General features: G+C 41.6%; 3 protein-coding genes across 3 annotated transcripts in view; 1 reads left to right on the top strand and 2 right to left on the bottom strand.

Annotated features, from left to right (window-relative positions):
* The window catches only part of ETNPPL (ethanolamine-phosphate phospho-lyase), a 14,127-nt gene extending 13,180 nt beyond the window's left edge, over window positions 1-947 (top strand). The window contains exon 13 of the mRNA XM_069013323.1: window positions 1-947. This exon is cut by the window's left edge and continues 630 nt beyond it. The gene's annotated coding sequence lies outside the window, so the exon portion shown is untranslated.
* A 31,432-nt stretch (window positions 948-32,379) lies between these two features.
* Window positions 32,380-36,855, bottom strand: OSTC (oligosaccharyltransferase complex non-catalytic subunit). The gene is made up of 4 exons (XM_069013322.1): window positions 36,599-36,855; window positions 36,291-36,384; window positions 34,531-34,728; window positions 32,380-33,421 (listed from the first exon to the last, which is right to left on the bottom strand). Exons 1-4 carry the CDS (start codon window positions 36,735-36,737, stop codon window positions 33,403-33,405), a joined length of 450 nt encoding a protein of 149 aa, XP_068869423.1. The 5' UTR covers window positions 36,738-36,855; the 3' UTR covers window positions 32,380-33,402.
* A 2,876-nt stretch (window positions 36,856-39,731) lies between these two features.
* Window positions 39,732-43,176, bottom strand: RPL34 (ribosomal protein L34). Its single transcript, XM_069013321.1, has 5 exons — window positions 43,152-43,176; window positions 42,500-42,573; window positions 42,303-42,402; window positions 41,471-41,574; window positions 39,732-39,858 (listed from the first exon to the last, which is right to left on the bottom strand). Exons 2-5 carry the CDS (start codon window positions 42,562-42,564, stop codon window positions 39,774-39,776), a joined length of 354 nt encoding a protein of 117 aa, XP_068869422.1. The 5' UTR covers window positions 42,565-42,573; window positions 43,152-43,176; the 3' UTR covers window positions 39,732-39,773.
* Window positions 43,177-72,089: the final 28,913 nt, after the last annotated feature.

Genomic DNA, 72,089 nt, shown 5'->3' with positions numbered 1-72,089 from the left:
CTATGGACCATATTCCCAGCTGATGTAAATTGGAGTAGCTTTGCTAATGTCAGCAATGCTCTATTAAGAGTCTACCACTCTAAGTGTAGAGACAATGTCTATGCAGGGCACTCTCACTATAAATTCAAAGAAAATGAAGAATCTAATTTTCTATGAATAAAGTGACTTTTATAAATATTTATATAGAGTAAGATTTTAAATTCTTTTTTCCAGAAGTGTATAGATTGAATCCTATGAGTCTATAAAATATGCACGTAAAGTATATATAATTTCAAACACACTGATTCATTGAATTTAACCTGAAGGTCTCTCAAAAAGAGGTTCCCAGGGACAGCCCAGCTTGCATTCCCATGGATTTTAGTTGTTTTGAGAGTTGTGGGAGTTACTACCTGATCCTGTCAAAGCAGTGCTGGTACTTTCTGTCAGTGATGATGAAGAGTTGCACACCAGTTGCATGGGATCCTGACACATAAATGCTAACACTGGGTTGGTTACTAAAAGGAGAGGACCACTGTATAAACCATGCATGCAACCAGTGCCTATCTGTGCTGTAGATACTTCAGCCTGACTTGCCTCGTTGTCAGTGCTAAATTTCAGTGGCAGCATACAAGTCCTGCTTTTCTTTCTTAGTACATGCACAATTCCATGCCGTGGAGGACACTGAGGGCTTTCCAAATAATTTGTACTTCAGAAAAAAATAGAAAATGTATTTATTTCCTCTTCAATGTTAATACCCTACATTCTGCTGTTTCCTAATTGCTCCTAATGATCCTACTGATATGACTGAAAATTTAGCACTTTATCTAATTTCATGTTTTCCACAATTTGCTACATTAATATTGATGTTTCTGGTGTAACGCTTTCCAACATCCTCAAGCTGACTTATTTTCTGTTTCATGATCCTTGAATAATTCTTCCATAAAAATAAATCTCTTGTTTGTAATGACGATGGGTTTTTTGTTTGTTTTTTTTTTTTTTTTTTTTTTTTGTTTGTTTTAATTTTATTCTTCAGTAATGCCTATTTGCTGAGGGAAGTAACTTCAGTTTTAGCTGGAGGTTGTCCCCATGCCAAAGCAGAACTGACTAGGCTGTGTTTCCCCGAGGCACTCAGCTGTTGGCAGCTCTTACCCTTTAGGCCAATTGTTGCCTCAGCTGCCACAGTTCATTCCCTGCTAACTGTGCACCAGGAAGGACACCACAGGTCTTTTCCAAAATGAAACTACACAGAGAACTAAGTGAACCTAATTTAATATGTCTAAAGGTACAGTTTAAGTCACTCTGTGTATGGAGTGCCACTTCTTACATTACACCTCATCCACTGTGTGCAGCAACAAGCAAGCAAATACTTGTGTGATATATTAGAAGGCTTAAGCTCAAAGGCACAGAGCCCACCAGTCTGTACTATGACACCAGCTGTTGTGGCGGGTCATTAATATTTAATTTTCAAAAGTATGTCAAAGAAATAGACTTAAAAAATCCAATTAGCCTAAATCTAAGGTGGGGGGGGGTGGTTTAAAGATTGCAGCCCCGTAAGCACAAGGGGCCTGTGCCTCCCTACTTCTCCCTGTACCTGTGCCTTAGTTTTGCTCAAAATATTTGGAACAACCATTGGTGCAATTCACTTGTGTTTTTCACCCAGCTTCTGCTTCACAAGTCAGAAAGTTCTCTACCTCTTGGTTCTGCTCATTTTGCAAAGTGCAGGTTACCTAGAAAAACTGAGTGTTCTATTTTCTTTAAACAAGAGAGGATATCACTCCTATGATGCACACTAAAAAGAGCCACTATCATTTAAATGGAGGAAAAAATCCAACAGTTATCATTCCAGTAGTCGAGCTGGATCTACTGGACTTCAACAGTGTTCCAACTCTATATCTCAGCTGCAAGATTATGCACATTCCCTACTGCGGAGGCCTTACTAATTAAAAGAGCCTGACTAAAGGATGAGAGAGTGGAAGCAGAAATAATTAAGGCTAAACACAGGGACCACAGTTCCAGTCAGCTGAACTGATCAAATATATTCCCTTCGCTAAACAGGCAAGGCTTTTTTTCCCCTTTCTGACTCCATTTCCCTTTTTCTTCTTTCTACCTCTCCTGTCCTGGCTGTGCAAGTCCTGGTTTTAGCCATGTAATTCAACCTCCACCCTAGTCCTTCCAATCATCAGACATCTCCATAAGCCAGTTCCATTCACTAACCTTGCAGAATAAAAAAACACCACACCTTTTCCCCCCAAGTTTTCTGCAAGGCTAACAGGCTCATGCAGGAGTAAGAGACAGTGGAGTGAGGGGAAGGCAGGAATCCATCCCAAGTGGGCATCACACTGGAATTAGTTACTTGTATCTTCACTCTAGCTCATCATCCTACTGGAATCTAAATCAAGAAAATTTTATTGCATTCTCATAGTTTGTCACTGTTTTCGTCACTTTTTATATTGCACATTTATACTTCAAAACAAACAGACCAGTTAGAACAAGGGAACAAGAAAGGACAGTGCTTGCTGCAAATACTGATGAAAATGTGACACTGAGAGTCTGAATCCACTGCCAGTTAATTCTGCAGCATAAAAGAAAGCAGGACTGAGACTCTGTGGAGTCAGGAAGCTGTGCCTTAGACATCACTGTTCTGGAGACAAGAATCAGCATCCAAAGTTGCCATGTCAGCACAACCCTGAAGAACTGCCATGGAAACAGAGTATGCCACATGTCCTCATCTGGGGAGAAAAGGCTCAGTCTTACCTCTATGAAACATTGCGGGACTACAATGAATAAAAGAATTATGCAGGGGTATTATATTTTGCCTGTTGCTTTTCAGATGAATGGTTTCTTAGACATACAACAGCCTCTTCTCAGATAATACATTTATAATCACAACAGTTAAGCTTGGTGGCTGGGAAATAACAGACAGCCCCAACACATCAAAATCCAGAAAGTCCCCACACTCATATCCAGAAGCAGCAAGCTCTGATTATATCTCATAAAATAAGGGAGGTAAAGGAAGGGGATCAAGGGACAAGCCTGAAAAACTTAGTTTACATGTGTCATCACAATGCACAAGGTGTTCTTGCTAAAAAAAATAATAGAACAAAAAATTCATTTTTAATATGGTAAAAGTCTGGGTCAAATGTATGACTCGGGCAAAAAATTTCAGCACCAACATGCAAAAAATCACACCAGAAAAAAAGTCAAAACCACCCATCATAAAAATATAACTAAGTGGATGCCTCTTGTAAAATGAATTTGTACAGGTATGTCTTGGACAGTAAGCCCCCAGTACCACAGCTACTCTAAGCTAAGAGCTGAAAAAACCAGAATGTGATAAAGAAGAAGCAATTGGTAATATGCTAGACAAGACCAAGTAAGGCACTGGGATGTACAGTTATGTACTGGGTATACACACTGAAGCATATTGTAGCTGCATCTTTGACCTGCCTCTGTGGGCTTTTTCTCCATTTAATAAAACAACTTTGAGAAATACCAAGTAACTTATACTTGCAAGCAGGGAAAATTAGCTCATAGCAGCAGAAAGGTTGGTTTAATTTTCCAGGTTTCTCAGTGATGACTTGAGCAGGTGTTGTAGTAGTGTCTCTTTTCACCCTGGACCTGGCCTGTGCTGCTGCCAGAAGGATTATGCGAGGAAACACAACGCCAAATGACTGCGACAGGATTTCCCTACCTCTGCTATCCACATACATTTGTATTTACCTACTTGGAACATTTGATTTTTTGGTGCCTGTGGTTCAGCAGAAAAGCTGAATTAGAAAAGGCAAGTTTTATCTTTGCATTTCCCACTGACTTGTTGTATGCCTGGACTGTGTCATGCTGTCTCTGTAGGCCTCAGCTTCCAGAGATGCAGTGTTATCTTACAAAGGCCAGGAGAGACAACTCTGCAGAGGAGGACTCTTCATGCTGATATTTCATAAGGAAAAGCATTTGGGCCAAAATGAAAACCCCAGATACAAAGCACCAAATCTTAAAGCCTTCACTGAGCTTTGCAGCTCAAGACCAATGTGCACTAAACAAAATAGTCTTCAGTCTCTCCCACCTCTCCTCACAGCCATTCATGTGTCTTAGGTAAACACTGCTCCAATATCACAATGACATACATTTACAACAGTATGGAATTTAAAATTAAATTAAAGGAAGGGGAAGGGGAAGAACATGAAAAAGTGTGTTTTGGCACAACACTGAGGACTGCTAAAAGTCTTTAATAATCGACAAGGCAGAAAGTCTTGGGGTCACATGAAAACCTGGAAAGGATTCCTGGCTTCAGCCTATCATTGATCCATTACATGGCTCAGATAGTGACTTAACATCTTTATGTCTCTATTTACTTCCACATATAAGAGCAGCTGTAATAACCTTTATTATGGTTTGCAAAGGTTAATCACCCTATCAGGAGCAATACTGATGATACAGGAATGCAAGACCCAAGGTAGAGATAGCTCAATTTACTTATTTGCAGTTACCTCATTTTATTCCTTACTTGCCTGTGGTTTTGTCAAGGAATAAACCCCTATGATCGGCAGTATATAATCAGAGACTGATTATGTGAAATATCAGGAAGCAATGAAAAGACACAACCATAGAAACACAGTGACACAAGTAGTCTGGCTAGCATCTCCAAGGAAGCTTAAAGGTCTGTAAATATATTTTCAGTTGCCACAAGGCACTTCTTTAAACAAATAGAAAGCTTTTGGTGTCCATTCCTTAGTTTTCCTCATTCTAGTCACAAAATAAGGCATTAAAGGAGTTCATCTGGAAAATGCACTGCTAACACGCTCCAGTGGCTGGCTCTTGAGAACAAAGGTTTCTGTTCACAGTGCTTATAACCAGCTCTCAATTAAGTTAGCTTTCTTCTGTTCTCTATTAGGCAAGACACAGGGCTTATAAATCACAAATAAACGAGACCATAAGGGCAGACTATATTTCGCATATTCACCTTTGAAGAACAGCACTTGAGAGCAGATGAGACCTACAAGTCTCTGAGACAGGACCAGATTCCCTTCCAAATTATGCCTCTACACAAAAATAATCACAGAATTTAATGTTTAATACTTTCATTTTTAATAATGAAATAATACTTTCAATTTAATGTTTGATACTTTAATGTTTAATACAATTTAATACTTTCTTAAATCATAGTTAAATGAGGATACTGTTTTTTTTGGCATTTTTCTAAATGCCAGTGGAAAAAGAAATTACTTCTAGTTTACTAGATTTGATGTAAGAAAGATTTTTCCTGACATAGATGTGTAAATATAACAAATACCTACAGGTAAGGACTGTATCTTCATTCTTTCACCTTAAGTGCCTTAAACTACTTCCCAATTCATGAGAGAGGTTGGAGAGTTACCTGCAAGTACTGTATGGAACTATTTGCCCACAAATGCACATGGCTTCATATAAAATTCAGAAGACTTTTCCTTCATGCCTCTTTTCTTATTTGCTGCATCCCAGTGAGAGTCCTGTTCTCTTTTTACTGTACCTACCCTACACTATAAATGTTTGGATTTGAGAGGAGGGGGATGGGACACACTGGAAAGCATGCTAAGAGAGCACTTCATATTGCAAACATTCCCTCCTCCCATAGCACAGTCAAAGCAGCATAAACCTTCAGGTTCTGCTGGGTACCCAGCTCCAGGTTTATTTTCTCCTAATTTTTTTTTGTCTTCCAGCATCATAAAGTTGCCAAACATCTTCTTCCTCCTCATCTCTCAAAAATTTTCCAGCTACTAACAATACTGCCTTCTGTAAAAACTTGCTATTTTACATTCCAGAAGAACAGCCTAGGAGAACAAATAGCAGCTGCTTATACAAGAATTTCTTTTAGAAATAATATGTGTGCATGTACATTACGCATATATGAGTAGGTTTGTGTATCTACACACATATATGCACAAAGGCTTACAGAAACATGTTTACAGACACGTTCCAAAGCAATTTATCTGTGAGGCAGCCCCTTTATTCTCAATAAATGTAATACTAAAACAGAGAGAACCTGTGTTGGATGTGGTGGGAGGGTGAGAGGAAAAGTGAGCAGAAAGATAATTTTCATCTAGGCAATTTTGAAGATGCTAGGCCTTCTGGCAAATATTCATGTAGGTCCCATAGTTTTACATGTTGAGAAATATTGGACATATTTTTGAGATGAAAAAATGAATTTCATGAAGGGAGGGGGGCTTCCGTAGAGACTAATGCTGGCAGGTGAACCCTTTAAGGATACTTCATCATACTGCTGTCATGGAAAAAGTTATTTCCACAGGTAGCAAAGAAAAGGAAAAGCCAGTAAGGTACCTGTAGGCCAGTGCTGGAAAAGAAGGAAATACTGTCTAAGTACAAATCCTGAAAAACAGAGACTTAGAAGTGGGGTTGACAAATTAGACTACATTAACAACAACAAAGTCCTCACTTAAGGTCTTGATTGCATGCCATTCTGCCATTCTTCAAACTGAGAAATCTTTGCACCTAAACACATTATATGGATTAACCTCATTTACCTATAGGTTTAATAGTCAGAAATGGGTTTTTGTGGAAAACCTTGCAGCCAAAAAATGCATTAGAGATCCTTGAAACATTAAATGCCTAGAGAATGCCTGTAAAGAAAAATAGCAAGGCTTCTTCATGCAGGAAAATTGTTGGAAGCTACAACCACTTTGCAACCTTACATGCAGTTCTTGTGGCAGAGTTTATCTTCCCTGCTAAAACCTGGCAACATGTTGTCTTAGGCGTCAGACTTCATGGTCTTGAGCTTTCCTAAGGTAGAGTGGCTCTGCTCTGGAGGTGAGTGTGGGGCTGTAAGTCTCTGCACCTGCAATGATGCTACAGGTTGCAGAGTTCAGACACCTGTAAACCTGGTGCTCAAATGTCTGAGACCAGTGCTCCACAGGGATTATTTAGCTTTTTGAAAACAAAATTATTTCTCAACATGTAAAACTATGGGACCTACATGAATATTTGCCAGAAGGCCTAGCATCTTCAAAATTGCCTAGATGAAAATTATCTTTCTGCTCACTTTTCCTCTCACCCTCCCACCACATCCAAAAAAAAAAGGGTATGGAGAGAAACAAGCACAGCTAACTTTCCTCATCTCCTTTGCCTAAGGCCATTCATAGACTGCCCTCTGTCCTGCCTTGTTTCGAGGCAGGCTTCTAGGCCAATTGCTAGGGGGCTGAAAGTCAAAGATGGCAGCTTTGGCATGTAACATGCAATCCAGCAACAATCCCCCTTTGCTTGCTGAATGGTGAATTACCTCAAGACAGTCCGTTCTTTCTTTCCTGTTTTTCCAGACTGGTTTCTATTCAATTAACTGCTTTATACTTACACAATAAACTCCAAAGCTTGCCCAAATACAGTGTTCATTTCTGCAATAACATCCGTCAGTCACACCTGCATTTTCTACCACCATGTTTTTTGCCTTCACTGGATGAATAGTGCTTCATTTGCAATGTCTCGTTGCGGAGCAAACATGGCTTTTGGCTCCTTTTGGCTGATCATAACTTGCAGCAGGCTGCTCAAGGGAGAAGGTTCATGGCAACTGAACCACAGGCACGAAGAGCAGATCACGTGGGGAGAAAGTGGTGACACACTCCAGCCCATGGGCAACAGGTTGTCTTAAGCAAGAGGCAAACAAGAAATAAAAACAAGGAAGCAGAAGAGTCATACAACTTTAAACACCTTCTAAGTGCACAACAGAAGGACAGATGGGAGAAATCTCTGCCAGCCAATGGAGCATGTAGCGGTGCCAGTGTATTTCCATACCATGTAAATGTCTGTGTGGAGATTAATACAATGCAGCTCCTAGTATGGACTTGCTGAGGGCCTTAGAGCAGCAGCATTGCCTCATCTCAGATCCAGGAATCTCTCCCACTGAGGATGCAATGATGGCTTTCTTGAACTGGTTGAAGTTTTTTGACAGTACACAAGTGTTCCCTCCATAAAAGCCTATGCAGCTCCTCATGTTGCATCATGTCTGCCTCACTCCTTCTGTTACTGAACAAAACATGCAGTAATCCTTCAGTACCCGAGTTCTCCAAAAGTTGATCTACTTTCCACAGGAAGACATGTACTAGCAACTTAGCAAGACCTAATTCCATTGGTCTGAAAAAAAGTCTTGTTTCTAACAGCAATAGGAAATTTAATTTTGCACTGCCGGTCTTCCAAAATTTTTTAAGTCTCATAATTTGTAGAATAGCAGTGGAAAAAAGAGTCTCGTGACTCTGTTATCAGTCCATTTTATGTAACATGTTTGCAGTGAATGATTAAACAAAAAGATTATTGCTTAGTAAGTTTTGAGTAGTTGCCCAGAAATCATGCATGCAGAGCCAAATACTACCGTAGATGCTCATGCACTTTTAAAAGGATTAACTAATAAGTAGACGGTGCCAAAATTCATCCTTTGAGTAGGGAGGTGTGCTTGCCATTGAAACGTCAGTGACAAAGTCAACATTGATTTGAAACTTGACAAAAAATGCACCAGGAACGTCATTCTCCCGTTGCTTTAGAGATCGGTGCTAATGTACATTGAAGGACAAGTATGTGGTAATGAAGTTGGTGATGGGCACAGTTTGGGCAAATGAGGATGTGTAAGCTCATGCCTTTGACAGTTCTCTTTGTGTTCCCTTTATGAAAATCGTAAACATTCATGTGACCAACCAGGCTATTCTGGAATAATTTACATCTGTAATGCTATGAGTGCTGTTCACAGAGATTTCATTACTTAAGTTTCAAACGGTCCCTGAGTTGCTGATTACTTAACACTTTTCAGATCAAGCATATCAGAAGTTCTGCTCTAAATACTTGGGCATACACTATCACAGAAGAATTGACAAGGTTCTCTATTACTTAAAAAATATGCGGGGGTTAGCACCAGCTCACAAAATGTTGTGAAAAGCAAATCCAAAATGAACTACAAATGCCACTGCAGATTTTATAACTAATTATCTTTATTAAATGTTTTTGCAGTTTGCTCAAGTCTAATAGAATTACTTGTCTGTACTTGTAAGTTAATTCTGACCAGGATAGAGTAAACATACGTTGCAATAACTATTGCAGAATAACTCATGTGTGAAAACCTGTTCTGGAATCAGTCTGCCTCACTCCATTTTAGATTAATTCACTCACTCTGAAAGGAAGAATGTGGGATCTGACACATATCAGAATTGAGATCTCTTTTTTCAGATGTATTTGAGTTTTATATTTTCTCTCACTGTTCCATTTTCAGTAGGCTTTTTGCCATACATTTAATTTAGCTGTGCAGTGAGGATAAAGGGAATAATAAAAAAGAAGGGAGTTCTTCTGGAAAACCTCTTATTGATTAATTCCTGCTGACATTCTTGAATTGTACAGAAGATATTGTAACTGATGTTCTTAGGGTATCTGTACCTTCAGGTTCAGAACTTCAGGCCCACAGTACCCAAGACCCTTCTGTAGTTTCCATAGCAGACTCTGTCTCAATAACTCTGAAAGGAGCAGGGAGAGGAGCAGCTTGGACACTATAGCTCCACAATGAATGACCATCGCATCCAATAACATTATTTTTAGAGATATGCATAGTTTTGCTCAAGATTTTGTTTGCCATAGTCTTCTAGAGATTCTGAACACATCCATGATGGCACTAGGAATCAGAATGAGCAGCTCTTTAGACAGTGTTTTACTCCTTTTGCCTGCAAGAGAGATTAGAAATGAGCTCATTTCCAGCACCATCTAGCAGGCCAGAACTGCTTACACAATAGCTTTTAACTCTGGTAGAATGGGATGATCAACCTCCTTCAACAGGGCTCATAAAATCAGAAAGGAAATATTCCTCTGTGCATGCAGCCACTCTTTCTATTGGGAATGTTTGAACAAAAAACATATATGAAACAACAATAAAAATTCAAAGTAGTGTCAGTAGATGACCTCAGATCATTGAAGGCACCCTGTATTTCTTTTCCTTGGCTCTAGTTCTGACACTCATAAAAGCTGGTGCTCTGAACAAAATGGGTGTTTGTATCCTAGCCCTGGGTTAGCCAGACAGGAAACCCAGTTTTCAGTACTGTGCTCTTGATCACAAAGCATACACCTGGAGCCAGGATTTGAGGTGACAATTTTAGGCTGACTACTACCAGATCAAAACCACTGTGGCCACAAGCTACACTGAGCTGATTCAGTACATACACAGTTCATTAAATTTTGGGGACAGAGAGAGTGGAAGTTTATTTTGACAGATATTATGCCAGATGAGGCTTATACTGTCCTGTTGCAGATAGCACAGAGTCTATAAATTCTGTGCTTTAGTGAATTTGACAGAAATTCAGTCATCAAGTATATTCATCTCATCTGTGTGGAATCATGGCTCCAGAATGCTTCAGAAGTAAACAGAGCCAGTATCTGGTCCTGGATATGTGCCCTGAGGCTGAGAAGTTAAATACCAGTCTGATACAGATGCCCAACAAAGGCATTCAGTGCTCTGGCAAAACTGCAATTATAAATCACCACAGCAGGACTTAGGTGATCCTCAGATTCTGCTGATGAAGAATGCTGCTGCAGATGATACCCAATCATATTCACTGCTTTGAATATGGAAGTGATGATGATTTTCAGTGTAAGACAATAAAATGAGAAGAGGTACAGCATCTCTCAAGTGTCTCTACACTTCAGTAGCAGTACTGGATGTAAAATGGCCAGCAGCGAACAATGCATTTTAAGACAAATAAAATCTCAGTGTGTGGCAACAGTTATCACACTTACCAAGGTATGTTAGCACTTGAAACCCTGTGTGGCTTAGGTAGGGAGCCACTGTAAGGAACTTCAGATAACCTATATGTGCTACCCTTTATTTCACATGAAAATATCCATCCAGAGCATGGTACAGACTGAACTCAGGGACATGGAATAACAGCAGGAGGTCTTCACTGGTGTTTCACTAATTTGTAATACTCACTAATTTGTAATATATAGTAGGAACAATCTAAAATAGACGAGGTGTTTCAGATTATGAGAGACTATCTTCATTGCTTATGACTTCTGCAGGGAAATGTCTTGGTACCTGTCCCACATTAATTCCTTGCCTCCATGGACTGTTCATTTTTAAAATGCTGGAAAGCACTTTTCCTCAAGAATATAAGTATTTCAAAGGTCTGGAGCAACCTCGCAGAGTAAGAGAGACAGAGAGAAGAGTGTGCATGTCCATCCTGAAACATGCATGCAAATATTTGAACCGCACAGAGCTTTCCACATGAAAGGATGTATCAAGCTTCTGCTTGCTCATCAGCTCTATCAAGCAAGCCTTAAATTTGTTAGGATATATCATATTCTCAGATGGTATAAATTACTGTGGCGTTTCTGGCCTCAGTGAAGTCGTGCAAGTCACAACAGCCTTGGGTCATTATCTTCACTCACAGTCCTGCATCCCCCATCCCATACAGTTCGAACAACTGTATGAAACCAGTAGTGTTTCACACCCAAAGTACACAGACAGCCTGAAGTACAAAGCTACAGTCCATCAGTTTGCCACAGCTCACACACTCTCAGGTTATGCTGTTGTGCACTAATCTAACATAAAAATGAAGTACCAACACAACTTTTAAAAATGGTTGAAAGTGTTATCAGTTTGGCTTGCAAACAAGCACCATACTGGATCCACTTCGTTCCTAGCATTAATTTCCTTTGGTGCTCAAAACCTTTAAAGAATTCATTTTTTCCCTCCGGTTTCCTTATCATCAGTGTAATACAAGAGAAAAACCTCTACTATTCTGTCAAATATACTTGATTCATTCTTTGCTAGACACAAATTATCAAAAGTTATGAGTTGAGATCTCCAATAATCATCATATTCTCAAAAACAATTTGTAACGTATTAGAATATTTTTTTGTCTTTTACTTTTAAGGTGTGTACAAAAGCTTTCTGTGAAGCCATTTCAAAAACCTTTTTTCAGAAAAAAAATCGTCTGGCTCCAGGGACACGATCAAAGCAACGCTTTCTGGTGAAACACACTTTCAAAGAACACATCTAAACCTGTATATTTTAAAATAAAATTCTGGGTAAAGAACTTCTCCAATATGCATTGCTTCATCTGTTAAACTTAGAACTGCTATTGCACAGACCTACAATCAACTTGGAAAGCAAAAAACACCCTTAAGAGCCACAGCATTAGGCTAAGCCTCACTTCCTAAATCCCCCACACCCCTTGTCAAGCCCACACAGAATCTGCTACAGAGTTAGGTGTCTTCTGCTCTCTGTGACATTACTCCCTCCCAGTGCTGTTCAAATATTTCTCTGGCCTTGCAGGCACCCAGCCCTCCTTGCATCACTCCACTGACAAAGTATCACAACTCCTCACATGCTCTGGAGCACGTGGTTTGTCAGGCAAAGTCATACCTGCTCAGTACTGAAAGTTCTTCACAGTCACACTCAAAGAAACCAAAAAGCCGCCAGGAGAAACTCGTAACTGCCTTTGAAGCCCTCAGGCCAGAGAGGCTGTCAGGATGACAGCAGCTACCTGGAAAAACACAACTGGTTCTGTTCTACAAAAAGCAGAAATTGTTTCTCTGAAGCAAGTGTTCCCTCCAAAACATCACAGTCTTGCAGTTAGCCATGGGGCCACCAGGCCTGGAAGTGCCCGGGGCAGAGATTCTACCCCACCATGGCCCCAGGACACAGGATATTGTTTTAGGAGCTTCCGCTCTTTGCTCTGGTGTACCCCAAGTTTCCTCCTGGAAGGTTGTTTCTGTTTTGGTTAGGCTGGTAGGGAGAAGAAACTTCTTCAATGTGAACAACCACATCCACTATCAGCAGTGCAGGAACAACCTGGTTCTTTTCAGGTAGAAATAAAGGTCAGATAACTTTAGGCTCTGTCTATGGTTAGCAGTGCCTGCAAACATATCTGGAGGAAGCAACTCAGCTGTCTGTCCTATTAAGTTGTTCTCATGGTGTGTTGCATGTATGATGATGGCCCACAGCTTTTTTCCAAACTCTCCTGGATAAAACTAGGGAGTTGGTGCAAGTAGACCATTCCCAAATGACAGGTTGGATCCTGCTCTTGGAGGCTAACATCAACGTGAGCCATTCTGAGTCACAGGAGCAGGTGAAAAATGATTCGGACTTTTTATATTTTAGTACAAAACTACTAGGCCATTCACACCCTTACATCTTTTGCTACTCATGTCTGCTGCTTTTAAGATTGACAATACAAGCCTTAAGTCCTTCTGCAATTGTTGGTCTAAATTTATGTGGGAATTTACAAGTTAGCTCAGGAACAATTGTTTTCTTTTAAATTACTTAAGTGAACCTGAGTCTCAGAAAAACATGAATCTCAACTCAAATTTTGTTGGTTGAGACCATGTCTAATTTTACTGTAAAGCAAATTATGCAACAGGATAACCTGCTTACTGTGTATGTTGAGTCACCTTCACCACAGGCTTTCACAGGAGGTGATATAACACCCTTGTAGGCTTACAGAATTAGTGACTGTGCGTTGATTGTGTGACAGGAACAATGTCAGACTGGAACACAGAGAGGATATAGCCTAAGCTCTGGGTATGTGATTTCTGTTTTTATAGTGCAAAGCCTCCAGGCATAGGGAAAAAAAACATAAAATGATGTGCCAGAAACCTTACATGTCATCTGTATTCCCCAAAATAATGCAGTAATCAGGTTTTTTGGAGCACGTATTAGACAGCTAGTAACACCTGAAACAAGCAGTCTAAATTGACTGACATTGCTTTTTGTTTCCCCCTCCCAGTTTGTAAGTTCTTGAACCATCTTGGTACTGCAAAGGTTCAGTGACGCCTGTGCCCTTGACGAGCAACAAGCTCTTGACCCCACTCGTGCAAGGATTTCATGGAATCTGTAATCACAAAAGTCGGCTCTTTTCCTGGGTTGTGAATGATTCAGGCTAACCAGAGGGCAGAGGGAGCAGTGGCCAGCAGATACACCCTGCAGAGGTGGTGAGAGCATGACTCAAACACTATCCCCATAAGCTATCATTTAGCTGTTTTGCTGCATTTAGCTATTGCAAGCTCTTTTGCTTGATATTTAATTTCTTACTGAACCTTGAGCGACCCAGTAGGACAAATTACATCAACCATGAGTAATCATTTGTTTGTAGCTAGTTACTATTAACACTACCAGGTAGCTTAGTCAATAATAACAAAAAAGGCAAAACCACTCAATAAATACTTTTTACCTGAATTTAAAGGGTGTCCTTTTTTGTGTCTTTGATGACTGAGGAAATTAATAAGCACTGTGGAAAAGGTGGACGTTATTGTGGAGCAGAGCTATAAATCTATAAATTCCTATATATGTATATTTCTATCAATTCTGTTTTGTACCAGTTGCTGGTCTTGCTGCTTGATCCTGTTTTTCAGACTTACTCCAGAGCTGTCCTGCTGCAAGTTTTGTCTCTGATCTCTCCCTCTTCCCCCTTTCTCTTTTTAAAACAAGTATCTGAATGCAGCACTTTTTATGGTGGGTCCTGAGGTACAGAATTACCTTCTGCTGACAGACAGCTCATTTTTCCAATCCCAGTTTCCAAAAAATACCAACATCATATATCTATCCATCTATATGTCTGTCTGTCTACTCAAAGCTGTATTACTGCTACCCTTGTTAACTCCAAGTCGTTTCTTCAACTTCATTTATTTTCTATCCCTTTCAAATAAATGCTCCAGTTTAGCTGGAGGTTTCACACATGAGGTAGGACTGAATGTATTAATAAATCAAATCAGGTAACCCTGACTGTATTATCTGGTCCTTTACTCCTGGGAATTTCCTTAGGGTTTTTCAGGATTATATTGAGTGGCTGCATCTCACTACTGAACTGCTTTATTGTTTCATTGAAAGTTTCTGGGGAACTGTCATTTTTGTGTTTAGTTGTGTAGTACCTGGAACATCAAAATCCTAATCCAGACTTATGATTCCTACAATGGCTACTAAAATACAAAGAGCAATCACTGGTAAATGTCAGTCTCTGCAGTACACTGGCAAAACCCAATCTGGTTTTGGATACCAAAATAAAAGAAGAAATTGTGGTTCTAGACAAATACCATGGTTTCCTGGATTATATAACTTGCATAGCATGTCTGCATGTCACCAGGAAGCCAAATTCAGTACTGTTTGCACTGCATTAGATTAGATATAAATTATAAAGAGATAATCAAACTTCAAAGCACTTATAGGAGAATTACTGTAATTTGGTTCAGGTTATCTAAAACAGTTTGCCTGGTTTTAACACTGGGTAGCTACAATCACTCTTTATTCAGAATAATAGCAAGTCTTCTACAAAAATACCCAGGAATTCTCCCAGATACATGGAAACGTGGGCAGCACCAGGACACTGCACTATTTCCAGGTACTAGGAACATAGTTAACAGGAGAGTAAAAGTCCATGTCTTGTCTGAAAAGAGTTAAATAATATTCCATAGAGTACAGGGCAGAGGTACATCAACAGCCCTTATGCAGGAATAAACTGCCAATAAAATTTCTGATCAAAACAGTTCCAAAACCATGCAATCAGTTTCAGGCCCACAGAGGCATGTCAGACTGAGATGTGGTGAGGAGTCACTACAAAAATCCTGTTCTGTGCAGGAGTGTTTGAATGAGAGAACCATCCCTCCTAGCTGCCTTATTATTATGCTGGAACTACACCAAATCTGTTTAAAGAATAGATTTTGCTTCAGAAACTGCTTCGTCAAACCAAACACATTTGTTCAAATTATCAGTTTCAATGTTTTTGACTAGATTTTGCAAGTCCAGTGTACATAAAAGAGAAGCACTTAAATAGAGGGACTGACCTTTTCACTCTGCAAGCAGAGGTTTCAACAAAGTCGTGCTTGATTACAAGTTTCAGAAGATTTCTAAAGTTTTGAAAGACTTGGAGGTATTTGTGGAACAGAACCTGCTTTTTTATGCTTGTTCCAATGTTGACATGCACTGAGAGGCAAAGTAGGATCTGGCACTCCAGCTAATCCAGCAAGATGGCTCAGAAGCACAGCTGGAGACTAAAAGGACTCTGGCTTACACAGACTAACAGTTGATAGAGTCTTCTGGCCAATCTCCTTATTGTGGTGTCTTCTGTTTTCCTCTCAAATGCAAAATGAGGCTTTCTAACTAACATTATTACTGCAGCACAAGTATCTATGTCTGCATCATTTATTTCCAGTACAATCTGCAGTATCAGAGTAAATATCCCAGTTACAGTCTCTCCTCTATGCTTGTATCAGATAACAGTAAATAAGACGCTGCCTTACACAGAACACACAGAATTTTGCAGATGATGTTGAAAAGGAGATACCCATGAATCAAAGATGGCACCAAGGATATTTCACTGTCAATGAACCATGTTCCACTTTGAGGTTTCCTAAGTAACAAAGAATTGAGATTAAAGATAGACCCTCAAAGACCTGCTCTCTGGCATACAGCAAATGGGAAGGAAATGTGCAGCAGTTTAACCAAAAGGCTGTTCCAGTTAATTAAGACTGTACCAGAACGAGAGCTTGGTCATTATTATACACAGTTTTACCTGAATGTAAACTGCTGGAACAATATTGATTCAACATAAGAAATCATGAAATACTGCTGTCTAAAGTGAAGAATTTCCAAAATGATCACGAAAGCTCCAGAGTCTCTCCTGCTGCCAAAGTCAATTAAATTTACTTTACTTAAAAATATCTCTTCTGTTGGGGGAGAAATTTGGAGCCAGCTGCCCTCCCTCTCAGCGTATGTTAGTGATAATGACAGGTGAATATGCACTATACAGTAGCTTCATATTTCTACGCCTAGAATCCATGTCACTTTCTATTTTTGAGAGCTGATTGAGTGTTTACTAGGCTACGCTTCATCCCCCTCCTTCCTCTGTACCATAACCTTGTAACCCAAGATGCTGGTGGCAGTATTGGGTTTGCAGTGCTCTGACCTTTTGTCCCTCTGCTTGGAATTGCCTGGGTTTATCCCGTGAGGATGCCGGTTGGGTTACACTGATAACCTTTCATGACATGCCTGGTGAACTTCCCAACAGAAACAGGAAAGGACCATGGCGTAGCTTGATTCCAATAGCAGCAAATTTGGGTTCCTGTTAGGCTAGTATGGTGTTATAAGTTTCTGAAATTACCCTGGATACACATGGGGCTGTGAAGGGAATTACCATTTAAGCCTCCATTTGATCCACAGGTGACGTGGGGACTTAATTCACAGTCTGGGCCCCTTTCTCCAGTCTTTATTCAGACAAAATACTTAGTGAACTTCTTGTTTTGCCTAGTAAAGACAGGTCAAGCCACTTGTGGAATCATCACATGTATTTAACAAGAAGAAGCATTTTCTTAAGCACTATGCCACTGTGCATCGCCCCACATACACACCTGATGCCAAGAAGATATCCAAAGAAGGAATGATCATGACAAATGGGAAGACATTTGAGTTATTTTGTCATTCCCATCTGGAGGGTCACCACCAAAGCTACCTGGGAGTTTTATCTGGGTACCAACTAAAAGACAAATCTGGAACTAGAGCACTGACCACCAGTGTTTGGTGGCCTTGTTCACAGAATAAAAATATGTTGGTGGAAACAGGACAATTGCTGGTATTTGTTAGTAAAGCTCTGTCTTTTTTATGTATTTAAAATCTTTCAGTCTATCTAAAAGTAAAACAATGGATTTGCACCCTTTCTCCTGATTTCTGATGTACATCTGAATTTGTGTTTCCAAATCCCCTTCATTTCACTTCAAAAATATTTTATTTTCTATTTCAATTTTCTGTGACTATCCTAATATAAATCTTGCATACTTTTTTATATGCTACAACTCCAAGGTGAGCACAATTCCCAGAAAAAGATCACAAAAGTTCCTATCAATCAATGAGATAAAACCCATTACTTTGAACCTCCCCTTTGCATAGTATTTGAGTTAGTTTTGGCTTTGCCATACAGTAAAACTGTGCCTTACTGAATGGTTAGTTGCTGCTCAAAACAATGATTCCTCCTCCTCAGACCCCTGTCTGTGTCTTCCCACCCTTCCCTTTGGCCAGCATAGGCACCCATCTGATGCAATGGAGAACCAAGTCAGGAAGCTTAGCTGGGAGAAAATGAATCACTCTTTTTTCATGGTTTAGTTTTCTGCTCTCATGGTTTGAACAAACTCCCTGAGGATTCAGAAAACTGCAGAATTACACTAAAAAAGCAGCACACTCTTAGACTGGTTCAAACATTCACTGAAACTTTACTTTTACTATTTGCCAAGAGTAGAGTTTTTTCTGATATAACTAGAAATACTTCTATCTTGCCACTTTTTCAGGCCATGGTCTTGTACATCATCCCCATTTTGACAGTTCTGGAAAGCTCAGTGGACAAGACTCAGATTCCTTCTAGAACATATTTCCATACTTTGCTTTCCTTATGCCTCCAAAACATATTTAATTATACTCAAGGCAATGCTAAATTTGAAAACTCTTACACATAACTTACCAAAGTAACATAACAAAAAGCAAAAACAACTTATTTTGCCTTTCAGGTATTTTAATGAATTGCTAATAGTTTTCCCAAGCAAAATTATTTACTTTTAATCATTACCCTCTTTTTTAATTCATCCCTTCTTTGAGGTTTTAAAGCCCTTTTTCATAAAGCCATAACCTGTCAGTGGTCACCTGAAATACAACTAACTGCTATTTTCCATACATTTCATAGTCATATTTTATAGCAATTGATTTTTTTTTATGTGGATGCACATCAAAGAGCTTATATTTATTCATAGAGAAGACTCATTGGCTTTGATTAAGTATTCCTGAGAGTTACTGCTGATCATTCTAGTATTTCCAGACATCAAGTGATGGTCTTCCCCAAATCACTACAAAATATATGGCAGCAGGGCAAGCCCAGTGACAAGGTCTTGTTGAATTATGCCAGCCTCCAGGCTGAGCTGTCATTCCTAGGGTTGCTGAAAGAGGTAATAGACCTTTACATTTGGCTTGTCTGCTTGACCTGCCAGTTAACTGGTGGTTAACAGTTAATGCATTTCCCAACAGTGTTCTGTGATAAAGGAACACGCTCACGGTTTCATAATGCATATTTCATTGCCATTGCTGTCTTCATCAGTTAAAAGTCTGTCTTTTCCAATTTACAATAGGGTTATAAAGCTTCACTGATTTTCATGCTCTGGAAAACAGTAGCTAATAAATAGCACAAATTGCAAGCCTTTTACCCACGTGTGGCTGCTTTAGAGCTCAAAGTATCATCCTTGATAATGATGAGAAATGCTGGCCTGGCTCTTACATGTCTGATAAGTGTGCACAAAACAGCTGAGCGAATTAAGAAACCAGGGCAAAAAGGCAAAGATCATGCATGGGATTAAGGTAGACAATGGTCCTCCATGGAACATGGTATTTGATCATTTCATTTTGAAAAGGCAATATGACTTTGAAGCTCTAACAGTATTTTCCATAGAGCTGAAAAGTAAAGATGACAGATGTCCCACTTGCTCACTATCCCCTGTCACAGCAAATACAGTTTTCTTGTCACCACCTACAAATCCCAGGATACAGCTGCCTTTCCTCCCTTCCTCCCATTTATCCCTCCCTGTCTAACTCCACATTTCCTCACCACACCTGTTCTGCCAGAGCTTCCGTCAGCTTCCCTCACAATCACTGCCCCCAGTCCCTGATGAGTTTCCTGAGCTCATCTCCAAAGTCCCTATCCTTCTTTTAATGGCTTATTACTGTCATGCTGCTAACTGCAATTGAACACACATTTTTATCAAATAAAAGAAGGAAAGAATTAATTTCTTGGATAAATCTGGAAATAAATGGTGTTGCAAGGAAAACTTGAATTCGGTCAGGATTTCACTGACACGCGCTGTTGATTTTTATTGGTATCAATGGGAGTCCCATAAGGATCTATTTTTCTTGCAAAGGTTAAAACAGGCCAAAGAGATAACAACAACTAAATGATGCTTATAAAAAAACCTACAAGAAAATTATTACAATACTGGCAGAGATCATTCTGTGAACAGTCAGCATGTTTTGATATTAGACCTCAATTTTGCTTCCTACTGCTCTGGGAGGACTTTTCATTCTGGGATGCTACATCTGGCCTGAAACTACTCTCCAGATTCAGCAATGGTGTCCTTTCTCTCTCCCTGACAGGCTCCTCAAGACCTTAAGGCACATCTTTCCAAGACTCCATCACAATCCATAGATGCTCTTGCCAAAACTCCACCTTCCTAGTCCCTTACAATTAATTTGTCAAAAGAAAATTCTCAACCTCATCTGCTTTACTCACAGATTAAATGAAATACACAGGCTATGCTACACAGCAAAATTAAGATCTAGGTATCACCAAGTGACTCATTTTCAGGTCTTGAAGCAGCACAGTACAGTGAACATTAGTACCTAAACACTGAACAGGCTTTTATATCTCTATGGCACCAAGCTGACACAGCGATGCTGCTTCCAGCACTCCTGCAAGCATCCCTGCATGGCCCTGTCTCGTGGCATGTGGATAACCTAATTCATGTCAGCATCCACCTGGTAGCTCTGCACCAGCTGAGACACACCTACCATTGCTGCTCTGTGCATCTGAAACATGAGCGCAGGACTCCAGCTCAGCTGCCTAAACTCTCCTCAGCGTCCTTTGCATCTTCCACAGCAATACAAGGTGCACTTCTCTCCAAGCATCACCTTTAGTTATCGAGTTCCCTTGCTGCAAAGAACTTTCTTTTTAAGGAGTAGGAGGTAAATATCTGTGTCTCCTCTTGCCCTTCCCCTGAGGCTTTATCATTCTTCTCTCTTTGTTAGTTACAGCAGATAAGACTGATTCAGCCAGTCAGCAGGCTCTGTTGCTCATGCAACGGTATAATTCTGCTTTTGCCCTGTACTGGATGTCCTCTTTTCGACTCAGGAAAAAAACATGTTTTAGTGTCTGAACTGGCTGACTAAACATTTCAGTAATTAGGTTAAGTATAGTCTGCCTTCCTGCAGATCTCTAATCCTGTTGGGGCTACATTAGCCCTTTACACTTATAATATCAACAGTCACGTAGACAAATGACATATATAGAGAAGCTATTCAAAACAACCCACATCCTCTGCTATCCTGGTGGTCACTCTCTAATGAATCTAAATCATATGACAGATCTCTGACTGAGATAGTATATTTCCCAAACCTTTCTTTCATCAGGAAAAAAAGTACTGCATTAATAAGAAAAGTCAAAAGTCATCAAATAATATAGTGCAATTATATTTCTCAGGCTGTTTGGCTTTAAAAGAAGTTTATGTTCACAGGCTGCAAAACATCCAACTTTCACAGACATAAATACCCACAGTTCACCCAGAAGCAATTCCCACCACAGAATTTTTCCACATGCCCCTAGAGGACAATTGATCTAAGGAAAATGTAGAGCAATGAGGTTCCATCCAAAAGACAGCAAAGGAAAGATCCTCCCAAAATGCAAAACCAGGTAAGAATTAAAGCTTAGCAGATATTTCTCAAAGAGAAAACATGTCAAATTTGTGGTGAAAGGGCTTCCTGAAATGTGTCAGAAACAATCTTCTGGCATGTGCCAAAAAGTTTCAATTCCACTGTGTCGGCAAGTTCGCCTGAGACTTCATGTTGGAGGGGTGAAGCAGGCAGTACCTCTAGAGGAGGAGCTCTCTGATCATCAGACTCCTCTTGCCTCCCTACCCAACCTCCTGTGAATTCTGCAATGTCACCCCTGGGTTTGCATAGCCAAGGCAGTGAAGCCCAATGGGAGTTTGCTCCTCCAAGCATCGCCGCAGAACAAGCAGTGACCACGTATTTTTAATAACAGTAACCTCAAAAAGTATACTCTGTAATCAATAAGAAAATGCAGATGTGAAATGGGAATTGTCAAAGGCCGCTAGTGTCAGAGGTTGTGTGGAGGGCAGTCAGCATGGAGCTGCCTTAACGCTCGTGTGTGAGCCCAGGGTGCTCCACAGCACTCAAGCATGTTTCCTGCAGTGCAGACATATGACAAAGCTGCCTATAACAAGTCTCATCCAAGTCCCTAATACAAAACAGATAAATATGTACAGGGAAAGGGTGTTTCAGTTACAAAAATAAAACCTTTTAAAGCCATGTTATGGTGAAGTACGTGTGAGTTACAGCAACCTCCTCTTGTATACTGGTACTTAATCTATGTGCAAGTCCACTTCATAAATGAACACAAGAGAATACAGGGGACTTTTCAGGCAGACATAATTAGTTGTGAATTTATTAGGGCAACACAGCAACTCATAGATTACCACCTGAAATCCAGAGCACAAATTATGGTTCCACTGTATGCATTGGGGAAGTCTATAAACACTTGTCCATACAAGAGAAAAGCCTTAAATGACATCTCCAAGCATGGTGCCCCTGTGATATATGTCTGGATGCCAGTCACAACTGGGCCATGACTGTCTTTACAGCTGTCCAAACCAAAACCCTGCACTCGTGTGTATTCACACCATAAAAAAGTTTCTGTCTCAGTTAGGAACAAGGCTTTGGACTGTACTCCAAGTTTATCCTCAATGGACAACTGGTCTTTCTAACCATGTGGGACACATTTTATTTCGGGGTATTTTCCTCAGCCTAAGAAGTGAAAAAATTAACAATGACTGAATATCCTGCCTCCCCTGCAGTTAAGCACTAAATCATTAAATTCCTGCAATCTTTCCTTCTCCTCGCCATTTCTGACGGGACAGTCACTCAGAAAGAATATGCACATGTCCAGCTGTGCTGGAGCTGCTGGAGCCTCCTTGCCATGTGGCTGTTTGCCCTACTCTGTGCAGAACTTGCCTCTGCCTGTGGTGTCAGCTTGAAGTACAATAAAAAGTAACATGCTTTGTCTCCCAGATTATCTACCCACGGTCTGCACGTTATTGCAGCAGTCTGCCCAAGCAAGACCTGTCCAGCTGAGGAGAGAACTCTCTTCCTAAAGGAGAGGATGTGACTACATGGGAATAGTGAATAAGGTTATCTCAGGACAGGCAGCAGACCAAAAAAACAAATTGCGTCAGCATGGAAAAGGATTGGGCAGGAGTGGAGGGTGTGTCAGGGCATGCTCCCAGGCACAGAAAAGCTCAGAACAGACAGGGAGAAAGTTGCTGGCCCGGGGTTTGAATAAAGGCCTCAGAAATGCAATGAAATGGGCCACACTAATGAGGGCACCAGCATTTCCCTGCAAGCAGAAAGCTGGGGAGGAGGGTGAAGGAAAAGGAAAGGAAAGCCGGATGTGGAAACCTCTGGAAAAGTGGCAAAGACAGCTTTAGAAAGAAAGTAATCTGAAACCTCAATGAGACAGAAATAAACAGTACAGTTGGTCAGGAATTTGGTGATAGGGTTTTGCGTGATAAAATTTAATTAATGGAAAATGTACTATGGGTGTAACCAAAGTGCTGAGGAGTCTTTCACTTGGACAAGGTGTGGCGGAAACAGAGGCTGCCCTTGTCCCTCGGAGCTTACAAATTGCCCTTGGGCTATCTGCAAACAGATGGGCAACAGGGGCAGATGGAGGGGCACCATCGGGCTGGTCTCAGCTCCAGAGCTGGACTCTAGTCCTCTGATTTTGAAGGTACCACGGGGTCAGAGGCAGTTTTAAAGCAAGGTATGCTTGGAAAAGAATAACATGATATTTAAGCAGAAGTATATGGGGCATAAGCAAAAAGGCCAGCAGAACTGAAAATTTGACAGCTCCTTTCAAAATTTATCAAGGGAGAAAGTTTAGCACAATGAACTAATTGGAGAGAGCTGGGAGTAACCATTTCAATAATATATGAGTTGTGAAGGAGGGTGAAGGAATGATCTTGCAGAGAAACAGTCTACATTTCAGGAAACAGAAGAGACAGAGCTTGCCAGCAAACCAGTAAGCTGGACGTAATGTGCTTAAACCTTCAATAAAATGTTGCCGCAATTTTTTTTTTCTAGAGAAAGTGCCTCTTGACAAAAGCATTTAAAAAGCCATTGTTACCCTGAAAATATCCAGAATAAAAAACATATTGTAGAAACTTCAGTGAATGCTTGCTGCTGACAGTCCCCAGCGCTGTTGGTAGGATGTGGAACTGACAATTAGATCTTAATTGTATTCCTAGCACTGCAATTAAGCTGCTACATAACTTTAAGCTAGTCACTTTACCATCTCGACATGACATCTCTAAAAGGGGCACAAAACCAGCCACCTGTGTGACAGTAGTGCTTTGAAATGCTCAGACATAGGCATCTGTAAAGGGTGTTGAAAGAGGCCTTTTCTCCAGGCACTGATAAGCACACATTCTTCTTCCTATTTTCATTTATCTCCCTTTCACTTTTGAAGAGACCTCTACGGGACTTATTTGTAATAAGCTGTCACATAAATTTCTATCCAAGTGAAACAGTAGACTCTCATTGCCTTAAAATATACTAGGGTGCAAACCTTTCCACCTTAGAGAAATGCATCTTAGAGATTGAAGTATTTTATGGGGGCTGTGGCAATACTTTTTCACCTTTTGCTTCCAGGCAGATGCCAGCATGGAGAGCCTCAGGTTTTGGCAGCAATTTTTCTAAAACCTTGTGGCAGTAAACTCATCCTACAAAACCCTTTATAACCATACACACGAAAATCCTGGCAAAGTCCACATGGTTTTCTCTACCTCTGCAATCTATGCTTTGACTTCTAATTTGAGGACATCAGTCATAATTTCAGTACTATGTAGTTCTGATCTGCATACCTACTATATTTTAAATAGTCTGTTCCTTTAAGCCACTGAATTCCATCCCCACCCTCAGATATATAGTGGATGTTCAATCAAAACACTGAAGCTTTATTTTTTTATCTCTCTAGGTAAGCACTGTAATTCTGTGTAATTCATATGACTTTCTAAACTCCTGATTTTCTTCCCTTTTATGAGCTATGTATAAATTCCACATGTACACACACACACACTGACTTCTTAGTTGACCTAGTCTGTGTAAAGTGCTTTGAAATTTTTGGCTGGACTGATCCACAGAAGTGCAAGTTGTTATCCTCTTGCATGGTTTTAAGCCTTGAATTTTCAGCTGGAAAATGAACTTGAGTGAAAGACACGTACAGAAAAATCTTTCACACACTCATACTGTAGCAACAAGAAAAAAGAATGCAAATATACTCACAGCCATAACATTCCGCGTACATATTCATCCTACAAAGCAGTCTGAGATTTCAGTTCTCTGCTTTAAAGCCGGGCTTTCCTTCTCAGAATGAATAACGTTGCAGAGACTGCCATCCAGTGGGGAACCAACAGCTTAACAGGGGATTGGAACAGCAGAAAGGTAAAATTTAAAGGTGTCAAGATTGAAAAACATTGAGTAGTAGCTGATGACAGTGCTGGAAGTACTAATGATGGAAGGAATTTCCTTAGCTTCAGATATTATTGATAATGTTTAAGTAAAAGGCATTTAAATCCAAATGTAGCTGCACAAAGGCAAAACCTTGTACTGACCGTGCAAAGCAGGTAAAATTAGGCTTGTTCAGTCACAGTCAAACGAGCTGTGGTTAAACATAACCCCTAGACGCATGCAAAATTCTACAAGCAGTATTTCCCTCTGCACAGGTCTGTCTCCATTGATTTCAGTGAAGTATAGCCTGGGTTTACCTAGATGTTAGATGAGACAAAAAAAAATATTTAACGTGACAGTATTTTAGCTGCCTTTTTAAACACTAGAGGAAAAAATCACTCCTCATACATCTGAAATTATTTCTCCTTAGGCTATGGAACCAAACTATAATTTAAATATATTTTGTTAACAAATTTTTTAATCAGCAGTGGTTTTAAGCATTATGTTCCTTGTGTACCTTTAAAGAAGGTCTGATGGAATGTTCCATTTCCCTGGTTTTATGAGCTTTCATATTTATTGCCTTGTCTACTGTGTATGTGAATCTTGGTATTTGTGACAGATTTTTCTTAGTTTGTTCTATTGTGTACAGACCATATGTTGTCTATGCTCATAAAACACTCAGTAACTGTACGTGAAGAAAAAGATGTTTTTTTCAAGTTACTCGCTAAGAAACTTAAGACCTTGCAGATCATCCCTGCAGAGGTGTTTTATATCCAGCCCCAGGAAACAACGGCCTCCTTTTCTTAGAGTTGTGATGAAGCTTTGGCAGGATTCTCAGCTGTATTTGGCAGTTAACTTCTATTGATTTAAACAAAAATTTTGTACCTGAATTCCATGAGGACCCTGGCTTGACTGCTGTTGATGTAGATTTTGGCGAGCCTTCGTTGGCTCCCTAGTGTAATGACTGGGAATGCAGCAGGATTTTTATTGTTTTCAGGATGAGTCATGCAGGCAGCAGCACAACAGATGGTGTGGAGTGTAGAACAAAAAAGACAAAGATATGAGACAGCTAAGAGAAAACTGGAACAGACAAAGAAACAACCAGAGGATGAGAGAGGCTGAAAGCAGAAGAGAAGCCCGGAGGTTAAGCTTTGCCACAGATAGCAGGAGCTAATGAAGTGTGGAGTCAGTGCAGGGTAAAGTAGCTCAGACAGTGGTCAGCAGGGAAAATTGAAGGACCTGTAGACAGAGTAGAAGGAACAGAGGTAGGAATACTAAGAGGAGCAAGACTCATAGACAGCCAAGTGGCTGGTGGGGCTAAGTGATGGATTTCAGTGTGATAAAAGATCAAGTACCAGTGAGGAGGAATAAGGAAGTGGAAGAGCTGAGGAGACTGATAAATAATACCCTTTGAAGGCAGAAATACCACAGCAGTTAGAAAGACAGCAATCAAAACCAACAGTGGTGTCCTGAAACTCAGAAGGCTGGAATGACAGCAAAGGAACAAGGGATGGCAGCTGCTGAAAGACTATAGGATAAAGACCTTGACAAAGCTCAGGCCAGAATCAGACAAGCAAAAGGAGATGAAACACAGCATTCAGAGCTGGTTTAACAACCAGCTGTAGCAGAGACAGGCAGACACACTTGGGGAAAACACTGAAGAAGTTAAATTCCACAGGTCAGTGAAGCAGAGTTGCTGAAAGGAGGTGTCTGAGGAAGTCCGTGTAATTGAGAAACGTTTCAGTGTCTTACTGCTGCTCCAGCTCAAAGAGGGGGAAAACAGAGAGAAGGCTCCATCAGCAAAATACTTCCTAAAAATATCACAGGTTCCTTCCACACCACTCATTGCCCTGTTCTAATACAACAGCTATACTGACAGCTGTCTAATTATAACACATTTAGTTAAAGGACTGATGTGAAAATTTGAAAAGAAAAAGGCCTTAAACATTCCTCCATACACTTCTATTTTCCTTACTCTGACAGCTAATTCATTTTCTGTTCTGGCAGTAGGCAGTTAATGGAGCTACTTTCTGCTGTCATGTCTAGCTCATATAACCACTTGATTTTTCAGACTGAACCAAGGCCAGCAGGATTTTGTCCCACAACTGCACTGCAGGGATAGTTTTAAAGGACAGATTTAGCTATTCACAAAGACCTTTCCACAACTATTTTTAAAGACACAGAGCCCTGATGTTTGGAAGGTCAAAAGTTTTGTTCTCAGCTATGGAATAATAAAGATGGGCAGTCTCTGAAAGACACCTCAAGAAACCACTCATCCCAAAACAGCCAAAGGTACCTGCAAATTTTAACAGACATTTGCCAAGCCTGTTCTTAAAGCTGCACAAAGCAGAAATTCCATCACTGGCATAGACTATCTCATCCAGTAGTAAACTATTTTACGCTTATAAAGATTTTTCTAGTACTACTCCAACTCTTCCTTGCTGCTATTGAAATTCTACCTACTATTGATGCAGAAACAAAATTGCTTCGTTCCTTTTCTCACTTAATTTTATGCCTCCTGTACTCAGTTGTTAAAATTTTTGCCAGTATTTCCACGTGATGTTGTATTGCTGCACAAAAGGCAATCTGCACTCCTCTTCAGCTTGTGGTGCAGCAGAACCCAAGGACTTACTCTGAGGCATCCCACATTTTGTCAGCTATTTTGCTTGAGTAGCATTGATACTTTGCACTTGTTCCCAGGAAGAATAAACCAGCCCAGTTTTTCAGACCACTCTTTGATTTGTTAGGATCACTACGCATCCTAATTCTGCCCTCCCAGCAGTCTTTGAGTTTTATGATTTCTGCTTATTTAGTCAGTACACCCTACTCAATACAGGTCAGTGAGTTTTGAACAGAACTAACCCCAGGACAGACCTAAAAAGTAAGATATCTTTCCACTTTGATATAAGGACATCAACTAATCAGTAAACACTCTCTGAAAATGCTTTTCAGAGTACTTTGGAATTCAGCTTATATCTGTTTTAGCTAAGCCAAGTTTCCAAAACATGCAAGACAGTATCAAAATCTACAGCCCAAACATCTGCTTTTCTTCTATTCATGGGGCCCATAACTCTCATATATGCCTTTTTCTTCATATTACTTATTCTTTAAAAATCCAAGTTGGCTACTCATCTTTTTGCCATTTTCTGCCAGGTGCTTAAAATACTTCCCCCACACCCCAAAACCTCTTCTTCCAACTGCAGTTATGCTTATTTTTTATTATTCCCCATTCTTCAGAGTCTCCATTTGCATTTAAAGACAGATGATACACTGGAAAGCTGAATGTGGTAAACATATTATCTATCATCCAGGATCTGTGAGAAATACCTAAAAGTTCTGAAATTATTTAAGCTGTCTACTAAGTAAAGGAGAAAAAGTTTAACTTTCACAGTTTATTTTATAACACAGCCAATCTGAGCCCTGTCTAACTTTTTCTTTCCCTATTTCCACTAAAAGCATAGTATTTCCACCAACAACAAAGGGATACTAGTTCCCCCCATCCACGCTGATCTCTGTAGAGAAAACTGATACCAAAAAGAGAAGGAAATTACAAATGTCAATCTTTCACAAGCATAAGGCAGCAGATGATACCATATTGATCTGATTTACTCACAGATAAATACTACTTCTTCCAGTTCTGCAGGTAGAACAGTCTAAGGGCTTTGACATTTATAGAACCCATATGGGATAGCTACATGATGAAGTGTAACTCCATTTTATGCCTGAAGAACATCAGTCACTAAGCTGATATCATCAAACAGGAGCTCAGCAAATTGCCTTATGGACTCAAGATACTGGATAGCAGAATGCAGTGCCCTGCATCTGCATCTCTAATTAAAACATGGTGGAAGTCAGACATGCTTGACTCCCATTATAGTGCCACAGCTGTTGCTCTAAAATGAGCTCATGGTCTCAGTCCAGTTCTTGGCTGACAGGTATCCATGTCAAACAAAAAGGACACCAGCACAATTTGTTTTTACCAAAGAAACCAAATCACCTAGAAATTCCCATATTCTTACTACCCACTTCCCCTGAAACACTAATCTTTGAAAAGAGTTCAAAGCATTAGTTATATTTTTTGTCACTAAAATCCAGATTTCTTCAGAGTTCTCCAAGCATTAGTATAGTTGAAAGAACTTAATGTGACTGCAAAGCATGACGAAACACTCTTCTGAGATTTCTACAACTGTTCCGATTAATTTCTTTTGTTTCAATCCTCTTTTCCCATGTTCTAGAAGAAAAATATTCTAATGAAACTGTAGTGATGAGAAGTAGCAATTAGAAATTCTGAAAACAGGCCAGAGTTATGGCTGCAACCCTTTTTGGGAAAGTCATCGTGTTGTAGGAAAAATATAATAATCACATTCACAAACGTGCAATACCAATTACACTATCACAACTGTTGCTATGCTCTAGGACAAACAGTTTCCATTGCATGCAGGATTTCCATGTGTGTCAGGAAAATAAATATTTCTGTCTTTCCCACAGGCACATTGGCTCCCTGTATTGGAAGCAGCAGAAGAAATTCAGGATTGTCTCGGGTTATAAGACTGTAACTCTTAAGTCAAACACATAGTGCTTCCTAATTAATATATTAAAAATGCATATTTATGCATTTTTCTTCAAAACAGTTGAATCATCCTTCTTCCTCCACAAATTGTTTCAGTGACACAAATCTTCAAATATGTGTCAGTTCTTGGAGAAGTAAGGAGGGGGATCAGTGGAACTGCTATGTTGGACTCCCAGAGGGCAGACTTTGGCCTGCTTATGGCTCAGATAGACACAGTCCCTCAGGAGACAAAGGAGTCCAGGAAGGCCTGACATTCTTCAAGAGGGAAATCGTGAAGGTACAGAAGCTGGCCATCCCAACATGCCTAAAGACGAGCAGGAAGCAGACTGAACAGAGAGCTCTGGCTGAAAATCATGACAAAAAGGAGGGTTTATGACCTTTGCAAGAAGTGGGAGCAACTCAGGAGGAGTATAAAAATTCCAAGAGGACATGCAGGGAGGAAGTTAGAAGGGTCAAAGCCCACACAGAACTTCATCTGGCTACTGCTGTAAAAGGGAATTAAAAATTACAATTAAACATTAAAGTACGTTAGCAACACAAGAGGTGCTAAGGAGAATCTCCATCCTTTACTGGATCTGGTGTGAAACATAGTGACAAAGGATGAGGAAAAGACTGAGGTACTTCATGATTTCTTTGCCTCAGTCTCTAATAACATGACCAGTCATTCTGTGATACCCTGCCCTCTGAGCTGGAAGACAGGGATGGGGAGCAGAATGAAGCCCCCCTAATCCAAGGGGAAGTGGTCAGTGACCTACTATAGCACTTGGGCACACACAGATCTATGGGGCTGGATGGGATGCATCCAAGGATCCTCAGTAGAGGCAATTGGTGGAATTGCTCACTGAGCCACTTCCCATCAGTTACCAGCACCTCTGTCCCTGGAGGTATTTAAAAGATGTGGAGATGTGGCACTCAGGGACAGGGTTTGGTGGTGGGCTTGGCAGTCCTGGGCTGATAGCTGGATTTGATGGTCTTACAGGTCTTTTCCAACCTAAATGATTCTACGATTCTGTTACCGTTCCACAATGTGCAGGGGTCTGGAAAATGCATTGAGGGGGGAAAAAAAGAAGTCGGAATGTCTGTTCTTTTTCATCCAGAGGTATTTTTCAGCTTAATTCAATTAAGTATAAGACCATTTAAGGGTTCCTATATGTATACACTAACTTTAAAAAGCTATACAAGTTATATATGTCTTCCTGACTATATTGACTAGGCATCATCTCTCAGAGACTATCCTGAAGCCATGGATTCAGTATTTTCTCCATCAAGACAGCCATAAAATCAAGACCTCTACACTTCAGCCTGACTCTTTCTGTTGCACTTGGAAGTAGGCCAAATTTCTGGTTTTAATCAGGAAAGATGTGTTCCTGTAAGCTCTGCTTTACCTTGTTTTTAACCTCTTGCCCACGATCTAGTTCAGTTGAGTCTTGAAGATATGAACATGAAACACAGATGGGTATTGTCACTAGTTACAGGAAGTTTTCTTTCAGTCACTGAAACATTCCTATTGCTATTATAAGCCTCTAGTTTAGAGGCCACCTGCTGTTACCTACAAAGAACAGCAGTTACAGAAAATACCGGCCTTTCTTTAACTGCAAAGGGGCTTCCTCTAACACACTGCAATACCTGTTCTTTGCAGTTTATTTGACAGTGCTCAGTAGAAATTTACCTTGGGTGACCAAGAAGCCTCCAAACCACATTCAAAATAAACCATTCTGCCATCTTCCAGCCTACCACATGCCTCTTTTCTGGGTGGTCCATCTTCTACTCTGTGTTTGTTTTCCTGGTTCTCTCTGTGGCACAGACTTTGGCAGATGATCATACCAGACCTAGCTTGGAGCCTGTGACCAAAAAACCGTGATGTTCCTTCAGCCTTATTTGTGGCAGAGAGAGTCATCGAGTTTCACTCTCCCAAAACCACCTTCTACCATGCAATTATGTCTGCTTCATTTGTTGTTCCAAGTTACATCACCTGGTGTTCAATTATAGTGAAAGGCACTTCACGGAGCACAGGCACTGAACTGTGCCTTTAAAACCACTGTTCAAAAGCATGCTCATTTAGAACCAGCTGCAAACTTGGGAAGCTGAAGCTGAACTGCACTAAAACAAGCAGTGAGCCACAAAAAGTCTTAATTACACTCACTGAACTGACTTTCTGGTTTGACTTGACTCTCAAGAATATTAAAAAGCTGACTTACATAGCCAGTTATTTACTTACACAATATCAATACTCCCCCCTGAAGGTAAGCATGTGTCTCACCAAAATCAGAGTGGCCAAAAGATAGCTGCTTCGAAAAGACTGGAAATTTTGCAGTTATGAGCCTCATTAAACAGCCTAAACTACCTTAAATCTTAATCATGTAACATGAACAGATGCAAGTGTCACATTGTACATACAAATGAGGTAGTGGAAGTGCCATAGCCTGAGGGCAGATGATAACAACTAGTTCAGAAAGTTGATTAAGTATGTGAACAGTAACGCTTACTTCACAGCTACAGGAATAAACAACTTTTCTACTTGATATTATTATACTGATCAAATTAGTGCTTCAAACACATATGACTTGCAAAAAAAAGACATTTATGGTGATTCAGAGGGATCTTTCCTTCCCCCAAAATGCAATACATTACTTGAAAGAAACATATCAGCAACATTCAATCTTTTAAAATTAAGACAAATTAAACTGGAACCTTGCCTCACACAAAAAAGCAGCACCTTCAGAAGTAAGTTTTCTTGGCTACTGATAACCGTGTGTTGTTTGCATACAGTACAAATTCATGGAAAATGAGGCTTTTTGTCCCTGATATTGAAAAAAAAAAAAAATCATTATCCAACAGTGAAAAACAAAGCTGAAATTATGTGGTCATGGTGTGGCACCTGGCGTATGGATGTAGAACAGTCCATGCACACAAGAAAAAGCTTTACAAGTTGCACAAAATTATAATAATTTTTTTAGAAAATAAGTTTTATTTGGCTCCTTTTGTACACTTTTTCTTAAAAAAAATGCACATTCATACAGCTTGCCTTTCCCAGTGCATGTCTGGATTTGCTCACATAGAGCATTAATATCAAGGCAAAAGGTGCCTTCACAATAATTTCAGACACATTGTATTCTGGCTGTAAAGCATCCAAAGTTACTAATTTTCTGATTATAACTTGGAAATCAACGTTTTGGGTGTTTCTTCTCTGATTCACATACATAATTGTCCCACACAGGGAAGAGGAGACAAACCTGCAACAAAGAACTTGTCAAGTCAGTGGCAAATACTCATTTCAGGTAGAGCTAAAGGGAGGTTCTCTACTTCATACTGAGATGGAATATAAAAGAAATAGTCAGCTATATAACTTTCTCTTTTTCAAAAGCTCTACATCAGAAATGATAAAACATTGCTTGAAAACTACAGATCAGCCCCTGGTAGTGAGTTTGTTTGCAGAGAAAGCACTCTTTCCCTAGTTGTTTCTCATAGCCAGGTCTCTTTGCTGTTGATGGTGACTACGGAACTTGTTTCTTGCTGTTTCTTCTTAAAACACTTCATGAAGAGGAGTAAATTCAGCTCGAACTTTCACACAGCACAAGAGGTACTAACCCATCAAGTAGCCCCTACAGAAAAAAAAGTTAATTTAGAGAAAAAGTTAGCAAACATAGGCAACACTCCTCAAAAATCAAGAGACATATAATCTTAAACCCAAACTTGAGGCTGCAAAAGCCTCTGCTGATCAAGGCTATCTTAACTACATCCTCCTTCCTCATCTGATTTTCTTCAAAAAACACTGAATGAAAATGGATTAGCCTATTCTCAATCCAACTTTAGTAATTGTTAGGAATTTTTGAAGCCCACATTACGCCCTATTAAGTGTTCTTTATTTGTACCCTTTACACAAACTACAAATGTTAAGCTATTCAATATAATATCTGATATTTTCTGGCACTCAACACAAATCTGTTCTCTCTCTTTCATTCCTCTTTTTACATGAATTTCAGAACGAGAACTGTTAAGACACACGTGTACTCAATGAAGCAAAAAGAATATATGGCATCAATGAAGCAAGAAAATATAAGGCAGGTCCCTATCCAGACCTGCTGCCAGGGAACCCATCACTACTGTGTTATGAAACAGTTTTTTTTAAGTACACCTGCAGAGGCCAAAAATTTTTTTAAGAATAGAAGAATGACTGTAATTATTCATTCAACAGTTCATGGAACTACTCCAAAAACTAGCTACCAGTACCTCTCAACATCAGGTTTCAGCTATTCTAAATTAAAGCAATGGATTGAAAAATACAGAGGGGGGAAAAACTGGAAAACCTGCATTTGGATTTTGCATAACCTGAAAGCTACAGATCTCTTTCTCCTTTGCCTTTCTTCAAGTGCTTGAACAGTTCCATTTTCCTCAAAGCCCTGCTTTATAACTACTTATTTGACTGGGACATACAATGAATTTTACGGTACCCTGAGCACATCGGACTCATTAATCACATTTTCTGACATACCAGGAACTGTCACCCTTTTCTAACTACAGCACCATCTTACAGTAGCTGGCTCCCAAAGCATCTCACCTCAATCAAGGTAGCTTGTTCCAAAAAATGCATTGAAAAAAGCCACTTATACTCAAGCTGAAGATCACCACATTTTCTGTTACTCTTAAATTTAACATGGCACACATGAGCCACAAAAGAGAATAAAGGCTGAAAGGTAATTAAATCACTTACGGTAATTTCATCCTCATGAAAACTCTGGCCATGAAGAAGCTCAAAAGCACACTAACAAATCCAATAAAGAGCAAAAGAAACCTATTCAGCTTGGGGATATTTGGTGCATTGGATCGATCCAGAATTATGAATCCTAGGCCACCCATTGTGAAGAGGAAACTGGATGCAAGGCCTTCCATAATATACTGTCCATTTACTCTAAAGGAGAAAAAAAAAAAAGGGTGAAGTGAGAAGAGTCAGAAGAAGATTAAAGAAATTATTTACATTTCAAACCCCATCTACTCAACATGATTTAACTGTATAAACACACAGGATGATTAATTTTGATAGCTGACTTTCTAACTAAAAGTAAGTAGGAAACTGATATTATACAATTACATCAAGACTTTAAAACACAATTTGTCTCCAGAACTGAGAGTCTGCAAGGTGCCCAGTCCAGCACGAGAGGATTTATACATATTTGTGCACACTAACAGCAACCACCCAGGCTCATCTAGTCCAAGGAAGTCCCTGCTTACACAGATGGGCCCAAGGCATGGCACCACAACCTCCTTATTGCCATCCTGATATTTAAGCAGGACTGCCTGAATCCTCTCAGGACAACTCCCACTCAAAGCACTATGGCAGTGCATGAAGCATATCTTCTGGTTCCAGCACACATCCTGCAGGATGTTCCACTGCCTGCTTGCTGAGCCTGCACTCATCCAGATCCATTGCAGGGACCCAGCCTGAGGATGCCCCGTGGGGCTCTCTGTCAGTCCAGAGAGCTGGACTTCCTTCTTACAAATGGAAAGGGATAGGGGGAGAGGAAGACAAGATGCAGAATGAATACTGCACCTGGATCACGAGTCTCCTGCTTCCCACAGTCACTGAGCCATTTTCCTATCCTCCTAATTAGCAACCTCATAAAACTGGCATTGATGAAACTACAGTGGATGCCCATACAGAAATAAAGATTATCCTTATTGTCTCATATCCTGGAAACAAACAAGTTTGTCTTCTTTCATCTTGTTTACACTGACAAATGACAGTGCTAGCAACTCCCTGAAGTAACTTGATTCATCTATGTTGCAACAATCCAATCCGTCTGAAACACACATCTAGTCCAAGTCAAAATCTGTCACATCAACCATGTCACAGGCCTCACAAATTCAACCAACTTTTCTGGCATTTAACAAAAACCATTATTTCCACACACATAAGCTCCCCACCAGTTACAAATGCAGATTTAACTCTCTTCAGACCAGTTTGTTACTAGGAGCCTCTAGCTCATTTTCACTAATAGAAAGCAAGGGCTCTAAGAAGACCCTGTTGTTACATTTGTAACTATGTTCCCCACCCTCAGACACCAGAGTCCCAAGTACACCAGAGTTTAAAAGGTCAAAACCGAAAGTTTCCCAAACATTACCTATGCTGCAATGAAAGATGATCAAATGTATCTGCATCCACTATAAAACTCAATTTGAATAGCAAGAAACAGAAGTATTGCCAGCCCCAGACAATTTCTTTTTACCAGGTTTCTCATTTTTAAAAGTTTTAGGGTTAAGTTTTTCAATTTCCACTGGTTTCAATGCTAGTTTGGTGGCGGTTTTTTTTTTTTCAAACCAAAAACTGATATAAAACAACTCCTGCCTTGTAGAGAAAGCTACCAAAAAGATAAAAAAGAAGAAGCAGATGCAAAGCTCTGCAAGACGAGATTTATTCCCTTGAGTTTAGGCATTTGCAAGACATCCCTAATGGGGACAGGGCCCTGCTCGTACCTGTACGCCAAGAAAGCCACCGGCCTCTGATGCCCGTGTTCGTCTGTCATCGACCCCACGCTGGGAGGTTCCACGATCACGTCATAGATAATCCCTACGGGGAGGAAAGCAAGCACCGACTTTGACTGGCAGCAGCGAGAACTGCCCTGACACCGCGGGGACGCTCGGGGCTGGCCGCGGTTCGTGTTCTACGGGCGGTGCGGACCCGGACACGGGGTCAGCAGCGGCTCTGCCACCCGGGGCAGGGACCGAGGGAGAGCTGCTCCGTGAGCGGGGCCTCCCCTTCAGCCCGCCCGCCCCGGCCTCACCTCCGGTGATAAGGAAGTAGGACACGACCACCAGCGCGTACACGGTCATGGCCGAGGGCATGTGCACCCAGCTCGGCCGCTTCAGCTTGATGTTGGGGCACTCGAGCACGGCGAAGGGCAGGCGGTACAGCGTCTCCATGGCCGCGGTGCAGTCCCGGGGCGGCCGCGGCACCACTGCTCCCTCCCGGCGCTGCCCGCTCCGTCCCGCCGCGGCCGCGCTCCGCCACCGACACGAAGGCGGAAACGGAAATGGGCTCCCGCATCCTGACAGGGAGCGACCGATCACTTTTAAAAAAGACAAAATAAACAAAGCACTAGAAATTAAGATCAGACGTAAATGACAGATTCAAAAAAGACTCTTTTTTTCTGCATAAAAACATCGGAAACGCCGCACGTGCGCCGTCGGGGGGGCGGGGGCTGTCTCTCCATTTTACCCACCTGCCAGGACCCAGAAGCTCTGACGTGTCGGCGCTGGGTAACGGCGCCGGGGCGTGGGCGTGGCCAGGCGCGCGCGGGCCCCGCCCCGGGCTGGGCAGCCACGTGGCCGCCCCGGCGGTAGCGGTGGTGCCCCGGCAGCCACCGGCGCTCCCGACAGCCCACCCGCCGAACGCTGCTTGCAGCAGGGACAGCGGCGGCGCCGCAGCCCCTGCCACGGGCCAGCGGCACCCTTTGGGCACTCGTGTGCCGATGCAGTTTTCTGACGGGGGAAGGAAAAGCCGCGTCCCGCGCAGTCAGCCTGGGGGGATGCAGACCCGGCGAGCAGACGAAGGTCCGTAGTAGGCCTTACGCCAGTCCCTGTATTTGCAGGGGAGCGTGGGGCTGGGATGCCCTTTGCCCGCACCATGGGATATGGTGCCCATCCTGACCCATAGCCAGAGGAGACCCCGACAGCTGCACACAGACCAGGGAGGAAAAGGCACATCACAGCAGTAGCTTCTGAGAGCAAGCAGGGTACTGTGTGTAACACGTCTCACACGGTCCTGTAAGTGTGCAAACACCTCGGCCTAGCCCAGCCAGGCCCCACCTGCCTCTGTCCTCAGATCGCTTTGGAGAGAAGCACCCAGGCAGCACAGCAGAAAATCTCCCCCTTTCAGTGGAAGCTCGCCTAGTTCCTCTGCTTCAAGAAAGGGGCAGGGAAGAGCTCTTCACTCCGGCTCACAGGAGCTTATTTGAAAGCATGCGTGCCAGCTGAACTCGCCCACCTCGCCAAGCTACCCAGCCTACTTCCCACTGCACAGCCCTGCCCCAAATGACTGCCCCCATTCCTACACGGCAGCCATCTGCTCAAACTGTCTTAAAATAATTAAGGGCCTTATTACCATTTCACTGATGCTTTGCCCAATGACTGCTTTTATTTCTGCCTACAGTGGCAATATCACTTCTCCGAAATCAGTTATGTTGACTTCTGGTGCAATCACGTCATTTATAGCTAGCTTTCAGTCTTAGCCTTCCTGTTTGGAAGTATCTCCCTCTCAGTGCCTGTCAGCAGATGTTTATGAAATTTATCATTATTCCAAAATTACTCTCCCTCCATCTTGACTCCTTTCCAGAAGTCTGAAGGAAAACTCTAGTCTCATAGTATTTAATGCAAAACAGGAACACTTTTGGGGCAGGTTACACACACCTGCCCTAGTTGCTGCTTCTTTATTTTTTTCCAGCATGCCAAAGTACTAAAGTTTGTACTAGGACAGTAAGACAAGAAAAATTTTAACCTTGTAAACTAACTATAGTAACAGCACCTAAAAATGCCAGGGTAGTAATGTTAAGTCTCAAAAGCTCCTTTAATGAGCTACAGCCTTTGCACCTGAGGAGAAATGCTTCACATCAAGATACAACATTTATCCATTTTGAAAATACTGATAAAATTATTTTAACTTCTTGGGGCACCGTGAAGAAATCTTTGGGGAGGTACAGCTTCTTTCACCATGCACAGTTTTAAGTCACTTATCCTGGACCAGAGCCACCTCCTGTTGTCACACCCAGGAGGCAGCTGTGAGTTGCCAGGCACCTCACCCAAAGCACCAGCGAGGGCTTTTCAACTCAACCTTTGCCCTCTATCCCTTGGCTGACTGTACAGCCTGGCAGACCTAGGCAGGGTTAAACACAGCATGCACGCAGGAGCAACCTGCACACGTCTGAGCCACAGCCTGAGCAGACTCCACAGGTGACCTTAGAAACCCCTTCAAGTGGCACTCTCACAGCTGCCAGAAAGTCTGTGTGCTCAGAAATGATTTCTCCTGCTTCCTTACTCTCATGGTGGAGCTCACTACTTTTTGAAATAAGTTATTGGTTAAAAACAGGTTAAAATAGATGCTTGTGAGATACCAAAAGCAGTTCAAAATTCAGAGTGGGGGCTGAGGAATACCACTGCACACACAGGTAAAGCAAGAAGTATCCCGACTGTTGTAACACTCCTGGACAGCACCAGAGACACATTTACAGTTCTCTACAGAACAGAATGAAGCAAAGCCATTTTCACTTTTTACACTACAATTACATCCTTAATGATAAACTAACTTTGGATCAAATTTCAATACCAGAGGCCCAAACTGGTACTCTAAAACCTAACCAGGAAGCCTTTAAAGGTCTGTTCTAGTTGTGTCCTGGAGCTCTGTTGGTATTGTACCTGTAACTGCTGACCCAGGGAATACAGCAGCTGCAACTTTCTTCCTGGGAGATCCTGGATGGAGATCCTGGAAGATGTAGCAGCATGCAACTGTCTGGTGGATACAGCACTGGCTTTGAGAAGTTAAAGCCTACTTTCTCTACCCTCACTTGAGCAATACCACATGCAATAATAAAAAAAAAAAAAATCTACCTTAGGCCTATACTAGCTCTCCTCTTCATCTGACAACCTCTCTTCTAGTCTTTAGTCACTTTTGTTTGCGCTCTGTCAAAGTCCTAACTTTCTTCAGAGTCCTCCAATGACTTCATAAACAGCTGTTGAAAGAAAACCTGCATTGCTGGAAGTTATTCCAATCCCTCTACATGACTGAGCCTGAGCTGGGAGTCCTGTTTAACCAGACTTCCTTCCACTTGCTTCATTTCCCCCTCAGCAGGCAGAACAGAGCATCCTGACTTACAGGTTTCATTGCACCAAAGCCCAGCTCTGCACATGGAATGACAGGACACGAAAGTGGAGATTTCATTTATTGGGCTGAAACTACAAATAGGTTCACTTTGACTTCTGGCTCTGTGCTTGTGCCTTCAACACTTTCACAACGATCTTCTGCTCTTCAATAAGAAAAGCTCGTTTGATCCTGGAAAAGAAAAACTATGTTAGCATATGTGTCTATTTACTAAAGTAAAACCACAAAAATAAGACAATTACAACTGATTTTGCCATCTCCAACATTCATTGATTGCACAGGTGGTGTTAGTTCCACAGTTACATAAAAAGGGAACCCATTTCTTGCCAGCAGCAGAAGACAGGGACGGTGACACTGTACGAATGTAGCAATTGGGGGATGGCAGCCTAGGATGCCCGTGGATTACAGGCTTGGAGGCAAGCAAGGTAATACTTGATGGCTGAATGTGGGAAAATTTACCATCTTCACAAACTTCAAAGACAAAAAGCAGAACTCTTAACTGGCAAATTAATTTCATTCTGGTAAAGTCAGAATTGGTGTGACCAGTTGTGGTCAGCTCTCTTCCTTACAACTACAGGAAATTCTACGTGCACCCAGTTATTAAAAACAGGATCACCTTCCCTGTCAGGATTAAAGCTCATTGGCTATCAACAGGGAAAAAGCCTAGCAGGTCAAGTCATGCCAAAATACAGCTATTTCTGAAGACATGCAGAGCCACCACGTAGATGGGACAGATCTATTTATCAGCACTCACATATCAACAGCCTATCTGATAGTTTTGAGTTAAGAGCACAATTATATCATACACACTTTTCTATCTTTAAACATTAAAATGATTTCTACACGTATCTGGCACGTATGGCTACTCCTACAGTACACAAAACCTATCAAAGATGCCTAAGCAGGTGCAGGAGAAAACCTGACCATTATAGGGAAGGAGGTGGCTGTGATTTCTGGTTTAGGCACAGTAAGAATAAAACATACTCATGCACTAAAAACTACCTATCAAACTCATGAAGGTTTTGGGAAAACACTCCGAAAAAATGTGGCTTTCAACAGAAAAAAGTCATGCTGTGTCTCTGCAGCTGTAACAGCTCATCTTCAGTGGTGCCTAATGTAATTCATCTTAAAACTTAGACATGCCAAAAAGAAAACAAATGCTGGCAGTACTGATGAAAAAAACTGGCAGTAGACTGCTGACCCCAGAGACCTGCTTTGATTACCACAGAGATGACACACTCATGGTTGTGTTTTTCCTCAAACTTGCCAAGGAAGCACAGATATGCAGTTGCTACACAATAAAACTGAATTCAGAGAGGCTCAGCAAAGGCCATTTTAAAGCTTAACCACATAAAGTTGCTTGACACACAAGCAAGTAGTATCTCTGAATCCCAAAACATTTCAAAGAAGTGAAAAATTCAATTAAACTTGCAGGAGGCAGAACAGGACAACAGAACAGGAAAATCTTTACTATGGGGGCTCAATACAAAAGATAAAAATCCAGCACAAGCAGACTGTTCAGCACCAATGCAACAGTGCAGTAAGAAATCCCGAAGAACATTAAGTGTCCACAAAGGAGCTCCACATGCAGGAACTCCCTCAAACCCAAGGGACAGAATAGCACCCATCACTGCTTGACGTGCCCCACGCTCACACTCTCCACTTCCCTACACCAGTGTCAGAGCAGAGCCTTCAAAATTTGGGGCCATGTTATGTGAATGAAGAGATGTAAGAACCTCGTAGGAAGCAACCTCAGGAATAAAGCTGGTTTTCTGTACATTACCTGTCACGGACACACTTGGCACACATGGAACCACCATAGGCTCTGCTCACATGCTTCTTCGTTTTTGACAGCCTCATCAGAACTTTGGGGCGCACAGCACGGACCTACAGACAACGAAAAAAAGAAAAAGAAGTGTGTCATAAGACAGCAGTTTTATGTATCTGCCATTTAAAGTAAAAAAAAGCAGCAACACCAGAAATTTACTATTCAAGATGCTAAGAAGTGACTGAGGCTGCAGCTCATTGTATGCACTGTCTTCGGCATTCCTCGGCTGATCTTTTCATTCTACCCCAGTGGTTCATCAACAGGTTCATAAAAAAATTGGTTATAAAAAAGACTGTTTTTTCAAAGATAGGAACTGCTTAAAGATCAACATTTTGCAAGCATTCCCATAACTGTTAGAAGCAATGCTGTTACTTCAAGAAAACATTCTGAAGAAAAACAGTTAAAAACATTAATTCCTTTTTCTAAAACTGAAACTTTTCTTAACTTGGCTTACCCTTTTTTCTGCAGGTCTAATAGGCCCAATTTACATTTTTAGATCTGCTACAGAATCACCTTGTCTAGCTTTAAAAATTTTAGATTTTCTAAAACAAGAAGGTTCATATTTAACAATAATGTAAAATCATGAGCATTAAAAAATGTTTGAGTTTCCAAAGCTTATTTTACCAGTAAACTTTGCAACATTTGATTAAGACTATCTTAAAGGAAAAAGTTATTTCAGCAAGAACTGGTCAATAAACAGGCACACTGTATTATTTGGAAAGGCTCTCTGTACTGAAAAAAACGCTGTTCCAGACAAACACCCTTAGGTGTTTATGATCATACTTACACCACGAAGTCTTCCTGGGCAAATACCACATGCTGACTTGGGTGCCTTTCCCACTTTCTTGGTGTAAAGGTAAACAATCCTGTTCCCGGGTGTTCGGGACCTAGGTACAGCAGAAAAATATGCAGTTAACGTTATCAATCAAAACTGAAACACCACCTTTTTACAACAGAAATTTTCTTGCAAACTGTCTTACTTACAGTCTGGTCTTGTTGGAAGCTGTGTTGTAGGACAACCTACGGCGGTATGTCAGGCGCTGCACCATTTTTCACACCTGAGTAAGTCAAAACCAAAGCGGCACTAGTTAAGAGCTCGATGTCCACACGGAAGTTCAGGTTGTCACAGGACCACCTGTACTGAACCACTGTACCAGATGTGAATCAGCAGCTGTCAATTCCATATTAGTAAAATTAAAGCCCTTCCTGACCAGTGACAGCCAACACTGTATTACAGAACAACAAAACGCGTGACAGCGGGCACGATGCGATCTGCAAAGAAGATTCACCCGAACTAACTTGAACGCTGTTTAACCATCCTGGTCTTGCCTGGATTATGTCATGCGCTCCTAAGAAACTGCTTAAACCTTTAGCAGCTACGTATTTTATAGAAACATAAGCGTCATCTGCAGCGCCGGGAGACGCGGGCCCTGCTCGGGAGCCCCACCGCGGAGGCCTGGAGAGGCCCGGCCTTTCTGCCGGGCAGCTCTGCCCCCCGCTCCAGCCCAAGCGCGGGCAGCAGCAGCGCCGCCGGTCCCTCCCCACAGCCCACGGGCCTCGGGCCGCCCTTGCCGCCCGCCGGGCCGCGGATGGAGGCGGATGGGTGCCCACAGTCCCCGGCCGCCAGCCGCCATACCTGGCGCCGCCACACCCGGAAGAGGAAGCGGAAGTGCGCGGGTCGCCATTGAAATAGGGGCGCGCAGGAGCCCGGAACAAATAGCGGCGCCTGCGCGCTGGGCTCCGGCTCCTGGATGCACTGCCGAGCGGGCGCCGCCATGGCGTACGGAACAGTGGTGCAAGGGTGGCGCCATGTTGTACGGACCGGGCGCGGCGCCGCTCGGCGGCGGAACCGGGAGCAGCAGCGATGGGCACGGGGGGCCCGATTTTATTTATTGTGTGTTTTACCGAAAAACTGTTTTTCTGAACTATCGGCTTCTGTCCTCAGAAAGAAAGGTTTGTGCATCATTCTGTGAGCCCAGAAGCCATTCCCCATCCTGCTGTTCGAAGCTCTGAATTACAAGTCACCCATACGTGGTTTTCCAAGGCAAACTGGCACGTGACACACCTGGAAGCTGTATGTCTAAACTTCCACAAGGAAAAGGCTGTTCCCCCCGAACTCCTTGAAAGCCTTGCCTGGAGCACTGCAGGGCTGTCCTTGCCGCACCCCATTCCCCTCGAGATGCCCTTGCTCCTGCCCAGCACTGGTCTTCCCGGGCACTGGACCAGGCAGACGGGCTGATCCCAAAACTGGGCCCTGTGGAGAGCAACACAATACCCACGTTTGCCTGACACCTCCTTGCTGTGCCAGCAGCTGCGCTGGTGGTCTTGGATGGAAAATCCTCGTGCCTGTTTCCCAAGACATGTACTCACTGTGTCATGTGCTCCAGGGCAGGTGCTCACGCAGGAGCATGAAGCTGTAAACCTTTCTCTGCTGCTCAGGTCCACCTGACTCAAACTCCCATTTCCAAGGCACAGATACCCAAGAAAAGCATAGGGGAAACAGGACACAGTTAGTGGGACTCTCCTTTACTACATCCTCCCATGTTCATCTGCCAGCATCATTCAGGTTTCCTGAGCTGGGTTCACGTTTTCTGATTTACGAGATTATCTCAGTTGGTGAGAGCATGGTGCTAATAACACCATGGCTGTGGGTTTAGTCCCTGTATGGGCCATTCTCTTAAGAGTTGGACTCAATAATCTTTGTGGGTCCCTTTCAGCTCAGAATATTCTGTGAAATTTAGCCTGTGGTAGAGCCCTGAGAAAAGAAAGGAAATAGCAAGAGCTAAGGGAGTATAGGATGGCTTGTCAGTAGCTACAAACAGCATTCCAGTGGTGCCATTTTAATAATGATTAAAATCCAAATGCACAAAAGGTATCCCTGGCAGCCCCTCACATTTTCATTAAGCACTGTGTTGATAGGAAGGAAAGGAGGAACAGTCCCTGGGCTACACTTTTCCCAGATATTTGTTTCAGCTCCTATCCCACATACCCGGGTCCCTGCCAAGCTGAGGAGCATACTGACAAGCAGAGCTGCCTCTGTGCTCTGAAATCAGCATCTGACCTCTGCTATCCATTTGTGACCTCCCTAATGGGTCTGGATCCCTGGCACTGACACATGAAAGACCAAGAGATTTTAAAGCACGTTTCCATCACTTCTGCTCCCCAGCCTCTGGTGGCAGTGGTGGTGTTCCCATAGCCACACCAAGTCCATCCCCTCCTTCTCACGGTGCGTGCGAATGCCTTGTGGCTACTGCCATAATCGCTGCCGACCCACATGGTCAAAATCTTCATGTAGCATCAATGGGAAACCACCATCTGCAAGGAGGACAGGGTTAGGCCCACCATCTGTGAGCCCCAAAATGCTCTTTTGCTCCACTGACCTGAGCACTGTTCCACAATGATACTCAGGGACCCACACATTAAACACATAGGGTGCTGCTGCTGCCATCGTTAGCGGCTTCAGCTCTGCTTTTAGAGAGTAGCGGGTGCTCAGAAAGCTTTGATGTGTGCTCCTGGCCTTATTTACGGGTTTGTAACTCACAGTTGGTTGTACTGCAACCTCCCTGTTTTCAATCTATAATTATTATTTTGGTTAATTATTGACTCTTTTTAAGTGCAAATTATGGACACCAGATTTTTTTTAATTCATGAAAGAAGAGAAAATATGTATGAACTAGATTTTAGGGTATATTTAAAATAGGAGCATATTTTAGAAGACAAGTAAGTTTCAGAGCAATTAGAGTATTTAACATGAACTTTCTAGGCCCAGAACCCTGAGGGGAATAAGAAAGCCAATTAAATTAGATTAAATAATCATGCCTAAATATAAAAGTGTAACAGAATCCAATTGTTAAAAAACAACACTATTAAATTATGATAGAATAGTTTAGATGTTGTCAGTGCAACAGGTAACTATTTTATTATTGAACAATAGTATTGATACATCTTTGAACTTACCCCATTTAGGCTCTAAACTCAACTGGTGTAAGTTTTAGAACCTGTCAATTAAATTCCAGCCATTTGCTTCTGCCGGTGCACTGGCCTAGTTTTTAAGCATTTCCAGTTCATTTTTTAAGAGGAACAGGGCTATCAGGCAAACGGCTCACCAGAGTATCTAGAAATGTTAGCTTAATGACAACTGGTTTAATGCTATCTAATGTGGGGATAAGATTTGAAGCAGCAGCTCACTAAGCCCATTTTGTACAGATTAGTCAAGTGATTCATGTTCTCTGCTACTCCTACCTCTTCACAGGACCAAAAAACATCTCTTTTGGGAGCAGTCATTTTCCACATCCAACATGCCTCATTAACTCTTTCTGCATTTTCTTCTTTCCTTGAATTCAACAAAGGGGATGGGCTATCAAACGCACAGCCCAACAATGTGGAAAAGTAACAGTGGCGTCCTTTAAATTTTTCCCTTCTAGGATGTCAGTGGAAGCATAGTATCTGAGGTTGTGGACCTTTTTCCTAGAGAAAACTGGAGGCTGGCTTCAGGGTGTACTTGCTTATTGGCGGTACAAAACTGTAAACCTCTTTTCCAGCAGATCCAATTAGAAAGATAATAATCTCTGATGGCAGTTTAGTAATGGAGTGTATTTTGCACCAGCCAGCAGGTTGTCACCATATTCTGTTTATTGCACCAGAAGAACTCTTTGTGCATAGTTTAAGACCAATTCTTAGTATGATGACCATCCTTTCTTTCTTTTCCACATAGTCCTCTCTTTCTCTCTCTTTTTACTGCAAGCCCCTACCTATGTAGGTAGGTCATTTGCTTGGTCATACGGAAAGTTCCAACAGGGTAAGAGCAAGAGTTCCCAAAGGCATAATGCTTGATAAGCCTGGCTGGATCCCCTTATATTTTCCTCACACTTCTGTACCACTTCCAGAATCTACCAGGCCCCAGGAGGATTCTACTACCATGCTAACTTCTCTTCATGAATCCTTATAGGGCTTTTCCCCACCATAAGCTTCAATTAAAAAATGAGAGATGTTTTCACTCATGCTCACTTGCTGTTGTACCAGTCTAGACTGGCAAATTCTAAGAGGCGTGGGAAGGAAAGCAAGCCTGTGGGCAAGCACATACTGGGTACTGCAGAGAGGAAAAGATGTGATGGCTGAGCAGTATGCTGCTCCTGTTAAGTCACAGGCATGATACCATTTCTGTGAACAGCATATGAATATGTGTTTTAGAAATGTCTCATTGAAATCAGAATCCAGCCTCAGGTGCTGCTTGGATACAAGCAGCAGGCTTAGGTCCATAAATGTGGAAAGGAAACAAGAAACCTTGGAGAAGTACTAGCGACTGTTGGAAAGGAGAGAAAGAAGAGGTCCTAGGGTCCACTGTCTCTCCAGAACTGATTTTTTTCTTAAAAATCTCATTCCCTTTCCTTGTTAACTATGTGGCATGCGTCACAATCTGATTATACTAATTTCTATCAACATAACCTTCCACAACACAGACCTGTGCAAATTACGTTATGAGAAGCTGTAGTTCATTTCCATTTCAGTGGAGCTTGTTAAACAAGCAAAATTATTTTGTAGCAAAGGGAAAAACAATTTAGTGGAATGCACTCCTAGCATAGGAAGTACATAATATCGTATTTGGGTTGAAACTTTTTCTGTCAAAAATGTCATAACCCTGTAAGAAAGAGAATTAAAATCCCGTTATTTTAATTTACATCTAGCCACCAGATAAGTAAAGTTATCATTGAAATTCTAATTAAATAGGATGATTGACTAAGGTAGGACATCAAAGAAGAGAAGTGAATATGATAAGTCAAAGTCTTATTAATTAGTCCGCGTGGAAGAAATTCCAGGGACGTCAAGCTGAGGCTGCTGCAAGGAGAAAAAAAGCAGACAAGAAAATGTGTGTTTCTTTGAAGTTAGGAACTGAGATAGTGATGGAGGTAATTGTGTCTGACTGGATCCAGTAATGAAGAGCCGTAAATCAGACCTAGGAATCGGAGGAAAGATTCTAGTAACGAATGTGGCTGCCCCCCTGCTGCGAAGAAACAGAATGCAGAGCTGACTAATTGACCCAGTCTATCTCCCAGTAGCTCTCTGTTATTATTTATTAATTTTTAATTTCTGAATTATTTACGTTCTGGGAAATTATTTTTGACAGCCTGTTAGGCGTGCCAAAGTTAATGGAGGATGAAAGGACCGGTACTAGAATTAGCAGGGATGTAGTCACAGGCTACTGAATTTAATGATTTTGGAAGGGAAAATTGATTTCACACAGCGTGTCACTTTATACTACTTTAGGGATACACCAGCTATTTGATTAATTGAGGAATAACCAACTCAAAGTATATTTGAAGTGTAAATGAATCACAGTGCTCAGCTGTTTATTTTTCCCCTTTTCTGATGAGAACACTGAGTTTGCTTAAAGTTGCTGATTAAAACCAATACAGGTAGGCCCCATACTCACACCTGCTTATTTTATCCTGCCTTAAAAAAAAAAAAAAATGCTTTCACCATCTGGAGGAGACTTGCAATCCTCCATCTCACTTGGGATAGAGTTCATCCTTCCTACACAACGCCTAATTAAACAGGCTTTGTGTGCACTCCCCCTCCCCTGTGGAAAGTGTTTAAGATGGAGCAGGATACTGAGCCCGTGGGCAGCACATGCAGATGAGATGTGAATTCTGCATGGTGACAGCTCGCGTTTGTTTTTCATCAGCCCCAGAGCTGAAGTCAGGGCCCCTGGCCTACAACATCCCCTGCATCAGTTCTCCTGGAGCAGCCATGGTAAGTAGGGCTGTGCATCTTCCACAGAGAGCAATGGACAAATAAAGGGGCTCTGCACACCTCTTCCAGGCTGTGAGAACTGCATTTCACTCTTGGTGCCAAATGAAGCTAAACCCTGTTTGCTTCTCATGTCTAAGCCTTCTGACCATCCAGGCATCAAGGGCATGGAAGCAATCCTTCCCCAGCAACATGTGCAATGCTGTAGGCCTCTCACGTCTCCAGGAAGACTCACACTGGAAATGTCTCCAGAGCTGCTTGGGATCATCACCTCATACCGCTCCCTCCTCCAACAGCAGCCACCCAAGGCAAGGGGCATGGCCAAATTTTCCCTGACTTACAGGGCGGATGTGCCCTGTGCCCAGGATCAAAGGGGCAAAGCACCCTCACTGACACAGTTTCCTGTGGCAGACTTGGGTCAATCACTTAATTAAGGGCAGTGTAATCAGCTGTGTGGGCACTGGTGGTGGTGACCTTGATTTTGGGTATCTTTAGTGTAAAGTCTGCAGTGTTACATCCCAAACACCTTAACAATCTGGTTCCCTAAATACTAGTCTAACTGGTTTAAGTCCAACTTTCCCAGTTTTAAAATAAGCATAATTGATGTTACTATTTAATAAAATCTCTGGGACTCTGCAAAGAGAATTAAATTACAGTTCTTTATCTGCGCAAGTTTTGGGAGAGTAGTGAACAGCAAATACTAGGAGTAGCTGCCCCTTTCCACAAGGAATTATTCAAAACCATCTGCCATAAGTTGACATGGATCCCGTGAACAGGTGAGAAAGGTATAGGCTAGATTCTATTTCAAGTTCAATAAACAATAAAACTCCTTTGAATTGACTGAGACCAAACTACTGAGTGAGAGGTCAAGTGTCAAAGGGATCTGGAATTTTGCATATTTTGCCGTTGCTTTGCTCTTTAAAGTAGGAAGGGCTACCTACCACAGCAAATGTTGACCATACAGGGATGAGGGGAGAGATAAAGAATGAAGAAAGGTCAATCATGCATTAGTTACCTTTTAAAAAAATTATATTTGTCTTAGTGATTTAAAGATACATTAACACTACAGGAAGGTTTTGCTTCTTAACTTCTCTAAGGGGTTTATAATTCATATAAACATCTCCCTAGGTTTTTTTCTGAGCACTTCAGGAGCACTAGGGACATTTTTTTGTGATGTTTTACCAAGTCAAACATGTGAGAGAAGACTGTTTTTCTCAGTTACCTTTTGGATTATACCAGTGGCAATTAGCTGTGCAAGGAGGATCAACTACAACAGGCTGCTAAAGGAGGTGTGTGACCTGTGGCTTCTGCTTGGCTCTGGGGATTTGTACTTTATCAATTTTTTCAGCATATGAGACTGGACTGGCTTCTAGAAAAAAAGCCTGATGCAAAGGCTGTTTTTTCTGGGTCTCCTGAATCTGTGAGGGATCTCTGGGTTTTGGGGTTTTTTTGTGATTATTGTTAAAACTTTCTAAAGAAGGAACACTGTTTAAATACCATACCTTGAGGAGCAGCAATCATATCTTCAGATATTAGAGAACAATTAGGCAATTTATGCTACTTAAAGATTTACTCTACAGTTTCAAAATGCTCAGTGGAGAAACAAATACCTTTTATAGTACATGTGGAAATTAACCCTAAAATATTTACATTCAACACGTGGAACTTATTTTGATGAAGATGATTTAGCGTGCTCTGCTGTTCTATAGTGGAATGAATCCATCATAGAACTGACTTCTCCCTGTTTCAGTATTAAAACAAAAGGGATGTGCTTGCAGTGCAGCACCCTGGGAATTCAGCTCAGAAGTCCAATTAACAACAACTAATTCCCCATACTGCCTATTTACCCCTAAGATTTGGCTAGATATAATAAATCATGCATTTTGCATTTAAGCTTTTAATGCCCAGAGGATAACAAAAATCTATCCTGATCACTTTTTATTTTCATCATATAGAGAAGAAAGCATCACTCCTTCCCTCTTCAGTTAAGTGTGTCCATATCTTGGTGCTAAGTCTATGAATGAGCTGCCTCCTGTCTTCTCCACATGTCTCCTTACCCTACTTCTCCATAAATGCCTTCATTCTTCCAGAAGACATGAAGGTAAGAATCCCTTTGGATGTGTGTTCTGTGTAGCTAGCTACATGTAAAATTATTCACCTTCAAACGATGATCTACTGCACATTCACTGGACCAAGTGTCCTGCCCTTTATACTGTCACACTGTATTTATTGCATGCTGCATACACTCCCCACACACCAGATTTCACTGCAGGAACTATCAAGGTACTGCCCAGCTGTGAGCACATTTTAAAATCTAAAATTGTAACATTCTGTAAATGGTAATGACCAGGCTATAACATACTAAAGATTAGGCAAATACTTCCAGTAATTAGAATGATCTTCTGCAACTCAATTTTGCTTACAATGTAAGTCAGATTGAAGCAAATTCTCCAAAGGTAAAAGCCCAGTACATTACTACACACTTTACATGCAAAAGGGAGAGAAGCAGAGAGAAAGTGAGCGAGCAGATATGTGCACACGAGGCTTTGGATATTCCTTGCTAGGTGCAACCTAAACTGTACATTAATAATTAGAGACACATTGAAATATCTATCTGTCCAGATACATTTTTATTGGTGTTCAACAGGAAACAATTAAGGCCTAGAGGTACCCATATACATCCATATTTGTGAAGTTTTGTAACAAAGAAATAATGCAAATTCATCTTGTTTGAAGGGAAATTGGAAACAAAATTAAATGGTTTGAAAAGCAAACAACAGAGCATATTAAATCCAAAAGCATCACACTGATAGAAACACAAGATGTGACACTGCCAAAAGAAATGCCTGGATCAATGTTAGGTAGCCATGCCTGCAGAGCAGCAGGTTACTATACAGAAAGCTGCCTACAAAATATTTTTGCAATACTGTACTTTGCTGTGCATGGCAAAAAACCCAGAAGGTGTTATTTTTTCATGAAGCTGTGATGAGCTTGGCTTATGCTTGGCATCAGACTGGCTGCTCCTTAAGGGGGTTTCCGAGTTGCATATTTGCAGATTCAAGGCCAGCCTTTCAGAGGGGCTCACAGCCAGCTTTCCAAGCACTTGTCTGCCAAACTGCAAGCCTGGCTTCTCACAGGTCCAGGAATCAGAATGACTGAACGGGAACCAATCTCCTATGAACATCCCAGACTAAATGGCTGATTCCTCTCTCAGCAGATATGCCTGTGACAGAAGCTGGGACAGCTGAATGCAGTATTTCTGACATAGTCAGATGTGAATTTTAGTACCCGTCTTTACAGAGATGGCAGGTGCAAAGAAGGGCTTGCTCCAAACTTCTGAAGGCAAGTGTTGGCTTCATCTTATTGCTGAGCAGATTTTCTGATTGCTCTGCACCCTCCTCCCTGTGAGCAGCAAAAAGAGCAACAGTCTGACAGACTGATCCCAAATAGGGCTCTATGGAGAGCAACACAACACTGTGTAACACCCCATGGTCAAACTTCCCGCTCGCTGGGAAGCACAGAACGGCAGCACTAATGATCCTCTTCCTTCTAAAGCTGCTAGATTTTAAGTGCTTTGAGGAGATTGAAGACAAGCTTTAAATTTTGATTAAAGGGACACTGCCAACTTACATTAAGCTTAGAATTTAGGGTTTGTAACAGGCAGGCAAAGGTGGATGAGACCTTGCATTTTGGGTGCAGATATTTCTTTGCAGCAGGATGAAGATCTTATCTGCTGAGAACAGAAGGCGTCAAAATTAACTTGAATAGAAAACTAACAAGGTCCACTTTAGTTTTGCTGCTGAGGGAGACAGAATGCAGGTGGGGAGATACCATGTAGCTTCCCAAATGTAACAGCCCACCAGTTAAGTTTTGCGTGTGATAAGCTTGCTTGTTTGTTGCTTGATGTGGTTTTCACAGCGATAAGAAGCCACACTAAAGTCCTGTTTGAAAGAATTGACAAAGGAGTAGAGTGACAGGAAGGGTTAGTACAGGCGAGCTGGCACATGGACTAAATGTCTTTCATCTGCTTCTCCTTTATAGTGAATACACAGAGATGGTGAAGCCACCTAGTGTTAAATGTATGGTCCACTGCAGCTGATGAGAGAGTAGTTAATTACTTTCAAAAATCAGAGATATTTTTTGCAAATCATTTTGCCATAATGAGATCTAAATCTGAACCAAATTTTTCAAGGGAAGAGCCTAAAAGACAGCAACTCACTGTAACTTTAATATACCCTAGCCTTATAGAAAGAACATTACCCAGAAATGCTCATTCTCAGAGAAACTATGGAAATGTGAATCCAGATCTTCATCTGATAAAAACCAGCTCCCTGAACAGATATATGTTGATTTATAATAGCCACAGGTCTGACCCCACATCCCAATGAGAATTAGCTGCAGCCACAGAAATACTCTGCAGTAAAGATGTAGCTCATTTTGGCCTTGTCTCAACCAAAAGCTGGAGTTTTGCTGCAGAATGCTCTGCTATCTTTGCAATATTCATTTGAACAAGACTTTCAAAGGAACAGGCCAAATAAATCAGAGTGAAAGGCAACAATGGCCCTGGTTCTCTTTCAGTTCTTCATTGAGTACAAAAAACTGAAGCAGACCTCAGATAACAAGCCTTGTGGCTTCAAATACATGTTGAGTGCAATGACACTACCCCCTCCAAGAGTCCATGCAGCAGATGAGAGGTGCTTCCCAAAGCTGTAGCATTAAGTATATAGGATATGTAACAGGAAGGATGAAATGAGGCCATGCTGCTGCTCTGGAGATGGTAGAGTGTGGAAGAGTGCTGGAACACAAATTGAAAACTACTTGTTAAACAAGGTTAATTTGTTCTCCTTCCAGAGTATAAAATGGCTTCAAACACTTCTAAACTAGGTCATTTGACTGCTCAAGAAATACATGGTGCTAGTCAGCTGTCTTTAGCAACAAGTTTATTGGAGAGTTTGATTGCATCCCAAAAGCATGCTAGATATTTCTGACCATATCAAAGAAAACTCAACTATGTTATCAAGGCACACTAATGAGGTGGTTTGTTTAATTGAAATACTTTAAGTTTCCATGTAGTACAGCATGAAAAAATCATTATTTTCATTAGATGAGCTACTCGTTAGCTGAAAATCTAAGTTACAAAATATCACAGTGTGAGATAATAAATACATTGTAAAATGCATCAAACCCAGGTTATTAAAAGGAAGTTCTGTTTAAAATATAGAGCCATGTAACTTGGGCATGCTTCCTTGTACTAGGAATCAGGTTAGGTTCTTTGAAAAATATAGCCAAACCCAAAGGACCTCACTACGCTTTCACTGAAATCACTGTCAAAACTCTGACCCATTTTAGCCTGGATAAATTACTTCATTATTCTGTGTCACAATTCTGTAGTAACGGGGTGTGTGTGCAGCAGTTGGAAATTCGGAGGGTCATTGAAAGACCCCCATTTTGGCCTTGAATTCATCACTGCTCTGTTTGTTGCAAGCATTAACAGCAAGTCAGGAAGCACTTTATAGCTTGCATTTTTAGGGGCAAATATTTACCTAAAATTGTTAAGACATGGAGGATTTGTGAACTTTATGTAAAAACATACATCTCTATCACATGTGTCTGCTGAGCAGGAGTTTAAGAACTGTACTGATCGCCTCAAGAGGGTGCAGTTTGAATCCATGATGAGATAGTGTGTAAAGGGAAAAAAATGGCTGGAAGGGTTCTCTGGAGCCCATCTAGTCCAGCCTCTCTGCTCAAAGCAGGGTAGCTGGAGCAGTTTGCACAAAACTGCATTGAGTTGGGTTTGGAATACCTCCACAGATGGTGACTCCACAATCTCTCTGAGCAACCTGTTCCTATGATTGACCACTTCCATAGTAAATACATTTTATTTAAAGTATAAATTGGATTTACCGTATTTCAATACCTCTTGTATTTAGTGTATTTTGTTCTTTATTCTCCCGCACTCAGTATTTCTACAGATTGGTAAGATTCCCCTTGAGCCTTCTCTTCTTGAGGCTTAATGAGCTCAGGGTCCTACTGAGAGTTCTTCCTCATCACTTGCATTTAAACATTGACTTGAGATGAGGACGAAATTATATTTTGGTTATCAATTCACAGGTGGGCTTGGTCCATATGAAAAAAAGAGTGAACTAAGACTCTGGTTCCATTGTTGTTTTATGTATTTCTACAACGGGGCCAAGTTTTATCCTTTGTCCCCGTACACCCCATGCCACCCCTCGTCTTTTATGTGTCTTAGACTAATGAGGGCATGTTGTCCTCAATTCTCATAGCAATGGTTTCTTCCTAACTTATTGGTACACACATGCCAAGGGATCTTCTCTCTTATCTCACTCGTGCTATTCCTCTCTCTCCTCCCCTGCTGAGGGATTAGTCCAGCAGCCCTGTGAAAGTGTCCTTACAGCATTACTCCATCACTAATCCAGCCAGCACAGGTCACCAGGGCTGTGCAGAGACAGATGCAAGATTTAGAAGCCACATCTTAATTCCCGAGGAGTCCTGGGCATGCATTCAGGTTCCCTCCACATGCTGGCAGCCAGGGATATTAACACATCTTCACAGCTATTGCTGTCCCTGTCAGCTAGAGTCAAGTCAGTGATGCTGAATGGTGCCACCAAGAGCACATGGACACGGAGGAGATACAGCAGGAGTGCTGAAAGATCCCCTTAGCCAGCGAGCCAGCCAGAGGTTCAAGAGAGTGTATGGATTACAGATCTCACAACTGGCCAAATTTGGAGCCTAAGCAATACTTATATGGAGATGAGCATACATTAAAGGCTGCCAATGTGACAGCAGAGAGGGCCAATATTTCGGCTTGCCCAGGAATGGGCACGCTGCCCTCACAGAGCCACCTGCTGAGATCATTCATGCCAGAAATGCAAGTAATCCTGGTAAGGCAGGTGCCTGGGGGGATCAAGTCCTCAGTCAAAACAAAAAAAAAAAAAAAAAAAAAAAAGGGCAAAACCCCAAGCCCCAGGCCACCTTCATACACCTGGCAAGAGCCCCTCTGCAGTTGGCCTGCAGACTGTAAACTCTGGAAGCTGGAGTGCAAGGGATGAGAGCAGCACCCCATGCTCCTGCCCCTTCACTCAGGTATGAAAACAGACTTTTCTTCTTCCACAGAAACAAAGTTGCACATCTTTGAGTTATCTCTTGCTCTTCCCATTTTCTCTGGGTTTTGTTAAACATTTTCAGAAGTCTTTCCTTTTTTTTTCCTACTGGGGCCGATAGAGATGTGGCTTGCAGATTAGTACAACTGTTAGCTCCCTTTAATAGGGCTTTTCTTATCCTATTTAAGTAGAATAAAGAAGCTTCATTTGTTAGCTTAAAAAAAATCAAGACTTTAATTCTTGATCATTGCTCCCAAGCGGACCCAGTTGGAATTCTCTCATCATCACTGATCAAGTCTGAACTTTTTTTTGTTTGCTATTCAATTTCATTTGCTTTCATCATTTCAAAGCACTCACAGGCTTCCAGCCCTGCTGAAGCATAGGATGGGGCTTTAAGTACATTGCAGTGAAGTCCCTGTAGGAATTGAAAACTGCTAGATAGCATTTAGCTATGTACTATCCCTTCCATAAATCCTGCATTTACATTATATTAAAATTAACCTGCTAACTAGTTTAATCATAAAAATAAATACTCCATTTGGGTCTTCACGTTATTTATTTACTGTAGAGAGACTGTCAGTCAATTCCTCTGATTTCAGACCTGAGAAAAATTTTATCTCAGAGCAGCATAAAAATATTTCTGGTTACTAAGCTGCAGTAGATCACCATCTGGATCCATTCCTAAAATAATAGCCATGGAATGTTTCTCATGTCATGGATAAACTTGCTCTGATGTTTTATATATACTGGGTTTTTTTCTTAAGAGATCCCAAGATGAGTTTGCAAGGAAGATCAGCACAGAGAGCAAGTCTGCAAAACAGTTCTCCAGTCAGGGTACAGTCTATCCAGGCCCCTTCTCTGGTTGCTTGTGCCTATAATTTCCTAAGTGAGGAGATGCCAGAGCAGTTTTTGAGTGAAATCTTCCTTAGATCTGCTCTGTGAGTGCTCCTTGAGGATGAATGTTGCCCAAGTTCTTAGCCCTCGCACATGGAGAAAGCTGTTTTGATAAATTGATCGAGTGTAAGCCACTGCTGGACCATTCCTGGTAAGAGCAATGCAAAGCCTATCTACCAGTTATCATTTTTGGTCTTCAGGGTCCTTGTAATTTTCTGTATGGGCAAGTCCCCTGTTTCCCGAGAGGGTCTGAGTAAGACAGAAGTGCTCTCTCTGCTCAGCCTCTGATGCTTTTCAGCTTAGTTTTTGTGCTGAGGGGGCTCATCTGTGTTTCTAGGTTTCTCCCAGGTGTTATGCGACTTACATGCCTGAAGGAAGTCATCAGCATCAATTTTGGGGGCATTAAAGATGTTTACCTGGCAGAAACAATACAAAATACATGTTCCTTCAACCACAGTTGGCAGAGAGAAGGAGACTCTGCTGAAGACTTGCAGGCAGGAGTGTACCCAGCAGAGAGCCCTTTGCCCAAAACAGGCACACTGCTCCTTCTAGCGAGCAGTGGCACATGGCTCCACCTCGGCCCGGCTGATACCACCCAAATGCCCCAGAGTTTCAGCGTTCAAGGTCTGCAGTCGGCTCGTGGTTTCTCCTTGGAGGGCTGGACTGTGGGAACAGAGCTCCCTGCACCTTGCCAGAGCATGGGAACAGCTTCAATTTGAAACATATAAATACTTTTTTACCCCAAGCAGTTTCCAATTAATGCGCAGATGGAAACCACATAGATGGTCTGTGGGAGAGAATCCTTGCTTGGCAAAAGATGGATTATTGCTTTTATGAAATGCCATAAGAGCTCTAGGAGCAGAGGGCTTTGTTTTTTAAGATCCCAGCTCCCCGTTCAGGGAGCTCAGATTTATACTGAAGGAAAAATATTTCTGGAATGTAAGCCTGTTATTTTATGGAGCTGGGATGCAGAAGATAGTCAAGAAAATACAACTTCTGTAAAAATTGCACCATTTTGTATACAAGGGAGGAAAAAATAAGTTGGGCTGGGTGAATCCTGTCAGAGTTTAGTTGTCACTGGCAGAAGAGAACCTAGAAACATCAGTGGGCACCTAACAAAATAGTGGGGAAATGAGGAAAGGCCAGAGTAGTGAACCTTCTCCCACTCTTATCTGGAATCAGCATCCAAAATAGGTGGCATTTTCTTGCAAATTCATCTTCAAATCATCACAGCTTTATCCACAACACATTAAGTTTTCACTCTCAAATTCCACAATGAAGAAGATGTCACAGTGGGACATGTTGACCTCAGAAAATGTTAGGTCGTGTGGTTTACCAATATGAATCCACTGCCATCCTTTATATAGCTGAAAGTGCTACACACCTGTGAATATTAAAATTTTTTGTTTGAAAGGACAAGAGGAGATGGAGGATTCTAGTTTTAGGCTTTAGACCTAAACACTTTAGACTTGATTTTTTTCCCTCAAATTTCCCTTTATGTAAAACAAAATTAAATTTAATCTTTGCTTGTCAATTGTGATTTTTGAGATAATTACCTCCAGGTAATTATTTTGCAAATAATTAATTTGCAAGCAATTACTTATAAGCCTTTGGAGCTCTTCTGATAATAAAATGGTAGAAAAATACAGGACATGATAATCTTTTCAATCATCTTTTTACTAGCATCACTATAACTCATTCTGTTCCTCTACATTTTTCCACAAATACTTCCAAAGAAGGAATGATATTGCCAAGGAATCACCTTGCCATAGAGTGTTTTTAAAGTGAAGAGGCAGATTTTCTTCTGAGTTATTTTTTTTGGTTAGATAAATGTGTTATTCTAGTTTCCAAGGATGACTAGTATAACTAATTGCTCTTTCATCCACTGACATTTGAGCTGATTAGGTCAGGCTGAAAGCAAAGGGTCTTTGCCATAATATATGTGGACACATTGTATATGGAACCCTCAAAGCAGCTTCCACCCGGCAAGATCATGTCCCAGATGGATTTTTTTGGGTTATTGTAATAGGTTTGTTATTAGTTGGGTTATTAATATAACAGGTTCTCCATAAGCATATCCTGGGGATTGAATAGTTACTCCGTGGGGATTGAATGTTAATTCATTACAATTTTGCCTTCATGTATGGAACCTGCAAATAATGCATTAACAAATATGTCAAAAAAGCAAAATTATAAGCTTTGTTTGGAACTGAACATATGGGCTTTAAAATGTTGTGATTTTTTTGTGGGGATAAAACTCTATGCTGAATTTTGTCATTTTTAGATTTTTTTCTGCAAATGGATCCATTCTCAATAGAGGGCAGTAGAGGATGAAAATGTTAACTCTTGGCCTATTCACTCTGTTGTGTTCAGATCAATTCTCTAATATTCTTTTAACTGGCTTTAAAATGGACCCTTTCATCTTGAAAAAGAAGGAAGCAAGAGTGTTGGCCATCTGGGAGACACTCTGCCAACACCCAGATGTTTGCATCCTTCTGCACAATTTACTCAATCAATGCAACATCAAGTTGTGCTGGGTGGGTGGGAGAGTGAAAGCATGGGAAGAAGGGAATAGGGCTTTCCTCAAAGGAGAAAGTCACTACTCCTGTGCCTTCACAAGGGAAAAATGCTGTCATGGCTCCATGTCTGCAGTCTATTAGCTCATGGTAACCCTGGGAAACAACGCTGAATTCTCTCACTGAAAACATATGAAAAGGTAGAAACTTCCCGTGCGTCAGTGTAATTATTGTGCCAGAAACAGTAGCAGATGTAACTCCCCAGAGGTTTTCCTTACAGCTGGTGAACTGTGCTGGCTTCAGCCCCAGCTGTGCAAGCCAGGTACCCTAGCTGGGTGCTGGGAGGAGATGGCACTGCCCCTCCAAGCAGGTGGGAGCCTTGGCCTTGACAGAGGGACTGCTGTGCTCAGGGCAGGGAGAGCAAGGGTTGAGATGGGGCTGGGAAAGGAAGCCAAAGCCTGACTGAGGGAGGAGCTGGGACATCTAGGAGCTGGGGCACAGCCAAAGTGGGAAAGGCCAAGGTGGGGCAAATGCAATGAAAGTTCTGAGCAGCCCTTTGGATGTACTGAAGTCTAGACTAAATACCATAATGGAGACTCAGCCTTTTGCTTGAGTCCACAAGCACCTCTGTGGGGTGTCTTTGGCAGAAGTTAGGCTAAAAAGTCGGTTTGCTAAAGTACTTCCTCTGTTTATGAATCAGCGCAGCGCTGTCGTTCAGCCAGGGCAATGGCTCCTGAGCTGGTGGCCACTGCTGTTGTGGATACATGGCTAGGACTATACACATGCTTGGTTGATTTATGATGCATATCACAATAGCCTAATTCAGTTCCAAGGGTTAAAAACAGCACAGTCCTTTCCACAACATTCACTGCACAAAGGAAAGGTAGGATGTAAACGCACTTCTAACAAAGAACATGAGTATACCATTTTGCACCTGCTGATCATAGATATTTTTGCCATCCCAATGCCCTCTTCTCTATTTCCCAGCTTGTTCCCTCATATCCATTCCCTGCCTTGCAGGGCCCTTCCCATCACTGCTGTCTCAGATCTGCTGCTTCTCTTAGTTCTGACACATGCAGCTCCAGTGCAGACAGCCCTGTTATCCTCTCTGTCCTATCACTATGTCATGTCTGATCTATCATCCCTGACCATCCACCTCTGCTAGATCCCCATCATTCACACTTAGCCTTTCCAGGTCTTTTTAATCAGCTATAGTAATTAAAGCTTGTCAGAGACCAGGTAAATTATTACATGTTTTAGCTCTCTGACTACTCTTCTTGCTCCAGTGTAGAACAGCATACAGTGTCTGAGGTAACCCATGATGAGACCTCAGTAAAGGCTGTGTATTCAGGTTTATCTTTCTCAGTATTTACTGAGAAATGCAGCAAGTCTACTCCAGCTGACAACAAAAAGCAAGAGAAGGACATGAAAGTACAGTCTGTTGTGAATTTGGATGGGGGAGTTCAAAGAATTTGAGGTTTTGAGGGAAAGGTCTTTTTGGTTCAGAACATGTTACACAGTTCAACAAGTCACAAATGTTGGATCAGAACTTCAGGAGGCAGATCGTGAAAGGCCCTTGGAAGATACATAAGAAGGAAGATACGAGTTGCCTCAAAAGGGTGAGGAAGGGGATGCCCTTTATAGAAGATTTTCCAGTGGAATCTGACAGCAACATAATGTGGGGTAGAGAGCAAGTCCTAATCCTCCAAATCTCTCACAGCAGTAACCAGAGCTGGGAATCTTTCCCTAAGATGCAAACAAACACATAAACAGAAAGGCAGTTTCACCACTCAGTGAATAATTTTTGGACAGGTATTTGCCCACATCAGCCAGAATTCTACTGGTGCTCTTTTCCCATTACATCCTATGTAACAAGCTTAAATGAGCTGCACTTAGAAAAAAGAAAAATGACAATCTTTTCCTAAATAGCTCACTTTTCTGTAAATGCCAATGTGAAGATGGCCAGAAGGTTCACTAGGGAGAGATGCAAGACGCTGCTGTCTTCCCAGTCCCTGGTGGCTGAGCTCCTCTGCCTTATAGCTACCCTGCTGCAGCAGATCTGTTCAAAGCTGAAGAAGTCCCACTGGTGATGCTGGCACACTTGGGTCCCAGCCATGAGAGCTGCCTGCTGCGGATGCATCAGTGCAGCTGGCTCAATAGCACATTTTCCCGGGAGGTGCTAAAACTGGTTGGGACAGTAAATAATTAGCTTTTCTGCCTTTGGCTATAGAAATGATTATGAATTTTTAAGTAATTAGAGTGATTGAAGACATTTCTGTTTGCTTTCTTTTAGTTGTGTTGCAAAGCTTAGCTTCAAGAAGGAAAATACCCTCAGAGGAGGTTGACAGACAGGCGGGAAAATACAAAGATGCTAAGAGATCAGAAGAAATTCAGTGAGCATTAAAAGCTGGGGGAGAAGGGCCTGATAAAGGGGGACGACTTTCATAACAAAGGAATTATTTTTCTTGTTCAGTCCTTCCTTTATCTGATAACAGGCTATTCCCTGAGAAAGTTGGCTCCTGGGAAGTTAGTTTCAAGCAGAAGTTGAACATGAAAGTTCATTTTTTGGCAGAAGTTACTTTCTTTTTAATTTATTTATTTTTGTAAATTTATCCTAGTCTTCTTTTTTTTTTTTTTTTTTAATTAACAGAATGCTGAAAGATACTGTAGAGAGAAGTTGTTTCTATTAAGGCACATAGGATTTAATCTCAGAAGTATACTACCTCCCCCATGGCCTGCTCAAGGCTGCCTGCTTATGCCTCCTCTCTTGATGGCAGTTCTGCCTCCAGGACTCTTGTCCTCTCTGGCAGACTGGCAGTAAGGGGTCCCCTGATGCAATCTTGGCTCTTGATCAACCTACTTGGCACGGCAATGAACCTGGAGGTACTTCATGTTTTGCACACAATGCCTCACTCTTGTTAACTTTATGTCTTGCCTTGTCAAGTGAAATCAATATTGATAATAATAAATCCATTACCAATTAATTATGAATGAATTATTATTCCCTGAAAAATACTTCTAAGGTGAAAACCACTTTAAGACATTTTATAAAGGTTCCTTGTTTACCTCCTCTATTGCATAAACGTTTTCTAATGGTTTTAAAACCCTTACTAAAACATTAAGTTTTTTCAGCTCTTCCTCCACCGTGCCCTTTACCCACCATCTGTCTGGGTCAGAAGGCACTTTTCCCCAGATGATTTTAAGCCCACTGTTATATGGGCACAGCAAACACCACACTCCTTCTGTTGTTGCAAATAGGGCTGCAAATCTGACCACACAATGGTGTAACATCAGATGAATGTGCATTGAAAACTTCCTCAGGGTGGCAGTGAGGGCCCAGAACGATTTGCCTGAGGGATACCTAAAACGTGCAACTCTATTATCCCACCTTGGCACCGTGACCTGTTTTCCCTACTGGGAAGACTGGATTGGTTGTGATTACAGATTGGGGATCTCTTTTAAACCAGTGGGAGAAGCTGAATGAGCCTCCTCCAAGTCCTTCAAGCAGGTGACCAAAGCATATTTTACATCTCATGGAGGAAAGTTAAGAGGATGAACAAAGAGGAAAAAATGGGAGCTTCTAAAGAAGAGCTAAACAGAGTATCTGTATGGCTTTAAAAACTCTTCCCAAAAAGGCTGACACAGGAAAGACTTAATTTTTTACTGTTTAAATGGCACCAGGGTGACTGGAGTTACCAGTTAGAAAAAGCAACTACATGTTTACCCAGCTCAAGTCTTTCCCCCTCAAAGTCCTTCTTCATAAATTTATAAAGCTGTAAGTCTTGGAAAGAATCTTCTGCAATCATTTTGTCCTATACCTTCCCATGAGTCAGAATAAGGTTTAATCACCTCTTCCCTGTAAGGTGTTGGTCTAACCTGTTCTCAAATCTGCCAGTGAAAGGGCTCAATATCCAGACAAAACCTAGTTCCCAAAGTGTAGCTTAACTTTTTTTTTTTTTTTTTGCTGCAAATGATGTTGATTTATTTTCATCCTTCTCACAGTGGCCATGGAGAACAAATGATGGCTGTCCTCTCTAAAGCAATTGTTTATATATTGAAAAACTCATACGTTTTCCCCCATAGTCTTTTTCCTCTAGACTAAACAAACTCAGTTTCTTTAACAATTCCTCATCACTCATGTTTTATAAAGCTTTTATCATTATTGTTCCTTTATTCTGGACAATCTCCAAATCATCCACATCCTCAACTCTGCTGGGCCCTGCTTGGCCATGGCTGACAATCTGTCACTAAGAAAAATGCCATGCTTCTGAGTGAGACATTAGAGATCTGTTTCCAGATTTAGCATTCTTCCATTGTAGATGTAAGCATTTTAAATTCTGCTAGTACTGATAAATATACATATATATATATATATATATATAATAAAACAAACAAAACAACACAAAGTCTCACATTCTTGAAGGTGGTTTGTCAGTTTTGCACTTCAGTGACTACTGTCTTTATAACACTGGCGTGTTCCGTGGCACTTTCCCCACCCAGCAGCATGGCTGCTGAGGCAGTCAGAGGCCTTGCAGTCAGCAAACCTTGTAGAAGAGCCTCTTACAAGGCAATGTAATTAAAGTCAGCATTCAAAGCACTTCAAATAATCAAAGGACCTACCAGCCCAACAGAGGCAAAATCAAAGAGCCTGGCATGGAAAGAAACCCAGCAACCCTGAAGGCATGAGCAACCAACGTAAAGAGATTACATGCCAACAGAGGGAAGTAGAGGAGGAACTGATGGCATCAACAGTTGAAAAACACACGAATTCAGGAGACTTCAAAAAAGGAGTAACTGGGCTACCAAATTACATGTTTTTAAGTATTTGGGGTAAGGAAGAGCATATGTGGTTAGAGTGTCCAGGCTTGGTTTAATCCTGGCCACAGAAAGCAGTGGGTGTTTCCTCCTTGGTATGATTCATGACTACCAGCAAACACTTGTGTAGCTTTGAGTGGTCCCACACTCACAGTCAAATCAGAAACATGCTATTGTCTTCTTGCTAAGCTTAGAAAAGGGCTTGTGCACTCAAAGCCCATCTGTTTTATAAGTCAATGTCAGCTACAAACGTCATCACATCGATATCCTTAAGATGTTGTAGCTGCTATCATGAAGCTTGCAACTTTTGCTGGTGGGTTGTTTACTCAAGAGGAGCACACAACTCAAGAGAAGTCTCATTTCCAGAAATCTCTTTTTCCTTTACGGGCTGATGGAGGTTGCACAAAATTCTCAGCAAAATACAGAGTAGACAACTCATATCTGATTTGAACTCTTTATTGAAAACACCTCCTTGACTTCCAGGAAAATTCATGGATCCCTCCACATAATTCAAGGATCTGTTCACTAAGCAAGAGACAAGCAACAGTTTTATCACCCATACGTTGGCTGCTTCTGTTATTTCTAATAACTTTAGTAGAGAAACACAAATTCCATGTTGTCTACATCACGAAGTTATTTTAAATGGTAGAACTGGGACCAACTCATCCTAAGGGTGAAACCAACAAAAAAGAATTTGGTGCAATTAATTCAGCAAGCTTTCAGCCTGATGATGCTTATTTAACCAATGTGGATGAAAGCAAAATTTCCCCACGGCCCCTTCTAAACACCTCAACTAAGAAAATAAGCATGAGTGTGGTAAAGAGCATGTTGATACCCCAAGGGACCAGAGAAAGTGCAACAACAGAGTGCCTTATACAGAAGGGGGAGTGTTAAGCATGTTTAAACCAAACATTTCTTTCCCTTTCCTTTGGGATAAAACTATTTCCCATGGAAACTAAGGCTGTGCCCCTACATGTGTAGCCCGGGGAGAGATGCTTTGATGTGAAAGAGAATCCTGGTAAAGTACCGGATGCAGAAGCCAATGTGGAAATAGGAGGGACTTCCAGAAGCAGGAAAAAGCATTGTCCCAGAGGGGCTTCCATCACCCCCCCTAGGTCATCACTCAGACTGTCTGGCTAGCTTCCTCCTGACGGTCACTTTGCCATAAGAAAAGTCTTGTCTCAGACATGGGGCAAAAGTTTATAACTTCTCCCTTACTTTAGACATCTGAATGAATGTGAGATTTTATGGCATAATCTAGCTATAATAACTAAATTGAAAATGTTACAAATTATAAACCAAATGCTGCTTTTAAGTGCACCACAGAAAACTTGGAGAAACCATGAGAACTTCAGAAAAGTAGAAGTGCTGCAAATTTGATTTTGTCTAGGGAAAAGAGAGAGTGATTTAATTCTGTAAATTTTTAGGACTAATACAAAGAAATGAGTGTGAGAATTGGCATGAAGGTCTTACAAGGGTGTACACTCATCTGCTGTTGGAGCTACATGGTCTCTGTGAAGGGAACCTGCACATAGTACAGATGATTTGCTTTAGGTTATTAGTCTCCAGGGGGGATTGTGTGGGGGATCTGCCTGTGAACACTTGCCTGTTATTGCAGGACTCACAGCCCAAGAGGAGCCAGTTCTAGAGATAAAATGTTCTATGGTGATTCTCCCATCTTGTTCTTTAAAAGAGCCAAACATTATTCTCTGCTTTCTTTACCCATCACTGAGATGAGTGCTGGTCATGGCCTAAACTCCACCAGTGAGCTTAAACAGAGAGCACTGCTAGTGCTACCACGTGACATAGAAGGAGCAGAAGTCCTCCTGCATGCCCATTATGGTCACATGTGGAAACTGTTCAGCAGCAGCAAAAGACAGTGTGAACCATGATAACTTGTTATTGTACAATAAGTCCCTCTTCACCCTCCAAGTTTTCACCATCGTCAAGGTTCTGGTGGGTGCTGGTTCTGAAACAGCTGAAAGGAAATTGAAGTGTCATTTGATCAGAGACCTTATCTAGGCACATGGGCCATATCTAAGCAAATGGCCCTATGATGGCAATGGTCAGGGTTTGTTCCTGTAAGTGTTTCAGAATGAGGCTCATACGCAATAAACAACATCATCATTTCCTTGTATGTTCTGGCTCACAGTGACACAGAAATCCAGTGCAATTTCTGTGACAAAGATTTTGTCAGTGCTCCTTCCAAGAGTAAAATCGGGCACCTTGTTTCACATTCAGAACAATGTATTTGTTTTAACTACTTAACTGAATGTGTTGAACTATTTCTTTGGTGACTAGAGAGGACTTCACAGTGGTGACTTTTGAGGCTAACAAATTAGGTGTATTTATTACTAAGTTTGCACTTGGTGCCTACCTCACATAAATTAAGTACACCAGCTATCTTCAACATCACTTGCATCGACTGTCTACTAAAGAGATTACTGCTTTACCCCATGTTCTTAAAGATAAATAGAATATCGGCATACGGATCTCTAAGCAACATCTCTGCCTGAAGATATGGGGAGCGGATGGGGTCAGAGTTCCTGAAAACTGAGCCACAGGATCAACGTCACAACTAAATCTTTGTGATCACAGCTAGATCTGATGTCCAGTTGACCACTCAAAGTCCTTTGAAATAGGACCCAGAGCCAGAAGAGACTCCAAGCCCTCCTGTGCAAGCACTGGTTTCCCCTCTCTCTTTAGTGGGAGTAAGAGTATTTGACTCTTACACAGGGAGCCCTGAGGTGTATTTAATTAATGCTCATTATGAACTCTGAGAGGAGGTTGAGACATAAACATTATTATAGCTTCAAAGCCTGTGGGGATCACTCAGGTTTTACTCAGCTCTCTTATGCTGGCAGAGTTCTTATTGACGTCTGGACAATTCAAATATATGGAACAAAATGTTTAGAATTTGGCCCATAATGTACCTGTGTCTCTCCCGGGCTGGACTTTGCTCTAATCCATCCTACATTCTTTGAGTCTCATCTATTCATTGACTAAAGCACCAAGTGCCTTCAGAGGTGTTGCTCCACCAGTAATGGTTCTCATTCAAACATTGCTCACTATCAAACAGTCTAACCCTATTAATAATAACTTTAAAGAGAACAGAGAAAGAGGAGACAAGAAGTAGATTCAGTTTAATAAGATTTTTCTTTCACCCAAGTTTTATGTTCCTTTCTTTTATCTTTTTATCAAGGCAACTGTATTCTGAAAAGCCTGAGGGTATAATAAACAACAGAAGGTGATGCAATGGCTGCTCATTATTGCTTGATGGGTGAATCATCATCCTACTGGCTGTTATCTGCCTTATTGGAACAGATCACCGAGGGCTGCACTGAACATGGGCCACAAAATGTAACACTGCACTAATATCATGATGTGACATGTCAGGCTCTTTATTTCTAGATGAGTTTCCTTTCAATTGCACATAGATAAAATCATAAGAAAGGGTGCCCATGGGATATATTAAAGATTATACCTGGGCCTTATTTTTAACAAAGCTCAATTGATACTGACTGGCCAAATCCAGCAACCTGCGCTTACACCAGTGAGCAGCTGTTCATGCAAAAAATTCCATTGTTTCATCAGGGCATCTCAAGCAAGCGACTGCTCCCTTTCCAGAATTAGTACTGAGGTTTTTTTCCTACCCCACCCTGCTGTTTTACACAAAATACCACATCCTACTTAGTTTTTATGGTATACTAGGGTACTCTTTTTTTTTTTCTTTCTTTCCCCCCCAGTTTTATGAGTATTGTACTACTGGGATTAAACCGAGAATGAAATGTTTCCACAAGCAATATATGAGCATTAAAAAATGCCAAAATAAACATATTTTACCAAAGCCAAGATTACTTCTTTTATCTTTCTCACACATGATGCCTAGTCTACATGAAGACCTCCATAATTAAGATCCTAAAACCTGCCTTGCCTGGCAGAAGAGGCTAGTCTGTGGGTTTGTACCTGAGGTTCTCTAACCAAATGACAGTTTTGATGTAAAAATACTAGCTTTTGGTGTTAACTATACAATTTAGCAACGGTGATATATTTTTGGTTTGGGTATTTAACTTTATTGAGCTATTGTCTTACATCTGGAGTCCATGAAAACACTTCAGGTCCTTCAGGAAACAGGCACAGAGGCAGCAAAGAAGATTTGTGACTTTAGGAAGTGCCTCTGCCGAGCTGTCTCTAGGCAGCCTCTGCAAACCAGATCTTGTTTACTCCACAGTATTTTGTGGTATTTTTTCTCTTTGTTTCTTGCAAGTCTTTGTGCGCCTTTTCCCAAACCAAAGCTTTCGGGGTTTGAACTAACAACTGCAGTACCGTCAGCTGTCCCCTGGGAGGGGGATGTGGTACTGCATGGCTGTAATCAGATGACAGAGTGCCTAGAGCAGAAAGAGAGGCTTACACTTCCTGCTGAGCTATCTGTGAAGAATGAGAAATCAGGACAGCATGGACTTAATGAACTTATACTATTTCTTAAAGACAAGACCCACTGCACTGTCCAGTATTCACACAAGGACATCTTCCCTCTGCACCAGGGAAGAGATTTGTAACAGCAAAGGTGTCTAAAAGGCTTTGTTAGCCATGTCACCAATGAAGGAAATTAGGATGACACTCACAGTTGCCTGGCCCAAACCAGCCATGCAGTGGTGGAACAAGGCAGGGCCACAGCTCTAGGACTGTAGCAACCTAAGGCAGTCCAGCAGTCCACAGGTAAATGGTCTGTCTGTCCCAGCTCAGTCAGATCTCTGCAGGCAGAGCCTAGCAGCTACAGAAAAGCCCAGGATGGGGTTAGGACTGGTTGCTTGAAGCTCTGTTGGCCAGCCTTTCCCTCCTGTGAATAATACATCCCTAAAGGAGCAGCACAAAGTCATGGAATCATAGAATCATTTAGTTTGGAAGAGACCTTTAAGATCATCAAGTTCAAACATTAGCCCAGCACTGCCAAACACACCACTAAACCATGATCCCATGTCTTTAAAATCCTTCCAGGAATGGTGACTCCACCACTTCCCTGGGCAGCCTGTTCCAACGTTTCCTTACTCTGACTACAGGAAATATGCAAGTTATCATCAACAGTAGTGATTCTCCTGTTTCTGTTGCTAAACTCAGTATTACATTTCCATGCTTGGATTTTGCTGTGTAAGGCATTGTCCACCAGCTCCCCAGTCTCCTTACTGCAGCCCTTCTCACACCACTAAGAGCTCAGAACCAAGGCCACCAGGACCAGAACATTTTTCACTTGGTGCCAAGGGCAACTTAGGCTCCCTTCCAGTTTCTTTTTACCAGATTAAATGAAGTCAAGCTCCCACACTGAACACAAAGTGGTGGGGCTGAACACACACCTCAAAGCTTCCAGGAGAAATTCAGCACTTTGGAAATCACTCTCTAATAAGCTGACCCCAGCACAGGAGATAAAAAGTCCCTGAGCATTTGCTGAAGCACTCTTCTTGCCCCTTTGCCCAGCCCAAGGCAGAGGCAGAGCTGGGGACCAAGGCAGGGCCCTGCCCCATCCTCACAGAGCACGGGTCCCACCACACCATGCACACAGGCCCAATGGCCACCTCAAGCAAAGGACAGAAAGAAGGCCAGAGTGAAGCTCAGCCATGATAGAGTGACTGTCATTGTCTGGATGGTACAACATAAACTATATTTGGAGGCCAGAATGTGGCTTTGTGTACCTGCCTACAACCCGAGTTCCTTTCAGCTGCATGTTTGGAAGGCTGATTTCCCTTTTACATTTTGTTTTGATGTCCAGTGGACAAAGAAACTTCTCAAAGGCAAGCCCTTTCTCCCCTTTGTCATTAGCATTTCTCACTGTCCTTGTCCTTTGCTTTAAAAGATTTACGATGTTGGCAATAAATGCTTATACATTAGAAGCAAGTGAAGCCCCTAAATTTTTACAAAAGAACCCCAGACAGAGACATTGTGATTTTTTAGCTGTGTTTTCTCTATGAAGGAGTGTGTCCAAGATGAAAGAAGTAACTGTTATTGTAAGGTTATTCTCCATTTTGAATCCAGAAAGTACAGGAAGCTGAGCAGTCTTTTTGTTCATCCAGCTACTGCTGCTGCTGGAGACAAAGCAAGTCATGCATCTACATAATCTTATGTTGATTTTGCTTTTTTTAGACAAAAGCTTTTCTAATGGGTGGGGTCAGTCAACAAGGATGGAGGAAGAGAGGTTTGCAGTTACAGCTGAACTGCCTTCTGTGTGCCCTTGGTCAGCTTTCATCTATTTCATTGCTGTGTACATTGGGCGATGGCAAAATTAGTCCAGAGAGAGAGGGAAGGAAATCCCAGAATAATGCCAACATTGTGGGAGAAACCTTGCCCATGAAGATAGGGAGCAGCAAAGAACCCCTGACCTGATCCACCATCCAGCCTCTCCAGCTGCATGGTATTTGGTGTTAGTTAAATACAAAAGAGATATTGATGGTTCCTCCCCTTCCCCATCCATTTTTATGAAATTTCATATGGAAAATTGCAAAACCGCTGACCAGCTCTATGACTGGGAAAAATATTTTTGTAAGTGGGCCAAAAGTTTTTCCCTTGTTAATTCTCAAGAGTTCCAAGGTTAATCAATATTTCAACCTATGATCATTTTCAATCAATTCTAAGGAATCACAGCTTGAAAACCTTCTGGAAGAAAACTTGAGAAAGATTTGGTAGAAATTTGAGAAGATGAGTGGATTTGACTTACTCAGAACAGTCACATGCTACGGAGGCTTTTTCCTACACTTCAGCATTTTTTACATTTACTCGAAAAATACAGTAGAATGAATTGTACAAATTATGTTGTATTTGCATTAAATAGGTGTTCTGTGGTAGGCAAAAATAATCATAATAAAAAAGCCAAAATAGGAATGAGGCAAGTTGATTGCATGACAAGAAAAGACAGGAAAGTCCCATGAAAACAGAAGCAATGCAATGCTGTCCCTGCACTCTCTGACCTGAGTCCAGAGACATGTGTTAACAGCACACACCGCAGCCTGAGGCAGAAAAATGTGATGTGGTTGACAAAACTGTGGCATGACTGAAGACAGAGCATGTGAATTGTATTTATGTACTAGTCTCTGAAGTGGAGAGCATATTGTCAAGCAGCCTGAGGGAGCTGTATCATATGTAGCTCCGTGTGCAGCATGGTATAGCTGTATCCCATTAGGATGCTGGTAACGGAATATATTAAATATCCTCTTGAAGGCTAAGGGTCCAATCCTCCTGCACCGAAATCAATACAATTTTTGCAATTTATTTTTAATGGGAAGAGAATCAAACCTTTTCAGCTGTCACTCTTCTGAAGGACCCATGTGCGTACACAACAGCCAGTAAAGCTAGAAGAGAGCTGTGTGTTTTGCACTCCCAAAAATTCCCATCCGTGGTCATATCACAATGACTAAGGGTAGGCTTGTCTGGTGACAGATCTACAACTGCTCTGCCTGAACCCCACCCAAAAGCCAAGAGACCCATTCACAGAGCAAAAGCTGTCAAATGCTGTCTTTCAGAGCAAGTAGACCAGCCTAAAGCACAGAAATTTGTTTTCTGATTGCAATATACACCTAGATGTATCCTAAAAGATAGTAGCATTTTGTAGTCTGCTGTTACAAAAGCCATCACATGCTATCTTGATTCACTCCCTCCACAACATTTCTTCTTTTTTTTTATAATCATCTTCATAGCTCACCTCCAGCTAAATAACTTGTGAGTATGATTCTGTTTCCAGATCTCTCAGGAAATACACAGAGCCAGAGAAATAATCAGAGTTTAGTACACTGGCTTCCTGTTCTGTTTCTTGAGGAGAACAGGCTGGGTCCTGTTCTGCCTTCCCCTCGGGAAATAGAGAGGACTGCTGATGGTGGTAGAGCTAAATGAAGATAAAACATCAAAACTCAACAAAAAGTGATTTGCAGAGGGGATTCTGGGCTAAAAATATGGGGGACATTTTAGAAAAAACAGCTGTTGTCTTACAGAGAAGTTCCCTTTAAGCACAATTCACAGTTAAGTTTTCCATTTGAAATGAACTTGAAAACAAAACTCAGTGCATCCTGAAGGCTCGGAAGCCCTGTTGGCACATTAAAAAATGCCATTAAGATTAAAAAATCCCACAATGTGTGTATCTGTGGTGGCTCATAGCCACGTGCTGGAGGTGGACAACAGTGATCCTCTTCACTGATGGTGGTGTCCTACATTATAGCTCTGCTTTAAAAGAGAGGCTCAGGAAGGAGCCAGCTCTGGGTCCTGCAGGATTTAGACCTCGGTGTCCCCTTGGGAGAGTGCTGCAGCAGAGCATACTGCTTCTGGCCACAGCACAGCAGGCAGGGGTGTGCTGGTTAATAAATGATCTTACTGCAGCGCTCCATGAACATCACCAGCTCATACAGGTACAGCAGGATGAATTTCTCTTGAGGGCCACAGTAACAGGTTTTAGGTGACTGCTTGTTAATCTTATTCCCTTAACCAACCCAAGAGTAGCCCATA

The sequence above is a fragment of the Aphelocoma coerulescens genome, chromosome 4 (genome assembly GCF_041296385.1).
Source record: "Aphelocoma coerulescens isolate FSJ_1873_10779 chromosome 4, UR_Acoe_1.0, whole genome shotgun sequence".
Taxonomy (NCBI): domain Eukaryota; kingdom Metazoa; phylum Chordata; class Aves; order Passeriformes; family Corvidae; genus Aphelocoma; species Aphelocoma coerulescens.
This window is presented reverse-complemented; position numbering and strand designations above follow the sequence as displayed.

Coding starts and splice junctions, on each gene's coding strand:
- OSTC (XM_069013322.1), bottom strand. CDS start 36,737: ATGGAGACGCTGTACCGCCTGCCCTTCGCCGTGCTCGAGTGCCCCAAC. Junction 36,385..36,598: donor CTACTTCCTTATCACCGGAG/GTGAGGCCGGGG, acceptor TCCTCCCCGTAG/GGATTATCTATGACGTGATC. Junction 34,729..36,290: donor GTGGCTTTCTTGGCGTACAG/GTACGAGCAGGG, acceptor TTTCTCCTTTAG/AGTAAATGGACAGTATATTA.
- RPL34 (XM_069013321.1), bottom strand. CDS start 42,564: ATGGTGCAGCGCCTGACATACCGCCGTAGGTTGTCCTACAACACAGCT. Junction 42,403..42,499: donor GCTTCCAACAAGACCAGACT/GTAAGTAAGACA, acceptor TGCTGTACCTAG/GTCCCGAACACCCGGGAACA. Junction 41,575..42,302: donor GCCCAGGAAGACTTCGTGGT/GTAAGTATGATC, acceptor CGTTGTCTGTAG/GTCCGTGCTGTGCGCCCCAA.